Below are 71163 nucleotides of genomic sequence, written 5' to 3' on the forward strand. Positions count from 1 at the left end.
CCTGTTTGCAGGGCAGGCAGCCGGCCAGACAGCTGGATTGCCATGGCAAAGACAGTGTCTGGCCTTTTTAAAAGAGAAACTTGCTAGATTTATGTGCGGGAATGGATGTAGTCCTTCTGGAGCTGACGCGGTCTAATGAATGAGATGGGGAGTAAAATACTTTATACTTGCTATCAGGGGTTAACGACTCCTGCCCTCTCCGTTTTCCCCTGCTCATGTTTTCCCCTCTCTCCCCCTCCTCCAGTCCCAGTGCCCCCCGCTGCGTGTCTGTATTTTCCGAGCAGTGGCACCACCTGGTTTGTTTTCTGTGTCAGGTATATTACACACTGTCAGTCAGAGGTTAACTGCCGCAGCCAGCTCCGCCGTTTCTTGTACCTGGTCTAAACTCCCTCCCTGCCTGGGATGCCTCTTGTTACGTTTCCCAGAATGTAACAGTACCCGGAGAAAGCAGCTGGTTTGGTCCTTTTGAGTTTTTCAGCGGTTAACAGGATGGTGAGGATGGTGCCTCTGCCTGCTCGTGGTCTTGGGAACCCGCTCTGTGCCTCCAGCGCTCTGCCTGTGTGCTAGAGCCCGAAAGATCTTACAGCACTCAAGTCACACATCAGAGACTATGTTTGCCTTTTGTGCTCTCAAAGAAAACACTCGTGAATTTTCTTCGGTTGATGCCAACGCTGGCTGTGTCCCCAGTCCATATCGAAGAGGTCAATAACCCTCCCCAGCTGCCTACATGGAAGGGAAACTTCAGCTTGCAGCTCAGATGGGAGCTCTGGGATGGTTGTACAGGTGCTTGGCCTCAACCCTTAACCCTGGTCTGGGCCAAGAGTATATCTGGGCCCTAGAGAAGGAACAGAAAGTCCTGCCTTCTTTCAGGGTCGAGGCCAAGCAAAGAGGACAGTAGGAGGAGATTTAATACAGCTGTTTAAAGGGCAACTACAAAGATGATCCCTGCTCATGGCAGGGGGTTGGACTAGATGAGCTTTGAAGGTCCCTTCCAACCCAAACTGTCCTGTGATTCTATGATTCCTTGATTCTTTGATGGGATTGAACTCTTCTTGCTAGTGACAGATGATGCACTAAGGGGCAATGGCCATAGATCACTGTGTGAGAGGGTCGTGTTGGACATTAGGGAAAACTTTTTTTCCTGGGAAGGGAGTGCAGCACTGGAACAGGCTGCTAGTGGAGGCGGAAAGGAGAAAAATCTTCTTCTCTGGAAGTTTTTAAGACTCAGTTAGAAAGATACCATCTCACAAATGGCTTTTCCTCAATAGCCACTGGCACAAGCCCAGGTACACAGTTGCTCAATGGTCTCAGCACTGCGTCTCTCTTAGCAGCATCATAAACGACATAAACACAAGCCTGTCCCCTCAGGAAAATTGAACGTGTTTAACTGCAGATCTGAAGGACCAACCCCAAACTTTCCCTGTTTCAACTCTCCAAACTGAAATATCAGCATAAAGCTGCCCTTGGTGCAACCCCCCTGTACATCTGCAATGAGATGGAGACTTTAAATTGTACCTCGACAAGTTATTTTGCCCTTGGACCACTGCCTCGTTTTGCAAATGGGAGAAATGTCTGCACAAACAATTCCCCTTCTCCTCCTAATGTAGTTATTGTCTGCGAGATTCCTTTCTCTGCTGGTGCAGCAACTGGGAATTGCGTGATGGATGATGGACTGGACGGTCCCAAAATTAAGGTGTTGTAACGCTGCCTGGGAAAATGGGGCTTCTGTGTTCCTCAGTGGGGACCAGCCCTTAATGGGACATTTCCTGGGGGTCACTGTTTGTTCTGCTGCTCACCTTCTGCATCCCTGACTTACAATCCTACAAATTTGATATGCAGAATTGCAAAGGGCCGCCAGCAGGCACTTCATTCAACAAGAACAGTACGCTGAATGCATGGAGCAGTATATAATGCTAAGTACCATGAATAATCATGTCCAAGGCATATCGAATTGGGCTCCGAAAATTAATGGGCACTTTTGACCTTCTTTCTGTGCCTCAGCTCCTTGCCTACAAAATGGGAAGTGTACCAACTTGCAGGGTGAATAGTAATTGATTATCGTTGGGCAAGCACTCACATATTACACTGAAATGCTCTTGAGAAGAATCTAGAAAGAAAATTATTAACCCTGCCTCAGAGGAGGGTTTGGGTTGCAAAAGAAGGCAGAGAGACATAGTGGATAGTGAGGGAGAGAGCAAAATATTGAATAGTGACTTGTTCATTCGGCACTGTTCACTGTGTGTGAATGAGAGACACCAAAATGGTCCGAAATGATGCTGTAATTAAAGACCGCATCATGAGAGATAAGCACAGGAGACCTGCAGTGAGATGTGTGCTTTCCTTAATTGGCAGTGCTCGATTTTGAAGCCTAAATGCCGATTTTTTCAGATGTCATTTTAAATATGGTTCCTCAGGACAGAAGGCTTTTTGTTCAGACCAGAGTTTTTATTTGATTAGCCAGGAATTGCATCCCTTTTTCCTTTTTGGTCTTTTAAATGAATGAAGTTTTATAAGACAGTGCCCAGAAATGAAATGCTTGCCAGTACAGGTACTAATGCTGCTTCAGAGAAAGAATCAAATTGTAAGACTTTTGGAAAGCACCTTCTGTTTATATAGCTTCTGTCAATGAATCAGAAACAGTAACTACATCAGGTGAGTCAAAGTACGCATCAAATACAAATACCTGGATTAACAGATACAGGGATCAGCTAAAATCAAATCTCAAGCGTATTTATGCAATGTATTGGAGAATTTCAATAAACAGCAAAATCTGAGTGCAAGTTATTGAGATTAAAGTCGGATTTTTTTTTCCAAGTGATTCAAGGTGATAGAGGATCCTAAATACAATGGATTCATTCTTAAATACTAAAGTCAGGTTTCCTCACTGGAGCAATAGGCAAAAGGATGGAGATTTGTGATGCAGAACAACACAGAGGAAATACGAATCAGAACCAGTTCTCAGCTCAAAAGTATCAGCAGGATTACAGTTGGTAATAACAAACAATACTGTTGTTGACATGCATTTTACAAAGGTTAGGGTTGATTTTTGTTGCCAGAAATATTTTTCCTTGGCCCTGCCTCTGCTGCATTTTTTCCAAGCGTCGTGCGTTGCCCGTTGGCCTGTGGAACACTCGAGCATCTCGAGCATCGCTGAGGGTCTCTTTGCCAAGTTCCAGGAATAGAAGAACAGCTACCAAGAAAGGTTGTTTTTCTGGTATCCCAACTTGCACAGTGAAATGCAAAGCATTTGAAAAATAAGCTTGGGAACTTGGCTGGTGCTCCTTGGGGATTACCCATCCATTACCCATCCCTTACCCGTTTCCCTCTTTTGCAGACCAAAAGGCAGAACTGAACTGGGAAGGTTTAATGAGAAGAACAAGTTCCCTGGCTGGTCTCACACTTCTCCATCGAGGAAGAGTCGATGCCTCATTCAAATGGTGCATGATATCAGATTGTCCTCCCAGGCACATGGCTGACAGAGACTGACTTGGCAGAAGTAGCAGCAGTTTCTGAGGTGGGAAGGGCTCTTCCCTTTCCAAGCTCCAACAAGACACCAAAACGCAGAGCAAAAGTGTCCCACCCGAGAAACATCCAGTACCCTTTATGGTAGGTTCGTTTTATCCTTCTGACTTCAATCCCTTCTGCTTTTCTTTTGTACTTATGAGTGCTAGGTGGGCTGGGAGCTTCAAATTTGTCTTGACAATTTTCCAACCATGTTTTATCACTGTGAGCTAAACACAATGCCAGCCTGGGCAAAGATGTGAACCGAGGCGATGGGTTAGCTCTAGCTGGTTTGTCTCTGTTTTACTCAGGTCCCCGTGGATGGATTGAGATTATTTTTTGTTATTTTTTATGCAGAAGGGCCTTGGGTGAGCTGAAGACAGTTTGTTCAAAGCGCTGCTCTCTGTGTTCTCAGAGGGATATTTCTGGGGCATCATATTGGCAAGAAAAATCCCTTTTCCATATTTTTTCTTGCTAACCTGTTCCAGAGTCCTCCCAGAGAAAAACTCTGGTTTACCTCAGTGGTCCTCGTGCCCTTTCAGCTTCAATAACACTGCAGGCTTTTCCAGACACCCTTAAATAACATGAAGGTGACCCATGAACTGAACTAATAAACATCACCAAGTTGAGCTCCTGGGGATCAGACTTCATTGTCTCAGTTTCACCACCAGTTTTTGTTACTCCAGGCGTTCAGAATCAGCGTCCTGAATTTTTCTCCCTTACTGTTATTTCTCTGCTATGTTTAACCAGCCTCTCATTAGGCTTTAATTGATATTCATTTTTCACGGGAGCTAATTTTTTTGACCCATGCAAGCAATTAATGGTTATTCTTAGAGCTAGTGTGTAATGTCGTGCATGCAGCTGCCTTTGATTATCATGTTTCTGAGGCCCCCCTATTATTTTTCCTCCTCAGTAAAGCCTTATATGATGTTATAGTCACAGATAGCACAGCAAAAACTTTGCAAGTCTGAAAGAACACAGTGGAAATAGTGATCAGGAGCCAGAGTGCTTCGGTCCTGTTGCCTGGATGCTGCCTGCTGGCTCCCGACTCCCATAGGGCAGGAACTGGAGTTTGGTGACAATGAAGCAGTGATGGACTTTCTGCTGGTGAATCTGGAGTCCTGGTGGCCACCAACATTGCTCCTGAGTGTAAATCATTCAGCTTTTCCTTTTTCCACATCCAGCCCAGTGGCTGGGGAAGGACAGACCTCACTGGGGTGGGTTTGATGCCTGTGAGATTGGGACATTATTTTGGAGCAAGCACTTGAGCTTTCTCCTGCATAAGTCTGGAGGAGCCTTGCTGATTTGCAAGGTTGCCAGGAAACTCATTTTCTTGAATTTTTCTCTTTTGGTTTGTTCATTCGTTTTTCCTGAAAACCTCTCATCTCTAGTAAACCCTTCTACCCAAGAAGGAGTAACTGGGACTTTGCTAGAGCCTAAGCTAATGGTCTTAAATTGTCCTAAACTTCTTATTCTTCAAGTGAAGAAAGAGAAATAAGTAGGAAAATGGGCATTTCTTGGGGTGAAGAGCAGCTACCACTGCCTGGAGCGATGTCTGTCTTGGGTCAAGTGCTCCACAGCTACAAATCCTGTGTCGCCTCTACCAGTAATCCACAGCTGCATCCTTCTCTACATAAAGAAACGTACTAAGAAGTTAAAATAAGTCCATTTCATTACTGAAGCAAGGCTTTTAAGTTTGCTTCAGATAGCTTTTTTTAAGTTCCACAGAGAGGCTTACCTTTGTGGGTTGCATTAAAATAAGCAAGCACTCAAATCTTCGCAGAATTGATGCTCTCAGTAGAGCTGGCCGGATAATTTTCTGTTGCAACAGTTTTCAAATAGTTCAATGGCTGCCAAAACCCAACAAAAACAGTTTAAGAAAGAACACTTTTTCATTTTAAAACAAAAAGTAGGAAAACGTTGAGGAAAAGCTGGTTGTTTTTTTCTTTTCATTTTCCTCTGAATTTTTCATAGGAAAACAAATCGTTTCCTGAGCAGTTCCAGCTTTAAATAGTTCCTTTAACTGTCTTGGTTTGTTGAGTCGAGAATATAGCAAGCTAAGGTTTTAGGCTTTTTTTTTCTTTTTTTTTTTTTTTTCCCAAGCAGGCACATGTTCACAGAGATTAGCTACGGATAAAGATATGGGTAGAGATCCTCTGATACACGTGCAGATTTGTCAGATGCGACTTTAGCCACTAAAAAGCTTCAAACTACAAAGCACTTTTGTCAACTCTAGAAAGCCAAATGTATTTTTTAAAAATCAGATAGTGTATATAAGCCAGCACACAGCTGTTGATTTTAACTTCAAGGGTGTAGCCTTGCTTTTTAAATGGTCATTTTAGAGTTCCGAGTCTGGGAGCGGTTGCACGTAGGAGCAGCTTTGCATTTTGCCATCTTTTTGGTAACAGCTGAAAGCGCAACCTTGGGTTTCGCTCTGTCCCCTCCTCAGGGGGTTTGAATCTTTTTTATTCTACCTATATCGTCTTTTATGTGTTTCAGAATGGGGGCGATTTTTTCACTCCGCAGCAGGCTCAGCATCGCAGATCTTACTGGGGGCCTCTAGGTGCTACCAAACTGCAGATATTAAGAACAGTTTGTAGGCCTGGGCACCAAAGTTTGTTACAACACTTATTTATTACCAGTCTCACATAACTCCTTCATGGTAAACAATGCAGGTTTTATTATGTGTAAGTAATAGGAGACCTTAGCTTTTTCCACTAACAAACATGCCATGGGTAATTATTCCTGTATTAAAACGACATGTGGACGTATTTGCGACATGCAACAGTTCCATTTCTTTGAAGAGAAGTATTATTCTAAACAAGGTTAGCCACCATTTATTTTGAGGGGCTCTTACATTTCTGTGTTCGAAGCGCTTTGCGGCTTTCCTTGTCTATTTGATAATCATTAACATGTTCCGTCGTTAACCTTCAAGCAGCTTTGCTTGAAACTTTATATGCGACTTTTCAAACATTTGTCTTGCATTGCAGACTGTGGTTTGCTGGGGCTGTTTTTATAATCACTAGTGGTAAAATCAGGAAGATGAAAAATGGGTGTGTATTGAAGAGCAGCGTATCCAGCATTCTAAGTCTTAAATTAGAGTGATGAGCATAAACATTGCAAACAGAGCTTTTTCAACTCAATTGCAATTATATTTGAAATTACCTACAATTACCAGTAACCATCTCAAAGCTAGAAATTAACTTTGTCGGCTCTCCTCCAGACGGATCAGCTGTTAAACGTGCTGTCTCGTGCAGCTGAACGGAGGGAAGGAAAAAAGGGTGAGGAGGCGTCTGAATGGCAACCGTGCTGTCTTCTCGCTGAAGCGGAGCTTGTGCTGCCTGTCGTGAGTCTGCACGCTTTGCTTTCACTTTCCAATCAACCCAAGGCCAGTTTTTGACACGTAGTTTGGGAAACTGTGGCTTTGCTGACCTCAGTGGAAGCCAGTGCACAAAGTGACCCGAGGGAATGGCAGGAAGATGTGCCAGGGGAGGTTTAGGTTGGACATGAGGAAAAGGTTCTTCACTCAGAGGGTGCTGGACACTGGAACAGGCTCCCCAGGGAGTTTTCACAGCCCCAAGCCTGACAGTGTTCAAGAAGAGACTGGACAACGTCCTCAGACACATGGTGTGAACTGTGGGGTTGTCCTGTGCAGGGACAGGAGTTGGATTCCATGATTCTTGTGGGTCCCTTCCAGCTCAGGACATTCTATGATTCTATACTTTTTTTTCTCTGAAATCTGGCAGAGGCACGGCTCAATCCCAGTGTTAACAGGCAGAAGCAAAGCTCCTCTGCAGCGCTCAGGGTTGCTGGGGGGACATCCCTATCTTTCCATACGAGAACCTCATCCCTCCATACCTGCCCTATTCTGGATGCTGTGCAATTTACAAAATCCAATATCCAGAGGTGAATTAATGTGAGCAGGAAAATGCCCCTGAGCAGCTACCAGAGCAAGGAACACACTGCACTGACTCTGCAGTCGTACTTGGAACTGGCCGAGCGTCCTCCCTTCCTATGTGGAGCTTGGTGGGCTCTGCCGCAGGCGAACAGGCTGCCCATGTCTCCCTCCCTCGGGTCGAGTCTTGAGCAAAAGGTTGCGTTTATGGCAGATCCCACTTACTGCCTGAGCAGCTAAAAAGTAATATTTTTTAATTCCTGCTCTGCTTGATGATTTCCTGCTGTTATTTCTTCAACTGATCTCCATAATTCATTTGGCTAACTCTATACCAATTTCTTCCATGGCCCCTGTGTCTGGAGAAGTTCAGATTCTTCTCCATCCTCCTCCAGAATCAATCAGTGCACAAAGACATTGCCGTGGCTCCATGGCTGAAGTGGACTCAACTGATTTTCGACTAGTGGAGCTGAGGGAGGTATTTTGCCCAAAGCATCTCATAAATGCTCGTGATTTCAGTTTCCAACATGACTCTGAGCTGGGGAATGAGAACGTGCCAGGAGTGTCAGTGACAGCTTTAGAAATGGATTGTTTGCCTAAACTTGAAAACAGTACAAGCATAAATGTATTTCCTTTGTTTAACTTTTCACTCTTGTTTACTCGTCTCTGCTTCTAAAAGGCTTTGCAAGTAAACTCTGCAAATCTTTGAGTTTCACAGGCATTAATGGGGGCTGGGAGTTCTGGGCTGGTTCCTCGGCCTTGACGTCTGGGAGCTGAGGCACGGAGCAATTCACAAGGCATCAGAACCAGCTGGAAGATTTTTACTCGCTTTGCTTTGGAACCGTCTGTGCCCTTGGGGTTTCGTTGACTCCCCAAGGACAGCACCCACCTCCTGGGTGCTGTGAAGTGATGTCTGCAGAGCTCTGGGAGGATCAGCCCCTTCTCCGTGTGCTTCAGAGCTGTGTGGGCAACGCAGAAAAGTGACCTGGAAAACCAGACAGGCTCAGGGTTTCCTCTGAGGAATATAGAGGCTTCTGTGGACGGCAGTTTTCTTTGCTAGAGAAAATCTGCTTAGCCAGTGAGCTTTTGAAGGAAATAACTGGGTTTTAGTCCAGTGCAGTGGAGTCCTGGTCTATGTGCACTGGGGAGGAGGGAGAGGAGCTTCAGCTACACAACAAATGAAAATCCAGGTGTCTTGTTGCCTTTCATAATAGTTCCTCTTCCCCTGCATTTATCCAGTCAACACCTTATTAAACTTGTGTATATGCCTTTGTACAGGCTGTCCTTGTTCTGCATGGATATAAAAACAGGGTGCAGGCACTGGTGGCTGCATTGCTGACATTTTAAATGGCTACTACCAACTTTTTCCTTGCTTCTTAAGGCAGCCGTAGGGGACAGGGAGGCTGGAGTGCCACATGCCTTGGCTTAGCACTGCAAAGAGGAGGAGCAGGACAGCACACAAGCCTCTTGCTTTGGAGCTCCCAGTAAGACTGGAAAGGTCAGACTTCTCCATCCCATAGTTACACATGTCATTGAGCCTGGGGATTTTATTTCCTGTGCTTACTGCTCACCTGGGCTCTGGAGCATAGCGAACAGTGCTTTATAATACATTTAGATTGGATATGAGGAAAAAGTTCTTCCTGGAAAGGGCTGTCGGGCATTGGAACAGGCTGCCCAGGGCAGTGGTGGAGTCACCATCCCTGGAGAGGTTGGACAGACGCAGAGATGAGGTTCTCAGGGACATGGGTTAGTGCCAGTTTTGGGTTAATGGTTGGACTTGATGATCTTAAAGGTCTTTTCCAACCAAAATGATTCTATGATTCTATAACTGGTGTCTCTTTTGGGACTCGTGGACTGCTCCTGCGAGGTCTCTGAAAGTTAATGGAGAAAATTGTCAGAAGGCTCAGATTTGCTCTGCAGGAGTCCACGCTGGCACTTGGGAGTTCGTAGGATTTCTGCAGTTCTGTTATGCTGGACATGACTTGCTCAGAAAAAGGAGTTGCTCTTGCAGGTAATGCTCTGAACCAACATGTGCAAGAACTGGGTTCTCTCAGATTTCCAGAACAACACTGGACAAGTTACTTAAGCCTAAATCTGCAAAGAGTACTTTGTAGCTTGATTCCTGGTGAAATAAATAGGAATGAAGTGTATAAACATCTTTGTGGATCTGAACCTTTACATGCTCTGAAATGAAAATTTCACCGACTTTCTTCCTGTCTAGTTTATTTAGACTAAAAATTTGTGAACATAAGAATTGTTTTCTTGGTGCATATGAATGAAGCCTGGGCATGAACTTTGTCGCAGCCAAGTCCTTCGAGTGCTACCACGTGTCAGATGCATCACAGAGCCCTGTGTTAAATGAGCGAGAATCTGCAACGTGACAAGAGTTGCACCTGCAATTTTGGTCATTGTTTTTAGCCTGATTTCCTGAAAGTAAAGAAAGATTTACGCAGCCATGCTCTGCATGACTGTTTGGATGTGTGGGTCCCTGTCTTTGCTTTTTGCCCCTATCATTCTCTACCCATAGCCCAATTTTATCCAAACCGGAAAGTATCAAAAATATTCAGTTTTAGGAAGCTTTATGGAAATATATGCCCAAGTGTTGGACAGAGACCTAATTACTCCTCCTAGACCAGGGAAAGCAAAGCTCCACCCTCATTAGACATCAGAAGATAGACGAGAAACAGGAAAACCTTACATCATGCTGTACTGTAAGTGAGTATTAGAGGATCCACCCTTCAGCTAAAGAGGTAATTTTGTGTGGATTCTCTAGTGTTTCCTATGATGCCTCATGTCCTGTTTGAGGAGCTGTGACTACTCACTATTCGCACCTCGAATCCTGGGGTCAGTTTTGGGCCCTTCACACCAAGAAAACCCTTGAGGTGCTGGAGCGAGTTGAGAGAAGGGAACGGAGGGAGTTGAGAGAAGGGAAGGGGCTGGAGCACAAGTGTGATGGGAGCGGCTGAGGGAGCTGGGGGTTCAGCTGGGGAACAGGAGCTGAGGGGAGACCTTCTGATCTCTGACCTGCCTGAAAGGAGCTTGGAGCCAGGGGGGGTCGGGCTCTGCTCCCCAGGAACAAGCGCCAGGACCAGAGGAAACGGCCTCAAGTTGCGCCAGGGGAGGTTGAGGTTGGATCTGGGGAACAATTTCTTCCCCAAAGGGCTGTGGGGCATTGGAACAGGCTGCCCAGGGCAGTGCTGGAGTCACCATCCCTGGAGGGGTTGAACAGACGCAGAGATGAGGTTCTCAGGGACATGGGGTAGTGCCAGGAGTGGGTTAACGGATGGACTTGATGATCTTGAGGGTCTCTCCCAGCCAAAATGATTCTGTAATTCTATTCTATGATTCTATGACTATTGCTGAATCTTGCAGGAAAATGATATCTGCTGTCAACATTTTCTTTCTCTGAACTTGTCTCTTACATCAAAATAAGCCCTGCAGTCTTCTGACTGACACAGGTGTCATTTGATACCACACACCTTATCGAACAGTATATGGTTATTCCTTTTCCTTTCTCTTTTAAATATTGCAGTTACCAACAGTCCCTTTTCTGCACACGATCCTTGGAGTAGAATATTAACCCAGCACATTCACTCAGGAAGGTGTTTGCACTTCCACTCACCTAAGGACAACAAGGAGGATTTTACATTGTAATGTGTGCGGTCACCCTGGATCTTTTCCATGTCTCCAAAACAAAATAGCTGGAGTAGGTGGGATATTAAACAATATTGAGACTTTGGTAAACCTCTAACCTTGCCAGATGTGTATTAATGCTGTCAGGTATGTAAAATTATTTGGTGTAACTGGTTGTTGCAGCTTTGCTTAATCCTGCCTCCTTTACCTCTCTGTAAGTCAGTGCCATCATCTGCTCCGAAATCTGTGCACCAGCCACGTGATCCCCGCAATGCTGCAGGAAACCTTTCCAGGGCTCCATACTGGATCATCACATGGGGCAGCCAAGAAACAAGGAAAGCAGCTTTTTTCTTTAAAGGGGACCTACAAAAAAGCTGGAGAGGGACTTTTTACAAGGGCCTGTAGTGAAACAGCAAGGGGTAGTGGCTTTAAATGGAAAGAGGGGGGATTCAGATTAGATATAAGGAAGAAATTCTTCCCCATGAGGGTGCTGAGGCCCTGGGACAGGCTGCCCAGAGAAGCTGTGGATGCCCCATCCCTGGAAGTGTTCAAGCCCAGGCTGGATGGGGCTCTGAGCAACCTGGTCTAGTGGAAGGTGTCCCTGCCCATGGTCCCTTGGTCTCTAAGGTCCCTTGCAACCCAACAATTCCATTATTATATGATTCTTACTCTGCAAGGTCACTGCTTTTTCTGCTAGATCAGAGGCCAAGGAGAAAAGCTGCTTCTAAGCTTGGATTGTGTATGTAACGATAAAACGTTCAGTTGGTGTCACTGCTCATGAAGGATGACTGATGTGAAAGTACTTTTCTTGAGCTGCCCTGTGGGTCCGTATTTCAGCTTTGTTCAGTAAAGCACTTAAGCATGTGCTTAAAATTAAGCGTGCTGCTGACTGCAGGCCTTGGACAATAAATATGCTACCAGAAAAGTATCTGGACCATACATTTATTAGTCTGTCTAAAAGCCCTGTTATTTCTTCTTTGGTTCTGAAGTAAATCACATTTTTCAAAAGCCACAGTTGTGGGTAAATGTCTGATTTTGATAGGCGTTGCATATTGCAGCTATTGCTGATTTTAAATAAACTTATAGATGCTTAGTACATCCGCAAATGAAATACAGCTTGGCTCTTTTCAGTGGTTTGGTGTTTTTTTGAGAAATCTCTCTTTGAACTACTCATCTGCAGGCTTTTCCTTTTTACTGTCTGTGTGGCCATCCTGCAATTACCTGTGGGTTTATGATCCTTCTCTGGAGAACAAGTTGGTTGAACGGTCTGACGATAAAGAAAGATGGGAGTGATAAAATGGGGCAGAGTACGATATCAGTTACACGTGTCACAAGAGTGTCCCTCCAGATTTACACTGCTGCAACTTCGCTCTGGATCTGGCTCCAAGATTTGCCATAAATGGCCATTTCGATAATTTTGGAGTTCAGTCTGTTGCGTGAAAATGAACCATCAAGAGTTGGGGGGCTTTGTGACTGCAGTGAAGACAGACTGGAGCGAGCAACTCATTGGCAAAGTAAACGGAAGATAAATCTGTGGGAGCGGGAGGAAGAAACTAAAACATCTTTTTAAAGGGTTTATGGCTAGGAATTTATTCCCTTAACCCCTGGTTCAGTGCTGGGCAAGAGTAAACAATGAAGGAGCTACAGTTGCCTCTGAAATTGAGTTGACCATGCAAAGAAAGGCTGTGATTCTCTGAAGTGACAGAATATTTGGGGAACCTGCTTAAAACCCTTTGAAAGGGCTGGGGAAGTTCACGTGTGTGCTCAAGCCCTCTTGGAAAACTGGATTTCCATGAGGTGGAGGGAGAGCAGATCTCCAAATCATTGTTTTCTTCTGAGGTGCTTGTTCATAAATGCCATCTCTGATTATTCCTGTGCAAGGTCAAATAGTCAGTTCTGTGAAAATCCCTGAAAATAAACAAGTCAAGAGATGAATTCAGGAGCTGAAGTGAACACGCACAAGTCAACGTAAATCAATGGCATTGCCCAAATCTGAAGTCAGTGCAGGGCTGGGCCTTAAATCAGCTATTTTTAACAGTCAATAGTTCAAGAGCACAATCAGCCTATATTTACACCAGATAATATTTGTGTTTAGTATGTAATTACCGTTGACCCTGTTTACACAAGTAATTAACAGTTAGACATCACATCCCGCTGGGTTGACATCTGTAGAATTCAAAAAGGGCTCAGGATCTCCAAAGAGTGTTTTTGTTTCAGGTTAGACGTGGTCTGATTGTCTAAATTAAAGACACGTCAAACCACATGAAAAGTTCGGGACAGAAGGTAACCACACAGGACGTGGCATGTGGGCCAGGTAATCACAGTGGTGGAAGGAACGGCAGCACTTGCGAGGAGCCTATTTCTCTACAGGCTTTGGAAAAAAAAAAAAAAAGCTCCTTTTTTTGTTTTTAGTAGGAAATAAAAATTAGTAAATGCAACCCCTGGCTGCAAGGAAGCACAAATAAAGCAAACCAGATGTTCATTAGCTAATCACTTGCAATTTTTTTTCCGCTCATGGAGGAAAAGAAAATCGAGCGTGTGGGAACTTGCCTGTTGAGAAAACAGTTGGATCTTCAGTCATTTATCTGTTTCACTTCTGGCTGAGTTCAGGCCCCCGTTAAAAGGCGGGCGGGTGCTATCAGGAGGAGAGGTCAGCGGGGATCGCTGCCGATGCTTTCCAGCCCTTGAGGTTGTCCCGGCTTTTGTGGGCACAGAGAGCCAGCGAAAAACAAAACAGCAAACCAAACAAAAATGCAGGGACAGCGGCGGAGCTTTGAACTACATCACTCGTGTTTGTCTTGTTCCTAAATTACAGTGTCGTTTTTGTACAGGGCTCGTTATAATCACATGCATCCATCAGGAAGTGTGTTTATTACAGTGAATACCAATGAACCTTGAATGGCAAGCTGCTTATTTCTAGTGTTATCAAAGGAAAGTAACATAACTTTAATTCCCTTTGGTTTGATGTAATTTTCTTTTCCTCCCTGCTTAAGGCGAGACAAAAGTAGGCATAAGTTCGTACTGCAGTCGGTAGATTTTATCAAGAATATAATGCTCATACATAAAGCCACCTATGTGCGTACGCATCAAACCACATACCTCTTTGTGACAGTGTTATTACATTAGGCAAAATTACAGTAACTCAGCCAACACCTCTTTCATTCGTGCTTTAACAACATTAATTTAACAGTGTTAATTTTAATGCACAATGGCATAATGATTCCTGGGAACCCGGCACTACACAGTAGGTCAGGCAGGTGTAAGATCTCGCCTACCAGCAAGCTGAACCATCTTCTTTGTGTCTCAGTTGTCATATGAAAACTGGCTCACTAAGAGCTGGTTCACTTGGGAGTGTTGGTCTGGGAGAGTTCAAACAGCCTTTCTCTGTAAGAGCGAGGCCTTAGTTTTGCATCCTGCATCCAGCTCTGGGGTCCTCAGCACAGGACAGACATGGACCTGCTGGAGAGGGGCCAGAGGAGCCACAGAAATGATCCGAGACTGGAACAGCTCTGCTGGGAGGACAGGCTGAGAGAGCTGGGCTGTTCAGCTGGAGAAAAGAAGCTCCAGGGAGACCTCATTGCGGCCTTTCCGTACTCAAAAGGGGCCGATAAGAAAGATGGGGACAGACTTTTTAGCAGGGCCTGTTGAGATAGGACAAGGGATGATGGGTTTAAACTAAAGGAGGGGAGATTCAGACAAAAATTAGGGAAGAAATTTTTTATGCTGAGGGTGGTGAAATCCTGTCCCAGGTTGGCCAGAGAGGTGGTGGCTGAACCATCCCTGGAGACATCCCAGGCCAGGCTGGACGGGGCTCTGAGCAACCTGAGCTGGTGCAGATGTCCCTGCTCATGGCAGGGGGGGCACTGGGGGAGCTGGGAAGGTCCCTTCCGACCCAAATAATTTTGTGATTCTATGATTATTACTTGGGTTTGTGGTCGTTCTGCTCCTATGGGAAATGAACTCCACAGCCATGGACCAGGTGGCAAGAAGGTGCTTATATGGGCTGGTCTTTGTTGAGGCCAGCAGACCTGTGAGTCCTGAGGTAAACAAATGTCAAGAGGAGTCACAGTCGGAAAAAGTGAGCTGGCATGCTGAATAATTTGTTTGAGTCCAGGGACAAGTTATTCCAAACCTGGATCAGATACCTGGGCTTTCTAGGCAAGAGGAATGCAATGGGCCGTACCTATCTGGACATCAGTAAATCATTTGATGTTGTGCCATTTACATGTTTATCACTTAAATTGGAGATGAAGACAAGTGCTGTTAAGACGCTTAAAGAACTGACTGAGTGACAACAACAAGCAGCGTTAAAAGGGAAAGTATCTGGCTGGGTATACGAGCGGAGTTCTTCAAGGATTCGTCTTGAGGACGGATCTCATTTAATATTTTCATGAATGACCTTGGCACAAAACATAGCATGTGGCTGAAGTCTGCTGATGACACAAACTTGGGAGACGTGCCATACGGAAAGAACTGGATGACCTCGAAGACTGGAGTAATAGAAATGAGATGAAATCCAGTAGTGCAAAATGCAAAGTCATGAGTTTAGGGAGTAATAAGAATTTCCACTATAAACTGGAGACTTGTCAGCTGTAGATGACAAAGGAGAAGAAACACATGCGGGTAGCTCAGTCACAGGATAGGCTCTGAAAAAGGTGTGTACAACTTCAAATATGTCCCAGGAGATGTTTCTTCATGGAGAAGGAAGGTGTGCCATTTCCCAGGAATGGGTGAAGCCTTGTGTGGCATCCTATGGACAATTCTGGTCCCCGTGTTCTTCAAATGTGAGTTTGGCCTGGGCTGCACACAGAAAAGGATGGTGAAGATGCTGGGAGGATGGAGAGCTTGGCCTTTGAGAGGAGAATGAAAGAGCTGAGTTTTTAACATAGAGAAATGAAAGCTGAGAAGAAAGGTGATGTCTATACATCTATACAGCAGGATGGTAAATGTCAGAGAGGAAAATAAGCTCTGTAAGTTAAAGAACAGGTTAAATAGGCACAAATTGGCCTGAGTACACTAGACTCAAATGAGGGGAAGGTTTGTGACTATGCAGAGCAAGGAGGCTCTGAAACAGCCTTCCAGTAGGAGCTGGGGACAAGTAACACTTTGTTACAAGAACAAGCTTGACATGTTTGTGGAAAGAAGGGTTTAGAGGACCTGGACTTTGGAGGATGTTTCCTGGGGAGTGCTGAGCCTTGAATGACTTAACTTTCAGTGTTATTTAGACCTCTGGTCATATCAAGAGTCTTTTCATGGCTAGTAATTTCCTTACCTGGCCAGGACCTTGTTTTCAAGGGGCCAACATCACATTTGGTAAGGGCAGTAAGCCGGTCATGTCTCAGGGTGCTTTAGTATTTACTCAGGTTTGTAAAGTTAGAGGTTGGTGGGAATCAGATGTTTTATGTTTGGACTCCTTTCATGTCTATGTGATTAATCTGGTTCGGTTAATGGATGCTGCACTCGATCCTGTGGTTTCTGTGTGTTGATTCTGAGTGTGGTGTGTATCTTTTGGGTGTTTGAGTTGGTTTATGTTCCTGGGTGTCTACATGACCTGATTAATACTCCCAGGCTAACGCAAATGCAAACACGGACCACAAAGGAAGGCCTGGCCAAAAACTGCTTATTGCACAGCATATAACTGGCTATCACTGCATTCAACAGATAAATAGGAAAGGAACTATATCAACCCAGAAATGATCAGGGAATACAGTTGTTAGTCTTGTCACTGGTGGCTAAAAAATAAGTATGTAGGTCTGGAGTAGCAGTGAGAGATGAATATCAGTATTGTTGTTTTCAACTGCTAGGCAAAACCAACTCTTTGTTGTATCCCTTGTTGTAACCCTGGACAAGCTTTCTGTGGGGCTCAAAGGGACCTTCCATCCTTGCCTTAAATGTAGCCATTTCTGCTCCAGAGCTGAGAAACTCCAGCTTAAACAAACCTATCTATTTTCTAAGCTGAATTTCCCAAGACAGGTCAAACAAACCCCATGTACTGTTCAGAAAAAAAAACCCCAAAACTGAAAGAGAAACTGAGATGCCAGTGAAATCCAGTCTCTGGAAGAGGTACCAGGAACGTCTCCAGCCACCCCTACAGGGGGAAATTTCACACGTGCTTTTGAAAATTTGGCTGTCGACTTCAAAAGAGAGGAAAATAAATTAGAAGGAGTTAGAAATGGTTTCAGAATAGGAGATTTCTGTCCCTGTGCTGACCTTGTGCATCCTGAGCAGGTGCTGGAAACAGAAAGCTCCAGCTGGGAAGGTGGGCTCGTTTCATCGCTGTGACTCAGTCTTTCGAAGCAGCTTGTCCAGCATCAGCAGGCACTTAAATGTCTGCGAGACATCAGGGTGCTGGTTGTTCCATTGATTTCAGTGGCTCTTTCAGGGTTAAACTTAAGCACATGCTTAAGGGCACAGCTGGATCAGAGCCTGGCTACTCTACCTTGCTAGGTGCTGGTCCAAAGCCATTCCTGAAGACTCTTTTCTTTCCATCAGCCAAGCCCTCAACTTGCAAGCTATCAAGTACTTGGAGCTGCTCAGGGTGTATGTTATTTTTTGGTACCTTGCAGTTTCCTGCAACGCTGTGGTTAGGAACTAGTGTAAATTCTGTTCCAATATTTCACTTTTGGAGTCCTCCTACTGTGGACTCTGCACATCTGGCCGCTTTTAACAACCCAAGGGAACACTTGTCAAGTCTCCCTTTGCTTTTCTAACCAAAGTATTGAGCTCCACAAAAAGATCAGAAGGGATGGTTGATACAAAGAGCAAAATTTGCATCATGTGAAGTAAAGAAGAAGGGAAAGAAAAGATAAAGGAGGCCATGGTTCAATAGGTACTCACACTATGTTCTTTCAGCATCTATGGAGTGGAGACTAAACTAAGTGGATTAGGTAGTGAATCAAGTTGGATGTTTTCATTAGGCACAGTTCATGGCAGAAGGACTGCGTGAAAAGAAGTAGCTGAAAATAAACAATAAACCTGGATTTTTCAGTCACCTGGCATTGCCTTCCTTGCAGGGCTGTGAGCCCAACCTGCCCAGCCACAGCTGCCAGTGAGTAGAAAGTCAAAGTTTTTCAACCCTCCCCTTACATCTTTCATGAGTGAAGGTCCTACATCATCTCTAGGTGCTCCAGGAGCTGCCATTTGAAAAATGCTGCTAATTTAGAAGATGACTCTGGGTCCTGCTGTAGAAGACCTGTTGTCTCCACAGGATCAGCTCCTTAGACAGATGTGGCACATCTAATCTGGGAAGAACCTTAATTGCAGAGAGGCCACCACTTCCCTCCAAGAGGCTTGGCTGAGGGTACGGAGGAGAAACCGTGATGAAATCATTGCACGCTGATTCCCTGGGTGACCAGGTATGTGAGAAGAGAGGCTTTTGCTGTGCTAAAGAAACCAGAATTTCCTGGGCTGCTGGAGCAGAGAGGGGCAGTGCATCTACTGCTCCCTTTGCCCAGGGCGTGTTGGCTTTTTGAACAGGTTTTGATTGCACCCTTCATTAAAAGAGCCATTCCCCCCTCCAAATTAGGTGGAATCCAGCACTGAAAGAATCTAGCCCAAGTCCCAGTTTATTTCTCCATAAAACATCTGTATTGTTCTTCCAGGATGGCTCTGCCAAATGAGTCCTCAATAAACCCAAAACCTGGCAATAGACAAAACGCTAAAAAGCGCCTTTTTTAATATGGAAAAGTATCCTGCAGTGTCGCAATCTTCCAGTGGAGACCACCCCCTACCCCTGAGAAATGCAGAATAGCACCAGGCCCACAATTTGCCTGGAGTAAAGCAACAGAGCTGGGCCTGTGCTGATTTACTCCAGCCAGAGGATCTGGCCTATAGTTTCTTGATATTTTTTTTCCTTTTTTTTTTTTTCCTCCTTAAAGATCCTTAACTTCTCTTTCCTTTTTTTTTTTTTTTTTTCCCCTGTGGATAGAAGCTTTGCAAGTTCCTTCTTTTATTGTTAGCTCATTTGGCAGGAGCAGCCAAGCAACAAAAGTGTTTTATTTGGAAATAGTTGAGGGGGGAAGTCGACAGTGTCCGAGCTCTATTCTGATTGCGTGAGCTCTGGGAGGTTTTCACCTCTGCTTCCAGGCTGCACCAGGCTGGGATTATCTCATTTGATTTCATTGGATCTGTGCGGAGTTAAGAAGTGGAGAAAATTAAAGGTTAGTGAAGTTTGCCTTTGTGTCACACTAGAAGCTTTTCGCCATCTGAGTGTAAAGTACTCGCTCTTTCTTCTCTGTGGACCAAAGTATCACGCAATGTTCTACTTAGCTGATTGGAATGGGTAAGCAAACTGTGACTTATACAGCTTGTATCCCATTGCAGAAGAGATCCTGAGAAAGAAGCACAGGGAAGATGGCTAAATTGGCTGAAGTGGGAAAAATGCGGTGTGCGATAGGCACTGATAGCTGAATTTCCTCCGTCTGAGTATCGCACTCAGAAATGCTCAGTCTTTTATGGCCAGCAATAATACATGCTGTTATTTTGATCTGTGATGTTGCCTATGTCTGTTGATTTCTTTCCAACTCTTTAAGACCCCCTTCACAAAAGCTTCACCCAGCAGAGCTTAAAAGACTCAAAATAAACCAGAAACGGTGCATTAATGTGGACAGATCTCTTTTCTTCCATGCTTGAGGCTCCTGTGAATCGGTCGGGATCTGCCCCCTTTTGCTCAGCGCACACGTGAGCTGAGGTTTGTCTTTCCTGCTGTGCTCTGCAGGTCCATCCAAAATAGCTCAGGGCCAGATTTCTAAGAATTCAGCCGCCACAGTCAGGCCCAAGTATGGACGTCAAGAGCGATCTCGATGTAATGAGTAGGTAAGGGCTTGTGGCGTGGGGAGGAGCTGTGTGTCTGGGGATGTTTATGTGGGTGTTAAATAATTCACCCAAGGCCAAAGAGGCCCCTCAGTGTCAGCCCCCAGATCAGTCTGAATTTCAGAGGATGGTTTCGAGATCCCAGCTCTCTGGCCTGGGAGCAGCTTTTCGGCCCCTCATTTTCCACCGAGACAGTTGGGATGAGATTTTTCAGAGCGGGGTGCTCATGGGCATGCTGAGCTGCTTTTTGGGATGGGGTTACCTGGGGAAGGTCGCTCTCTGCCCAACAGCTCTTAAGGAGCCAGCCCTGACCCCAATAGTGTCACTGGCCTGGGGCTGGGACATGGAGCCTCTATGCACCTTCAAAGCTTCCCCAGCCTCCCCCTGAAAATGTTTCCTACTTCACTGGTGGGTTAGTAGAGTTAATTAATTGATGCTCCAACAATGTGATGATAGAAAATGCTGTTTTCCAGATAAATATTACTGTTGCCTTGTGGGCATTTGCAATTCAAATGTGCTATTCCCTGCAGGGACTGACTTGTGTCTTTGCTAAAGTGTCATTACCTGCTCAGACAGCTCTCAAATGCTTTCCGACACCAAGAAACCAACACTTGCCATCAGACAATACACTTTCCCAATCAGTTGCTGGGTTATCAATAGCTGGTTGCTGCCTAGATCACAAGTCGAGACCCCAGAGTCTTTTAAAAATCGTGAGGTGGTTTTATTCTGTGAATGCTACTTTACGCCTTTAGCATGTCTTCAGGCCGTCTCCTGAAAAATGCTTTCTTTAAGACCATAAGGACCAGAGATTTTTTTCTTAAAGTGCTGGATAGACCAGCACATCAGGAGCCTGCGTTTCATGTAACATCAAGGAAGATTTGCAGTAAAATCACAAGAATTGGCCGGCACAGCCTGACATTCCAGAGAGCAGCTCCTTCACTGGCGCAGCTCCAGCTCTGCCGATGCCAGAGGAAGGATCTGCCACCCTCGGGCTCGTTGCTGGTCCATCCTTTCTGTGCTTGAAGGACCACAGAGAAGCACGAGCTGATGTGTTGCCTTGCTAGAGACACATGCCAGCTAGTGAGCACAGCCCTTAATCGTCTCCCTGGAGAGCTGCCGTCTGTATGATGGAGAGGAGGGAAAGCTGAAACCCCTTTTTTCCTGCTCTTCTTCACTTTAGGGGTGGCTGGTGCACAAAGGGAGGATCTAGGGCTTCTGTTCAACACAGCAGTCCAAATAGGGAGGGAAAGATTCAGCATGGAAAACTTTTTGCACCCAAACAAGCACAGTCTGTGCCTGATCTATTGAGTCAGCCTTTCGGGGCACCTGGAAAAGAGGGCTGGCTTTGGAGACACCCAGCTTGCTTTTAGGAGGGGACTTAGAGAGTCTGGGCATGGGAGATTCTCTCTGTATTTTGGGGCTGCTGTGCTGCAGGGACTGCCTTCTGTACCTTCCCTGCTGAAATCCCACATCACGGTGCTCCCCGGGGTCAGCCCAACAGCGTCCATCCAGCCGGCACACAGAAAGTGCAGCTTTTGGAAAAGCAAATATAATTTTAAAGTTGGCCTGAGAAGCCTCCATCTAGTTTTCAGGGTTCCAGAACGTTGTTTTATTAGGATTACAGTCTTGTTCTTCTTAGGTTTCAGCAGGCGTTTATGACTGTTACAACAGGAATGAAAAGCTGGGGCTGGAATCGGCATCGCTTTCTCCTGCCAGGCGCAGAGTTCACGGTGGAGGCCAGACATATGTCTTTCTCCCACAGATGCTACTTTTTTAGTGGATGGCGAGGTGAGCTCTGTCCTCTCCCTGGAAGAGAGAGCTGACGGCAGCTCTGAGCTGATGTGGGGGCTGCACAGCAGGGGCTCATCTGCTGAGGGTAATTGCTCTGTTAGTTCATATCATTCCCCTCTGCCCATTGCAAAAAGGAGAGACCAGGTCCTGGCAAGTCTGCAGGGAAGGTCATGTTTGTGTGGGATGCTGTAGGTTTGTGTTTTTCGGCAAAGTGCACTTGCAGCCCAGAAACCAATTGTATCTTGGGCTGCATCACAAGAAGTGTGACCAGCAGGTGGAGGGAGGTGACTCTGCCCCTCTGCCCCGCTCTGGTGAGACCCCCCTGCAGTGCTGGGCCAGCTCTGGGGTCCTCAGCACAGGACACACATGGACGTGCTGGAGAGCGGCCAGAGGAGCCCCAGAAATGATGCCCCATCCCTGGAGACATCCCAGGCCAGGCTGGACGGGGCTCTGAGCAACCTGAGCTGGTGCAGATGTCCCTGCTCATGGCAGGGGGGGCACTGGGGATGCTGGGAAGGTCCATTCCCACCCAAACTGTTCTGTGATTCTATGGACACATTTCCCTGGAGGCTCTAAGGTTGGCAGAGGGGGTTGCTGAGGGAGACAGCACTTCAGGACCAAAACCGTCTGTGCCTACAGACATTTCCCCCTCCATTTTTTTTTCCGTCCTGAATTATTCCAGAGCTGACACGATTCATCTATCCATATTTCTCTCTGTGCAGGTTAAAACATCTCCTCAAGGGTTCCTGAGCCAGAGAGGGGTTTTGTGTCTTTGCAGAGCCCAGGCTGTCTACGTGGGAGAGGCATGGGCAGGAAGGTGGGAGTAAAAGCAACCCCCATGGGCCACCACAACTCCCCTGCTACCCCAGGTCTTGTGGCTATGCTGGTTTGGGGAGCTAGATCCCCTGCATTATCCCCAGACAAGAAGGAGTTCAGCCTGCCCAGATATCCCAGTTTGGGGGGGCCGAACTCAGCCCTCTTCTTGGGTAATTTCTGGCTGCAGGATAGTTGAGCCCTCTGCACGGTAATAATTAGCAGACAGATCCTTCTGACTCAGGAAGCTCGTCTGAAGATTTGTTTGTGTGTTTGTTGTTTTTATGAGAAGGTCCATATGCCTTTCAGATTTTGTTATTTTCAGAGAGCTGATGATCTGAGGAACAGAATGAAGAGCTGACATCGCTGGTTGTTTTCTTGGCCTGCTTTAAACAGCAGATGGAGGTTGGTGTAGAAGGGCTACAGCTCGTTACTTTATACTGGTGGAATTTGATGAGTTTTATTGCAAAGACATCAAGGCAGCTCATGACAGCACTCGGCCCAGGGAGAAAAGGGAACACTTGGTATCTGGCAGGTACTGATCATCCACCAGCGCTCCCCTTCATGTGCTGGATGATCTCCACCAGGCAATACAGGAATTTCTGTATGTAGTTAAAGTTTATGAGGCTGCCTGCCTGAATGCGTGCCTGTGTGTGCTTGAGCACAGTGGAACGAGGATCAATACTTAGTGAAAACCCAGTTTCACCCACGGGGTAAGACAGATCAAGCACCAATTGAATATGATCCTTGGGATCTGCCCCTACAGCTTCGACATTGTGTTCATGGCATACACAGTAACTGCCAGTGCACATGGTGTATTATTTACTCTGAAACCCTGAATTTGACCTGTATTTTCCAAATCAGAACCTTGTTTTAAATCTTAAGATAACAGCACCTAGTAATTCATGCATTTGCTGATCTCTGGGGCGGTTCTAGTTCAATGCTGGCTTCTTTCTAGGGGCTGGAAATCCTATCTAACATGTAGTGCCTTTTGCATCTGATAGTTACTCTGAAATGTGTGCTCACTCGAGGTGTTTAAGAAATGGGCAATGGAGTTTAAACCACAACGTTATCAGCAGAGAGCACAGATATCCAGCTCTTAAGTGCTTGCTAAGTCATGTTCCTTCTTTCAGCACTCTCCTCCTCTGGCTGAATAACCCATATCTAGTGTTGTTTTTATCGGGTTTTTGAGATTAAGTCTCTCTCCCTTTTGCTAGCTGAGCTCTCCATAAATTAGAGCAAGCAGCCTTGTTTTATAACTGTTTCTAACCCAAGCAGCATGTAGCTTCAGACTTTTGGTGCTCCTCTTGGGGTCCTGTTTGTGAACCCCGCTACCATGATCTTTAGAATTCTTCCCCTCCTTATTTCGGGCCACATTTGCCAACACTGATATGTCATTTACTCCATCCCTTTACTGTCATGATGTTGTCCCCTGAGGTGACTCATCCAAGTCTTTGATCCCCCTGATTTCACCAAGCTAGGCTGCTCTAGCTGACCTTTGCCTAGTTCGTCCTCCTGTATCCTGACCAGCCTTTTCACCTGTTTTCCACTCTTATCCCAATTTGAATTAATCTCATTAAAATATGAATGAGCAGAGAAGTCTCGAGGAAGTATCACCAGTGCCCTGTACAACGTCAATGGCTGCAGTAGGAAGATTCATTAGACCCTGAGTGATCTTGTGATTTGTATAGCATTTCCTCAGGTGTGATATTCTGATCTTCTTGGTATTGAGGATGACTTTAAACTCCATGCCTCAGCAAATATGCTTAGAAATACTTCCACATTTTGCAGCAGCACTGGTAGAGGCAGCGTTAAATGCAACCATCCCACGGCTGGTACTGAGAATTCCTCCAGTAACCTCCCTACATCTCAGTTGTTCCGCCAGTACAACTTGCTATCATCTCCATTTTAGCCAATTTATTATCCTCCTTACAACACTTGTCTTATCTCTCACTTCTCCACTTTAACTAGTAATATTGTGTGGCAACATATCAAGGGTTTCCCTAATATCTGGGTACAAAAGCTTGCCATTGTTATACCCAGACTGAAGCTTGTCCTCTCTGTCACATTTTGCCACAGCTTTCTTTATCCTTTATCCAATGTTTCTTCTGAAGCATGTATTAATATTGATCCTGGCATTATGACCCTAGGAGTTAAATAAAGGCACTGCGTTTTCCTTTTTTCTAAAGTATCAGTTTCAATATAATAAATCTCGTCACCAGATTTGCAATTCTACATGCTACGGTTTTCAGTATTCAGAGCTGGGTTGACTTTGCTTCCTCCCAGCTCAAGCACATTCAGCTTTTTTAGCTCTCTCTTTCTCTTCTGGAGTTACTCTTTGCAGACCTCCCTCCCTGGGAAGCGATGCTGTAGAGCCCTGTGCGGTCACACCATTTCGCTTTTACAGAAGTGCAAACAGCAGTTTTACAAACGCTTGTAATTTGATTGCATTTGGGGATATTTTCAGGTGACAAGTGAAAGATCTGTTCTTTATCCAGAACCTCCTTTGCTAGCAATTTTTAAGCCCTTGTTGCAAAGAATTAGGACACTAGAACATCTCAAACCGAAGGGCTCAGGGATTGTTTGAGAAAACCCTTAAGCGGCATTTGTTCCCCAGACCTCCCTCTAAAACAGGTGAGTCATTCCAGCTGATATTAAAAACTAATTTAAAAAAATCCACCCCCCCCACAAACCAACCCTGAGGCCCACGATTAGCGTGAGTTATTTCACTGTATGGCTGGAGTATGGCAGATTTTTAAGCCACTAAAGCCATATTCTTCGCATAGGAAGCATTCAATAATCTTTACAATAGACAGTAGTGCTATTTCTACCTTTAACAAAGCTTTTGTTCTGCTAAAGCTTATTCACAGGCTTCATTCTGAGAATATATGTAAGTGTTGGCAGGACCGGTGACCCACGTAGCTGTGATGCGGTGGGTTGCTACAAAACAAGGAAGAGAAATCCAAGGTTTTATTCTGGCAGTTGTAGGTGAAATCAGTGAGTCTGCTTGCTGGAGCTAGGGGGTTTTTGTAGGAAAAAAAATCCTCACTTGTAATTTTCCCATGAGGAAATCTGCTGTGGAAAAGTAATTTTTAAAAGATCTGGAGGAAACCTCAATTTTTTTTTTTTTTTCTTCAAATTCATTAAGGTTTTTCCACTTTTTCTGCTTGATTAAAAAACTGAAACAAGTTGTTTATTATATTTCTTTTTTGACTTCCTTTATTTTCTGGAAAAAAATTAGTAAGTAAGGTATTATTTGTGTTCCTTTCTTAGAGAGGGAGCGGATTAACAAGTGAAAGTTTTAAATGTGGAAAGCAAAACTTTTAAAAGCGAGATTAAAGCGAGCTAAAAAGTTTCAGACTTTTAAAAAGCAAAGTACTTATATGTATTTTTTAAATATCACTCGCTCTTGGAGAGGAGTACATTTTTTAAAAGAGAAAAGGAAACATTTCCGACAAGTCTCAAATTAAGATGCTCAAAATTTTATTTTCCATAAAGCCTTTCATTTCGAATTTAAAAAAATCCCATTTGGCTGAAAAGAAATGACTTTTAGCCTTCAATGAATCCCATATTTTCAATTAAGAAACTTCGAACTCTGCTTAGTTTAACTATTCAAGGTGTAAAATACAGTGTAGTGAAATGGAGGTGGCAAAAGTTGACCTTAACATTTCCTAGAACCTCTAGCCATGCGACTTTTCCTTCCAGGCTATTTAAACACACAGCTAAAATAGGAAAACAGAAAGGTTTTTCTGTGCTCAGAAGAATGTGAATGGTGCCAGGGAGTGATTTTATAGGAGGTGCTGAACCTGCTCAATCTGCCTTTTGTGCAGATTTTAACAGGCTTCATGAAATTTTGTTTCCGTATTTGCCTGTTGTTCTCCAGTCATTGTTTCAAAGGCAAACCAATGAGACTGAGCGCGATTGAGGTGACCTAAATCGGGCAGAAGCAGATCTTTGCTTATCAAAGAGATGATTTTGCAATAATATGCTATCTCTCCCCCAAAAAAACATCCCTATGGTCCAGATGAGTGGGGGTTTCATTCTGCCTTGCAGGAAAAGGCAAATGTCCATTTTGCATCTCCCATTTGCGTGCTAAATGGCCGTGGTATCTTAAATAGGGCTACAGTGGCAATTAAAATAATGAGATATATAAAAGACACCTGCTTTAAATAAATACAGTAATCTGCCCAAAGCTCCCTGAATGGACTGGTATTCAACGAGAGCCCTGAACCTGCATACATACCTATGCTTAACGACATAATCATTAAAGAACAGAAACCTTTCCTTCTAATCCCCCTCATACAGGACAACATGTGGATGTTAGCATATTTGGACTGCTTTGCATTCCTTCTTGCCTGCTTTTGAGAACATACTACATTTTAAAACTTGTTGGGTTCTTTCATGTTTTATTTGACCCTATGTAATTGCATTCCTGAAGGAATAACAGGCTCCCACAGTGATTTATACCCTGTATTAAATGTCAGTTTTGAAGAGACACAGTTAGCAGTTTGGTTTAACCTCCTGCCTTCCTATGTAAGTTCAAAACTGAAGTGGAGCTCAGGATCCAAGGGAAAAAGTAAAAAAAAAGAAGAAAATGGACTTAGAGGCAGCATGGAATGAGATGTATGCGTTCCATGCACCTTTAGAAGCCACCGGAACGAGATTCCGTAAAGCCATCTCTATTTTTAACTGTAATTTGTGTACTTCGTCGCTGTCCTTGACCAGCCGAGAAGGCTGTAAATTAGCACAGCGAAACGCTCTGCTTTCTCCGGGCAGACAACTCCAGTGTCTCTGACAATGGGCCAGGACATTTTTGCTGCAAAATCAACCAACAAACCAACCCCCAGTGGGTTTGGCATGCGTCCCAATAAGAAGGTCAGCAAAATAAATTGTCCTTGTAATTAAGAGCTGCTCCTTTGTTTTCATGTGTTTAACTGTGCAGAAATAGCAAAGCAAGATAGGTATGTTATTACTGTTTTAAATATTTCATTCGCTTTGTAGACTTCCTTACGACACAGTTAACAACTGCTTAATCATATGTTATGACCTAATTATGGGGGATTCAGTTAGATAAATCTTGATGTAATGGTATATTCTTGATGTATTGGTACTCTGATGGCTGCTTTTACGTGCATGTGTGCATTTAAATGTAAAAGTAAATGCAGCCTACGTTAGGATCTGACACGAGACTGAAATGGTCATCATCTTTAGAATCACTGGTGAAACAAGTTACAAGGAGACTTCTTTTAAGGAAGAATACTGTAAATAAACCCCTATTTCCTATATCCAGGAAATGGACATCCTAGTGACCACTTTCTTTAATGTGCAACTGTAATGTTTCATTTCCCAGAAAGGAGATTTAGCTGGAGCTGCCCCAAGGAGGATTCTGTTTTCGCACTGAAAGCAATAGATCTCATCCATCAAAGCTTTGTTCAGATTAGTTTTCCCTAAATATCTTTGGCAAAAGGTATATAAATTAATGCAAACCTTTTGTAGGATCAGGCCAAGGGACCGTTGGTAGTTGTTCTGACATAGGCAAATGTCTATAATTTTTCAGCTGAAGTAGTTCAGGGCATTCCCGTTGCCTTCTCCAGAGCCTCACGTGTCCATCAGATGAAAGACGAGCACAGATCTGGTCTGCTGTTTGCCAGGTGGGAAAGCTGACAGTGATCTTTTATTTTGACGTGAAAAATGAAAGCGATAACGTTTTCTTAGGGTTGGATTTATCTTGCCGAAGACAGGTGTCTCCAAGTCATGGAATAAGTTGCCCTCTGGAAAGGCATCTCTCTGTCGACTGTTCGGGGAGCTGATATGATGAGCTCAGACCTGGTGCTTGCCTCTCAGGTGGATAGAGTTAGGTAAGATGAATCCTACCAGGTGATGTATACACAGTATTGTGTATCAGCTTCCTGACTTCTAGATGTGCTGCCAGATCACTGCAAATGCTTATGCCTCGATGTGAGAGACTCTGGGATAGGTCCCTCACCAGCTAAATCCACCTGGAAGAGAAGAATTTCATGGTAATCTGAGGGTACAAGCCCATGGGGTGCAATTACTATCTCAGGAATATGAGATTTGCCTTTCATAGCTTTAGATGGAGAATGAGAGGTGTCCAACCCTGCATTTGTCACACTTTGCCATCGGTGGAGGGAAGCAGTCCTGTCTAATGGGATTATTCTTGACAATGTTATCAGTTCCAAGTCAAAGGAGCAAGTCTCGAATTTGCACGCCTGTGCTTCTGGCTCTGAGACTTGGTTCCTCTACAGTCACTACGATCACCTGCAGTAGCTGCCCAACTTCAAGATCATGAATAGCCTGTCCTAAACTGATCGGCATTTCCTCTCTGGTCTTTATTTTGCCTTTTGTGCTACCAGATTGGGACCGCAGTTTCCACAAGCAGTGCGTTATCCGTTCATGCCTAAACTGAGAGCAGAGTTCAGCTCTGCCAGTTATAAAGTGGGGAAACGTGAAGATGAACTTAAGTCCCTCATTCGATGGGCTCTGGTTTAAACAGACCTGCACACACGCCCGCCGTGGCATGGCTGTTTGGTTGTTGTGTGACTTCGGTGGTGATGAACATAGAGTCACGGAATGGTTTGGGTTGGAAGGGACCTTAAAGATCATCTAGTTCCAACTCCCCTGCCATGGGCTGTGACACCTTCCTCCAGACCAGACCTGTGCCAGTGCCACTTTCGTGGTGAAGAATTTCTTCCTTGTATCTAACCTAAATCTCCCCTCTTTCAGTTTAAAGCCATCACCCCTTGTCCTATCACTACCTGCCTTTGTAAAAAGTCCCTCTCCAGCTTTCTTGTAGGACCCCTTTAGGTACTGGAAGGCCGCTATAAGGTCTCCTGGAGCCTCCTCTTCTCCAGGATGAACAACCCCAACTCCCTTGGCCTGTCCTCACACCAGAGGTGCTCCAGCCCTCTGACCATCTTCATGGCCTCCTTTGGGCTTGCTCCAACAGGTCCATGTCCCTGTCATGTTGGGGACACCAGGACCCCAGGTTTGATTCAAGAAGGAGGTCAAGCAACAGCAGAAAAAGAATCTTAAACCAGTGTGAGTAGATAAAAATTAATTCCTAATCAGCATCAATGTATCAACATGATTTTACTTAATTGCACCCAGCCCTACAGCCAGTGCTTGGTCTCAGTAATAATAATTAGGAATTAGAGAACTGAGGGGTATCTCCTGGATTTGTCAAATATTTTAGAAAATACTAGTATTTTCCAGCCATTCCAGACACTAAAAGCTAAAACACCAGCAGAGGGAGACAAACCCTGATATCAGACCAGTCCCATCTACCAAGACCTGTAGGACTCCCCGCTTTTTTATAGAAACCTGAACTGGAAACACGAAGGAAAAACACCTTTTGTGAAATATTCTGTGCCATAATGTCTGCACATATTTAATAGCAATAAATTAGCAACAAAAGAAGTTCTCTTAAAAAAACCAAACCTCTTGGTACCATACTAAATGTTTCATTGGCCTGAAATAAAATATTTCATTTATTCTTGTTGGGTTGCATATTTATGTGCGTGTGTGTAAGCATAAAATACATTTAAAAGATGCAGTTATGCTAAGAGTTTCAAAAATTCATTTCAGATGAAAAATCTGAACTTTTTAAAAAGATTCACACAAATATTCTTGCCTTTTTCTGATATTTCTTTCTTTTTTATGCAGGGTAAACTGTTGTTGGACTTGCTGCAAGTATACCCTTGGGCTTGACCACTCTGGAACTGTTTCTTGGTGAATGGGAGAGCTATTTGAAACTTTATTCAGACCGAATTGTGATGGTTGTCCTTCAGTAAGAAAGCAACCCAGACTTCCACATATAAGTTAATTCCAGTGCTGTTTGGAATGAATTAAAATAACGAAGAAATTGAATCACAAAATCTCTCATAAGGCATAAATGGCAAATATTGCCTCAGGTTGGCTAGTTTTGCTCTCCAGATGACACAAAAAAGTCACAAGTGGATCCAGAACCATTTTATTTCCATAAAGTTTAGCACAAAAAAAAATGTTCCCTTTGCTGCACGTGGCCTCAGCCCCTGTCTCTGAAAGAGTGGAAATAGAGGGAAGATGTGAAGAAAGATCTGAAAATGAATGAGCGTCTTCTGCTTTGTAACATAATTTTCAACCTTTTCATGTTCTGTTAGGTTGCTAAGCAATCTTAGTTCACTTGAGGCCATAAGATTGAGATTTCTTTCACCATTGAATGATCATATTTGTATTTTCTTCCGTAGTCAGAGGCTGGTTTTTACTCCTCTAGCTGTCTGGAGGATGATTGCCTTGAACCAATGGGTGTGTGGAGAAGCATCCCCTTGTTTGTGTATTGAGTATTGAATTTGCTGAAGAGGGGTTCAATGACTTTTGTGGCAAAGGGATGCTTGCAATGGCAGGACGTTGCGATGCATTTTTTAAAGAGCAATTCCGTTGTCCTTTGTGCTGGAGGTGAACTGGGTGGGTTGACACAACTGGTGCCAGCAGAGCTGGGGTTCAAATTCCAAACCCTGCATGTGCTGTGGGATTGAGTTGCCCACCTCAGGAGGAGAAGGACCTTGTCTGCCAAGGTTGGCCATCAGTCTGTGCTCTGTGAACGTTGTAGTTCCATGTGTTTCCTCCAAAACTCTCGTTTTGGGAGTGATTTTTACAGTTGTGGCTATGAGACCCAAAGATCTGAAGTGGACGAGGCTCCTTCAGATGACGGTCTTGCTGGTGGGTCTGCAGGCCTCACGTCCAGATAGGACAGGATCTGCTTGTCTGGGGGTGCCGTATCTCTTATCAGCTGGAAAGCTTTTGAATAGGGTGCAGACATGTCATTTTATAGCATGAACCAGAAGAGAAAACATGTGCAGGGGGATGGGTCTGTAAAATTCACCCTTTAATTAATTGTCGAAATAGAAATAAATGTGCATGCCTTCAAATACACAGCCGCTACAGAAAAAAACAGCTGTAAAAATCTCTGTTCTAGAAAGATTTTCTCTCTCCCTACTATGGAACAAAGACACTTGTGATGACTTTGATCGGTATAAATACATACTAGTAGGAAAAGGGACAGAGGGGACCTTGAGAGATCATCTGTCCCTCTACCACAAGGCAGGATTTGCCAGATCTGAGCCATTCCTGACAAATCATTGCCTCAACAGTGCCAGGGAGTCTGTAGCTCCATGACTAATTTACTCCAGTGCTCACCTGTCCTTCCTCTTAGGAAACGTGTCTAATGTTTGACCTAAATCCTCCTTGCTGCAATTTAAACCTATTACTTCTTGTCTTATACCCAGTGGACATGAAGAACAATTTATTACCTTCCTATCTGCAACAACTTTTTACATAGTTGAAGGCTGTTATCATGTCTCCCCCTCAGTCTTTTCTTCTCTAGACTAAACAAACCCAATTCTTTCAATCTTTCCTCATAGGTCATGTTTTCTAGACCTCTGATCATTTTTGTTATGGAAATAAACATCCTTTAAATCAAGTTCTGTGAATCAATCTTGTGTAGAAAGGAAGGGAAACAGAGAGGTTAGAGTTAGCATTGGGAACAGGAATCTAGTGGTGAAAGAAGTGAATTTGCTGAGGTCTATCGAGAGTACAGCCTTCCATTCTTCTTTGGGTTTAGGAAGTATATTGAACAAAATTTTGTTTCCCCAGATTTCCTTGGGAAACTCTTTCACATATCTGCTACCGGCAGGAAGACAGTATTTCATTTTCACAGGTTTTATGCAAAGTGGTTTCTGGGAAAGCATCAGGCAGGGTACCAGAGAGAGGTAATTTTTTATTGTATGGCATGTCCTTCATGCAGACTTTCTAAAATTCACTTGCCTGCAGCGATATCAACCCTTGTTCTGCAACATGTAATGCAGGTCAACCTCAAAATGTAGTTTAAAAGTGCATCATAACTCTTGGACATTTAATGCAGTCAGAGACCCAACAAGGAAAATGCTTATATTTACCTTCTGTTTTGGTTGCAATATTGTCCTTTATTATATGAGCTGCTTAGAAAGCATTGGAAATACCAGTAAAACTGTTTCATCTGCAAAAACATATACTACCCAAGGCTGTAGTCCATCTGAAAATCTATTTTATAGAAAGGAATGCTCTAAGGATTGCCACCATTTCTCTCTATAAGGGTGATTTTTTTGACAAGAAGGAGAAAACTCTTGCTGCTCCTATGTTCAGCCATCCATCAGCCCAGACATCTACCAGAGCCCAAAACTCTAATCCTTGTCTGCTCCATCAGCTCCACAGAGTATTATCCTCTGCGTAATATCCCACTTGTTACCAAATGGCTCAAACTGAGTCCTCTTAAAATCTCAGTTCTCTGCATCATCTTGACCACTGACAGGGTCATGAAATTGAGGGAAGAGACAATAACTATCCCAAACTAAGCATGCGTGGAAGGGTTGTGTCAAGATATTGATCCAGCAGGTCCTGAGCCACCTGCTGTAGCTGACCCTGCTTTGAGGAAGGGGTTGGACTAGGTGACCTCCAGAGGTCCCTTCCAAACTCAGTAACTATGTCATTCTACAATCAGGACATTACAATTGTGTAACAGCTGATTTGGGAGACTGACTCATAGTTTAGGGCAAATAGCTGAAAAGGGATTCTTGTTAGATGGACATCCTGGGCCCTTTTGCTTTGGATTTGCCGTTTTGGGATTCAGAGAAGGTGGATCTAATGCCTGCTAGAAAAGTTTCATCTCTTCTGTAGAGTGACTGTGAGGTGGGTCTTTGGCACTGAAGAATCAAGGAGTTAAGGAGACTACCAATGTCAACTTAAAAACTGTGGTCTGCAGAAGGATCCAAGAGAAGTTTCCTGTGCTCATCCTCCTTTCCATCCTCAAAACAGCCTGGACTGGGCTGAAGCTATTTGAGGAGTTTTCCTAGATCCTGGATTATGGAGGACTACGGTGCTAATGCTTCTAGGCCAGCGCAGCCCACAGCATCCTTTTTGTCTTGGTGGTTCAGACTGATGACGCATGTTACTCAAAGGTAAGCGTGAAGCTGTGGTAAATCTTGTTCCAGATCAAAGATGCTGCAGCTGCATGATGTAAAGCATTCAAACAATCACTTTTCTCTTAAAAAGTATTCTTCTGAAGGCTTTGTGCTGGGTTCAGATATCACCTGTCTTTCCACGGTCTGTATAAGTAGCGAAGCCAGCAGGCGCAGCAGACTGCGTGCTTTGGCTGACTTGAGAGACACGTTGTGTGCTAACATCTGATCCAGATTCCTCATTAATGGACACGGAAACACGGCCTCGTTGTTCAGCCTGCAGAACAATGAACCTATAAACATGGGACAGCATAAAATTTTATAGAGGGAACCGAAGGGCCAAGAGCATCTTGAAGTGGAGTGTGCTGATGCATCTTGAAAAAGGAATTCAGGAAGATATGTTAAAAGGAAGAGAGGGAGTGTAGAAACCACAGAAGAACAAGTTTCAGCCCTTGCACAGGAGATGCTGAGAAGGCAAAATGTTGCATGTTAGCTGGCATGTGGTACCTGTGTGAATGTGGAGTAACAGCAGAAAGTGCAAGTAGGTCTCAGACAAGGAAAACCCTATTGAAAGGACTTTTTTGCAAAGAAACTTCCCAAATGTTCTCTCACCGGAGACAACACTGCTTTGACCTGTCAGACATGTTAAATTTCAGTCCTCGTCTCTGATCCAGATAGCTGAGAGTTTTAACACTCTTTAGTAGGTGTCCAAAATAAACAAGGTGTGGTGAAGAAAAATGCTTTCTGTTCTGTGCAGATTACTGGGATTGGTCTTCCTTTTGCTGTCTGACCCGATGGTAAAGGCTCGCTTATCTTCTAAGAGCCAGACTCTAGAGGATGCATGAGTGCTTCCTCTAAGCAAAGTGAAGGTGGCCAGGGACAATATTTTGGCTGAAGTGAGACACATTTGCTCTTGAGATGCCAGTAAACATGTGCATTCCAAAAAGCAGTTTTTGCTTTGATGAGTTTGGTCATCGTGATGGGACCGCGTTGTAGTAACAGTCAAGAAAACGCTCTGGGTTTAGATATTCTTACTTTTACAAATATCTAAGAAACTCTAATTCCCTTTACTTGTAAATGGAATTGTAACAGAATCAGTATTATAGCCATTAAAGACAGGCTTCCAGTATTAAATGCGACACTAGAAGTTGCACATCTGAGATGGTCTCCATGTAATTTCTCCCACGTGGACCCTAAAACTCCATATGCTCTAAGATGTGTTTAAGGCTCTATAAGACACAGGGCCATCACTAATGAGCAAAGCCCCTGAGCATGTTTTTGATTTTAAGCATGTGCTTTTCTCTCCCAGGAGTCCATAGGACCTAAGGACTTTAAGTGAATGGGTTTAGGGATATGCTTAAAGATAAGCATGTGTTTAGTTGCTTTCTTGTACTGTGGCTTGATTTGTTTTTACAGAAATAAGATAAATGAAAGATCTTATTACAGGTCAAACACAAATAAATGTCCGAAACACTGCGGGGAGGCTTTAGGTCTTGGTTCAGAGCCCAATGAAGTCAATGGAAAAACACCCCAACACCTCAGTGGACTTTGGAGCGATGTCCTCAGAGGACTGATGATGAACCCATTGCAGAAACTTGTCGAATACCTCATGTTCCTTTGCAAGGTTCCCTTATCTTGTATCCAGATGTTGCTAACAAGGATTTTTATTAGCTGCTGAGAAGTATGAGCGTGGTGGTTTTTCAACTCTTAAAATACATGCATGTATAAATGAGCTGGACATGGTTTGCTCTGCGGTAGTGATTAGGGCCTCTGGAGCTGTGAGTGTGTTTCAAAGGTTTCTGGGTTCCTGTTGGTAGAACCATTTCTTGGTCCCACTGATCTTAAAGCGTTTGCACTTTTTCCTTCATGAAATGCAGTGAGGCAAGTATGACACTTCCCAGGGCAAATGTTGCCTCTTTGTAGAGGGAAAGGTTTACACAACAGGAACAGCAGGTTCCTTTGAATAGCATTTGTGTTTTCTGCCTTTAGATCTCTACAGCATATACAGCAACACCTGAGATACTCATTTGGATTCCCTTTTCAGGTGTGCAGAGAAATACCCACCATTTGAGAGCAATCTGATCTATATTTGATGTTCATTTCAGGATGAGGCGATGCTGGAGAATTCTCCATTTGATCAGCCGAATTTCCACCCATACAGCTGGATTTTCATCCTATGGTTCAGGCTGAAGCTTTCCTTGCTTCTGCGGAGACTGTCCCAACCAACATCAGAACTGCCCGAGCCACCAGCTGTCACCCAGCAGGAAAAATCATCATGTGCCAGACGTCTTGTCAGGCTTGTCGTGAAGGTAGGTGTCATTAGAATGTATGTATTTCTGCCTTCTCAAAAGTCATTTGGGTGGCAGTACCAAAGCCATGGGCCAAGTTTTGTCCAAGCCAGCAAGCAGAATGCCCACCTAGAGTCTCTGGGGAACACTTGTTGAGCTGATATTGCTTCCTCTTCTATTATTACTTGTGTTTGCAAGGTCAATTTGACATTTGTCTACAAGGACGTGCTATGGCCACTCTGTCCAGAGTCTCCAGAAAATTGTTAAGCTATTAGTACGGGCAAAACCCATGTTGCTGCATTGCCTATTATTGCCTGTGTTTGCGAGGTCAAAGTGACACTGATCTGCAAAGATGAACCATGATCACACCTTCATTTTGCTCTGGAGGAATATCCTCTGTCACTCTGAGCCTTCCCCATCAATGAAAAACTTCTGTGAACAACGTCCTCAGACACACAGTGTGAATTTTGGGGTTGCCCTGTGCAGGGACAGGAGTTGGACTCGATGATCTTTGTGGGTCCCTTCCAACTCAGGACATTTGATGATTCATCCACCGACAGCAGCTCTGGGATTTGGGACCCGGGGACAGGGTCCTGTGCCAACTGCTCAGCACAATGCAGTTGTACCTGTACCATTCTGATTTAAGTTTAACAGAGTAAAATTTAACAAACTGACATTATTTGCAGCTTGGATGTTCACTGGGTGAGCCTCACAAAATTCCTTTGATGTTTTACTCATATTCGATATCTTGATCTTTAACTGAGATCCCATTTTAAGGCTAGAGAAAAAATGCCAATATTCACTAAATTCTAAAAGGCAAAACCAAAGTTTTGGACCTGGTCTTTCTTTTCCTTCATAGGTCAGAGATTGCAGGGAAAATTACTTGAAGCATTTCCTTCTTTTAACACCAAAACGGAGCCTGACTTTTAAATAAAAAGAGTATTTCTGTCACGTGGTTGTTTTTTTCTTTCAAACCATTTCACCAAACAGAAACATACACATCAATAGGTAAATGTGCAGTGCTACTACTGTAATTATTATTTCTACTTTTGTTATGATTATGATGATAGGAAATATTTCTCAACTGTCCTCTAGAAGAGTTATTTCTTCTACCCAGTCCCTGTCATAATTTTTTGTGGTCCTCTGAAAATAATCCGCAGCCCTTAGTCACATAAAAAAAAAATACCACTGGCTTGAAAGGAAAATGTTGACTTCTTCAATGAGTGGAAAAAATACTTCTGTTGCTTAAACGTCAGTAATTAGACTGAGGACTTTCTCTGAAGCAAACCCTGACAATCTAACAATAATCTTTGGCTTTTGCACTGCATGGAGTTTCTTTTACATTGTTAAATGCATTCCATGTTTCAGTAAATGACACCAGGCTCACCAGCAGTGACTGAGTGATTAGTTTATCATCCTCTTAGTGCAGCCATCTAGATCTTTAACTCTTTAAGCAGTAGCATTTAAGTCTTGAGAACACCCAGGATCATGCCTGAGGCTTTAAACATTCTGGGTTCAAGCAAATCTTGGATATCTAGTGAAAATGAAGAAAAGAAAGGAGGTGGATGCATTCTGATAACACTTTAAACAAGTCAGGTTGCAGCTACATTGCAAATAAACACCAGGCTTTTTGCAGAGGAAGCCAGTTCCGCTTTCCTGGGACCACTTAGCTCATTAGATGTCTGAGCAGCGTAAAATTACGTGGAGAAAATCTAACAGCGTACAGAGAGAGCGAAGGGCGATAAACCTACATTTCCTAAGACCCAGGGATGATGTGAGGCAGTTTTTTTAGCTGGATTTACTGTTCTTCTCTCACGGGGCAGTAAAACGACCAGTTTTACAGAACAATTGATGATTAAAAAAATGATATGAGCTGAATCATACTGTGTCAATGCCCTTGCCCATGCAGAGATGTGTAAGTACAAAAATCTTGGCAGCAACAAAAGTCTTTGGAGAATGAAGGGCCTCCAATAACTTGGGAAATAAAGGTGCGGGAGGGTTTTCAGACAGGAGGACCTGTGACCTGTGAGCTGCTGACCAGCTGCGCCTGCTGCTCAGCATCATGGATCTTCACCGATCATCTGATCCTGCTCGGTAACACGAACCAGATCACTCTGTCTGCCCTCTGCCATGGGAGACATGGAGCTGCTCACCCCGCAGACACAAAGTGCTTTGGGAGCTCTGTTGCTGGGAAGAATCTAAAATGTATGAACATAGTGTTTATATGCCTCCAGGAACAGAACAGGCCCAACCTTTATTTATTTTCTATTTAAATTTTTAAAAATGCCTTTCATCCGCTTGCTCTGTTGGGTGTCTTTTTAAGTTTTGGTGTTTTTTTTTTTGGGGGGGAGTGAGTTTTGGCGTTTTGTTCTTTTTCAGACTGAACATTGAGTTTTGCTGGTTTAGGTGAAAGGAGATTTTGCCCAGCAGGGCAAGGGTCATCCTGTGTGGACAGGGAATGGATGATGCCAGGTGACAGAAATTCTGTTTCCTAAAAAGGGTTAAGAGTAGACTGGGAGCTACCTCTGAGACAGCAGAGCTGTGCAACTCCTGCAAGCATAGGCAGCCTAGTTAGGTCTCCAGTTTTCTGCTGATTATTGCTTAGCCCCCAGGCTCTAACCATTCTTAACCCTACAGATACATTCAGGCACCTGCTTCAAGTACCTCTACCCAGCAGAAAACACAAGGGAATTGATCCACTTGTGCCATCCGTTTCACAGAACAGCATCATAGAACAGGTTGGGTGGGAAGGGACCTTCCAAGCCCATCCAGTGCCCCCCCTGCCATGAGCAGGGACATCTGCACCAGCTCAGGTTGCTCAGAGCCCCGTCCAGCCTGGCCTGGGATGTCTCCAGGGATGGTTCAGCCACCACCTCTCTGGCCAACCTGGGCCAGGCTCTCACCACCCTCAGCATAAAAAATTTCTTCCTTAAATTTTGTCTGAATCTCCCCTCCTTTAGTTTAAAACCATCACCCCTTGTCCTATCGCAACGGGCCCTGCTAAAAAGTCTCTCCCCATCTTTCTTATCAGCCCCTTTTAAGCACGGAAAGGCCGCACTAAGGTGTCCCCAGAGCTTCTCTTCTCCAGCTGAACACCCCAGCTCTCTCAGCCTGTCCTCCCAGCAGAGCTGTTCCAGCCTCGGATCGTTTCTGTGGCTCCTCTGGCCCCTCTCCAAAAGGTCCATGTTCTGTGCTGAGGCCTCCAGAGCTGGATGTAGGACTTCAGGTGGGGTGTCACCAGAGCAGAATAGAGGGGCAGAATCACCTGCCTTTCAAGGCATCTCCTCTATGGTGGTCTCACCTGGGGCTCTTGGTGGCTTACCAGCTGGGGAACCTTTGAAAAAAGGAATGGTGACAGTGCTGGTGGCTGCCAGTGGTGTCAAGAGAGAGATGAACCACAAGACAGTTTTACAAATCCAAACTGCCTACATGGCACCACACTGAGAGAGACTCTGTCAGGCTCACCTTGGATGGCTGCGATTTTGTGCTTTGGATCTGGAGTTTGTCTCCACAATGCTTGACTCAAGCCAATACTCATCAGAATCGTAGAATCATTTTGGTTGGGCAGAGACCCTCAAGATCATTGAGTCCAACTATTAACCCAATACTGTCACTAAACCACATCCCTAAGAACCTCATCTACATGTTTTTTGAACAGCTCCAGGGATGGTGACTCCACCACTGCCATGGGCAGCCTGTTCCCATGCCTGCCAACCCTTTCTGGGAAGAAATTTTTCCTAATATCCAATCTAAGCCTCCCCTTATTGACTCTAAGTCCTCTTTGGCCTTCTCATTTTATCCTCCACTCTTAATCCACTTCATTTTCATCTTGCAGTTGCCCAAGCCCCAACCCCACTCGGCTTCTCCTCTGCCCTTCCCGTGTTCAGCCTGGTCCAAAGTGGACGGGCAGCAGAATTTCTGCCCCGCTTTGCCTCTTCACCCAACTGTTATGTGGGAAAAGAGTGATGGGAGATGCAGTGACTTGCTGAGGGCCTCTGGAGGCAGATGACTCCGTGTTTTTGGCAGCCGTGGAGTTCGCTCAGTGTTGGGTCTTTGTGAGGAACATGTATAAGCTGATGGTACTTATTTATAAATGACATTGCACATTTGCTCGTTGCAATATTTCTTCGAAATGGGGTGTGGTGTCATTTGCATACAATACCTGGTTCTGAGTCTCGTTGCCTTATCAGGTGTGTGTACAGAGGGTGGGAAAAGTGGGAAAAGGCAGCAGAGTCAGCAGGACGGAGGTGGAACAAGCAGGAATGCAGGGTGCGACCAGAGGATCAAAGAGGTCCTCAGGGAAATTGCTGCAACTTAGTTCTGCTTGCCGTGACTCAAAGTGTAACACCAGTGTGCCCAGGGGGCTGGTACTGGGGGTTACTGGTGTTTTGCTCACCCCAGATGCTGCACAAATAGCACCTGCTGGTTCAGGCTCTTCATCCTGAGCCTTCAGTTCAGAAATCTAGTCTTAAGCCTATTTCTCTTCACGTCTGGGTGATGCTGTGCACCTGCCAGTTGCGTCATTCTGGGTTGTCTTTGCAGACGAGTGCTAACCTGTCGTGACACCTTGGTGCCTTTGGCTTCCGTCCCGTTTTCTAGAATTGCACTTGGCCTTGCCTTGGCCCTTTGCCCAGACTGAATTTGCCTTCTTGGCTTTCACTTCTTTCCCATATCGGTTTTCTCTCCTGTTCTGTCTTCCTGCTTGTCCTCTGGAGTCTGGCTCTGTAAACTCTTCTGCCAGGTGGACCTCTGGGTGGGTGACCAACCCCTCACTTCCAAGGTCCTTTCATAACAGGGTCCCTTCGTAAGACAGAGTGACATGTTTTCAGAATCACCCCCCTTTTCACCATTTCATTTTTTTTTCTTCTTCAAACTGATTTTTACATACTCCTTTCCTAAAAGTCCTTTTTCTCCCTTTCTTAATGAGCCAGTTTTATTCCTCTGTAAGCTGTTTGGTGAGTGGTATTTTAAAAAACAAAACAAGGAGATCCTGCAAAAGCTCTTTAATAGCAAGCCTGGTTTGGCTGTGGGATTAGACACGCACGGTACGCACATCCAACGCTGGTTTGCCCACATCATTTGGATAAGGTATCGGAGAGTGCAGACTGTCTTTGCATTGAAGGCTAACAGGTCAAGAAATTGGCCTCCCTTCTGTTCACGGGCCATGTGGCTGCCAGCCAGTAATCTAAAGCCCTGACGAGCATTTCTGGAAAATGCTGGAAACCCACCTCTGACTACAATGTGTTTCCAGGCATATTCACTTTTGCTTCTTCCTTATGCAGGAGATTTTGCTCGTGTAGTTTTTGAAATGTCCCACAGCAATAATTCCCTTCTGCTCTTCTTCTCCAGCGAGTGAGACAGGAGAGAGTCAGCCCAGGTCTTTCTGCTGTAGATGAGACGTGGATCACGGGGTGTCTCTCCCCGACATATGGGGCAGGACAACTTGTGTTTCATGTGCTGTAAATGAGAGATCATACAGAGTCTCTGAGTCATGTTACTCCTCCAATATGTTCCCAGGGGCTAGAGCCCCACTGAAAGGGTTTGAAAACCTTCTATTTGCTGGGTTGGAATTGGAGGACCTGTTTAGAACTAATGTTTATTTTTGCTTTATTTCTGAGAACAGTGCCAAGTGCTCTTGTTCTTCCAGAATGGACACGCTGACATGCCTTTAATTCTAATTGCCTTCTTCCCCCATTTTTTTAAATTACTGTTAAGCATATGCTTAGCCACTTGGATAAAGCAGGTTCCTGGTGTTTCAGCCAATGTCACAGAAGCACAAAGCTGAACCTGGACCTTCTGAAGTCCAAATCAACTCCTTCATCATCTGGTCAACCTTCCTTTGGGCATCCTGGTACTTGCAGCACTGCACCAAACCTATCGCCTTTGAACTTCCCAGGTAAATAAAGGCCTTCTTCAGGCTGCTGAGTCAGTGTCTGTGTATGATGGAAGTGGCAAAGGGGAAAATACGTAATCGTTTATGTAGAAAAGAGCCAAAAATGAAATCAGGTCTCGCCACTGTTGACCCCTGCTCAGATGCTTTTGGGTGGTAGTTTTTGGCCGGGGAGGTGGGCTTTGATTCTGCTCACAAGGATTTTTTGTTGTCCCAGAATCAGAGTAGGTAACAGTAAGTAAAAATGTCTCTACCTTGAAAATAAACCCGGCTAACGCCTCATTCATGAGCTTGCTTTATCAATAATAAAACAGAGAGCCTTGCCGCACCATGGTGAAGTCGGTCCTGCTAAAAGGTTTGTCAGGAAGGACAGCAGGTGCTTTCAGCTCCTTCCTTCTGCTGCACAGGGCATTACCCCTTTCATGAGGATTTAACGTGCAGGATATTTGCAGTGAACTGGGTTGTCCTGACAAAGCTGCTTCGCTAACATGGATTGTTTTTACCAGAATAAGGCATCAAGATCTCACCTTGGTAGGATCCTGTATGTTTTAGCCGAATGTGATGGATACGTGTGTGTCTTGGACACACATTTATATACATATACATGTTTATAAAATTACATGTGACACTGAGAAGTAGGACAGCAGCTTGACAAGGCATACCTGCAAAGCCCAGACAACCTCCATCCTCATTGATGTGTGAATGGAGAAGGAGCCTTTCCCTCAGAAACCACCTTTTTCTTGTCACGTGTCTATGGGAGGCTCACGCTCTGTTCATACATGTTCATTGTGTAAGGTTGTTCACTGAGTACTTTCTAAGAAAGATCCTTGGTCTGATGATTATTTGTCACCAGGCAACTGGTACAAACGAGCCCCACCAGTTTATTATTGCTGGAGATGGAGGCCACAGGGCACGTCCGTGTTTCCCGACTGGGAATCCTGAGCAGGATCCTTCCTCTTTGCTTTCGGGTGAGGATGTTCACATTAACGAGCTTAAAATTAATCCATGTGCTGACATTTGACATTGTGATAATGTCTACCAGTAAAGTCCTTTGCTATTGCTGAAAATCAAATAGAGCTGCCGTGAACTATTTTCGCAGCAGTTGTCCTGCTCTGCTTATTTACGCCTTGTACAAGTGTTTGAAACCATTAAGGCTTCTGGTGATAGCAGATCTCACGATACAGTTAAAGGACAAAGGCAAATGTCAGCATCCCGGAGGTGCCACATGGTTGTGTGGAATGGCAGGTTCTGGCAGTGAGGCTAGACAGTGAGGAAGAGCAAAGCATTTGAAATAGTGGCAGCCGAAAGCAGACAAATCTGCCGGAGACACACAGCAGTGGGACGTACGAGAAGGGAGCTGCCAACACTCGTGGTATTCTCAAAAAGTATTCATGACAACGGATCCAAAATGCCTCTGCTTATCTTAGATAACCATGTGGCCGTGTGGCGTTCATTAGAAGAATGATGGTCTTTATTAACACCAGCGAGGATTTCAGAGGAGGAGGAATGCGTTCTTCATCTTTTGGAGGTCCTTCTTGCTCCGCAGGGATGAGGCTTTGATTGAGCGGAGAATCTTCTCTGGAGACATTCAAGACCTGCCTGGACATATTCCTGTGCAATCTACTCTAGGTGAGCCTGCTTTAGCAGGTGGGTTGGACTGGATGATCTCCAGAGGTCCCTTCCAACCCAAACCCTTCTATGATTCTGTTATTCTGTAATGCAGCGCGGAAGCAACCGCAACATTTCCTTCCAAAAGCTGCATGAGATCAGTGCATATTCTTCTTGTAACATTGATCAAGGAAACCAATCAATGGATAGATGAATTTTCAACAGATGCATCAGAATTAGGAGGCCTGGGTCTTAGGGAGGTTCTTCAGCAATACGACGCATAAAATAAAGGTAAAGCTATTTTAATGGTCTGCTATTAAAATTCTCCTGAACCTCCCTAAGACCCAGGCCTCCTAGTTTTGATGCACTGCACAAGTGTCTCTTAAGGAACAATATTTAGCAGCAGAGACCTCACGCTCTCACAGTAGAAGACGGACAATGCATCTACGAAAAGCAAGGGGTGGAATTTCTAGGCTTGCTCAGGCTTGAGGATCTTTGAGAAGTGAAAAAATGAACGAGTCAAGTAAAAGCAACTAAACGTTCTCCTTGCATGCGACAGTCAACCTTTTCATAGCATTTGGAAAACAATAAAAATCATTCTTCAAAACTTAAAAATAGGAAAAGCAGACAATCCTGCTGCTTCGGCCGCTGTGGATCTGATTACCAAAGACTGCCTTTTTATAACTGCATTTTTTTTTATGTTCCCACACAGTGTTTTCATATGTATTTGCTAAAAAACCTATTCGAAATAAAACAGCAATCCTGAACGTGATTCTTTTCTTAGCTCTGGAGTGGTTCTAGACACGGTCCTGCCACCTCGGTAGAGACAAGTTAATGTCAGGCAGAAATAAAATCCAAGCTGGGCCCAGCCCTCTGATTCAGAAGTATGAATTTCTCTACTCAAGAGAAGGTATAAAAACAGGCCAGCTCTGAAATGTTCAGAGAAATCATGAAAATCTTGAGTGGTTGTAAAAAATGTTCCTTTTGCCATTCAAGCAGCTGCGCTTGTTTTCACCGGTTGTCATCCGGCTCTTTAGTGAAGAGCTACTTTGGAAGCTGTAATCCCTTGGAGTTGTTTGTTCAGTTCCATTTGTTTTAATTGACAAGCTTAAGCAGTTGAAAGGAAAGGGTAGGAGGGAATTGATCTTAGCACACTTGTGGGGCATCTTCTCCTGTAATTCACATCATTAAAAGGTCTCTGACTTGTGGCTTTACTTATTTATTTATGGGTTTAGGCTTGTTACTGCTCAAGCACAAATCTGGTGAGACAGGGTTTGGGTTTTTTTGGTTCGGTTTTTGGGTTTTGTGTGTGTGGTGTTGTTTGGTTGTTTGTTTGTTTTCCCAAACTTTGCAAACTTTGGAGCCCAAAAGGTACAGCTGCTCTAAAAATAACACAGGATGCAAGAACTGTTTTGGGAAGGTCTCTCTCTGCCCCGAGTCCAGAGGCATCTCCTGAAATGCTGCGATCAGGGGAGAAGTTTGCCGTGTAAACAGAGCTGGCCTAATTTCTAGAGGTGCTGAACATCCACCTGCGGCGCTTGCTGGTAGGTCCTGAGCACACCAAACCTGGAAACAGGTCAAACGTGAGTGGCTGAGATTTTATCAGGAACACGTCTGGGCAAATCCACAGTTACTGCCTTGAAACGACAGAGAGCAAATAATTGCCCCTCAGCTGGTGACCTCTGCAAGCAGAGCTGGGTACTCAGACTCTAAGAGACCTGCCAGCTCCTCAGCTTCTTGCTGCCACCAACAAAAAACCTTCTGTCACTGTCAAGGTCTGTACATATGTGAATCACCTCTTTGGGCATTTTTTGCAGGGTGACGTCTCCAACGACCTGGTGCTTTGCTTCCAGAGGAGGCCAATGGTCTTGCTGGCCGGGTACAGAGATCCCCAGAAGGTTTTGCATGGAAGTCAGAGAGGAAAAAACCTGGCAGCAGGTCCCTGAATATGGCTGGGACGGGGTCACAGGCAAGAACCAACCCAACCCACCCGCTCACCCACGCGAGGTGGGATACAGGGGGAGGTGGCACAGACATCATGTTCTCTATTTTTGATGTGCTGGATCTTTAAAACGCACAAGGTTGTATCTACCACTGAAATAAGCAGTGTTTGCTTTTCAAACCTTCTGCATTTGTATTTTTAGCTTGATTTTGGCATTCACTGTTTTTTGGTTGGAATATATAACACACTCAGTTGTTTAGTGTGCCTGGACCGAATTCAGCCCATGTGTAACTCCACAGGCTCGAGCAGAAGCTACGTTCAAGGTGAATTACTCTCTATGGGGCTGAGGAAATACAGCTTCTGCAGACAAGCGTTTCAGCTCCCTCAGTAAATGCTACACTATTTCCATCCATGGTTATTCCTTTGTGGTTTGGGTTATGTATTTACATTTTACGGAATAAATACTACAGCTTTCCCCATGACTAACACTTCTTAGTAAGCAATAAGCTACTCAAATACGCTATTGCCTCCTCCAAGAGCACAAACCACACTGCTCTCCGCTGGATCTCTGTCCCTGGCTTGCACAGAGCCATAGTTAACCAGCATCACACACACAACTTTTTGGATTTCGGTTTAACGGGACGGCTTACGAGAGCAGGCACTGGATGTCGTGGGACTGAATTCCTCAGTGACAAACATTTCAAACACGGCCGCTCTCTGATCCCAACAAAGCCCGAGTGAGGTCTTCAGACAAAGAGCGGAACGTATCGTGGCTGCTCCCACAAAGAGGGAGCCGGTTGCTTTTCCAAATCCCGAGGTCTGTTTTAAGAGCAGCGCTATACAGGCCCTTGCGTAAACTTTGTTTATAGACTGGAGTATTTTCAATGAAAATGTTATTTAACTTTAAAAAGTTGCACAGCAGCTACTCCAAAAATTGTTTTTCCTTCTTAAGAATAACACACAGTGTGATACATTTGAAATGGCGATAGCAATATTTCACAAATTTTGATGGATTCATAGCCCAAATACCTTGCTAACAGATGTTTCTTTTAAACTCAGAGTGGTATAGGAATAACTCAGAGATATTACACTGTCAGCACTGCCTTTTATCTGTGCCTGTCCTTTCAGTGACATCCCTGGGCTTTTCTAATGCATGGGTCAAATCGGAGCTTCAAAAAAAAAAAAAGAAAAGAAAGTGAAATATTAAAAGAAGTGGTATCTGATTGAGTGTGAGTTTTGGGGCGGTGCTGTAAAGAAGCCGCCGTGCTGCTGTGGGCTCATTGTGTGCTTGGGGACAGCGGCCTGGTGGTTTGTGGGGATGTGCTGGTTTACAGTCATCATTTCTGAGCTGGCTTTTGGTTGTGGTTAATTAATGAATTTAGGAGTTCCCATGGCCACTCCGTGGCTGCGTCTTTTGGTCTCATAAATTAACTTTTCTCTCTGTGGATGCCGGTTTGCCCAACACAAAGGGACACCCCAGCAGGGCAAAGGGACAATATTTTAACGCCCCGGTAAAGTTTGGTTTTATTTTTTCATGGGCTCATTCAGTCTATGTTGTCTCTCCAAAGTATGCGGCATCCATTGCTCTTCATTAGAGGCCCTTTCCCAGGAGCTGCCCTCTCCACACCTCGTACATCACCCCCCGTGGGTCCAGCTGATGTGCGCGGGTGGCAGACCCATCTGTCCCCAAACCTGTCCCCAAAACCCACCTGGGAACAACCCCGAGCCTTGGCAAGCCCGGCTCTTACTCTCAACCCCTAAGCTGACCCAGGGCAACGCTGGGGTTGAACTGCGGGGCAGGAAGCATCCTTCCTTCAGGAGACCCCATTCGTACCCCTCTGGAGCGGCCAGCCGCGGCTGTACGCGGCTCGGGAAGGCGACTGCTTCACATCCGCGTGGGGGTCCAGGAGCCCGGTCTGGAGAGAAGGGGCGAGCAAGTGTTGTTATTCTGGCAGCCAGCGAGGGAAGGAGAAAGAGGAGAAAATCCGAAGGGCGAGCGGGAAGCCAGAGCAGGGAGCAGGGATGATCCCCGGCCTGGCAGCGGGATCCCAGCCCTGGGAGCGGGTCCGTGGGGCCCGGCGGGTGCCGTGAGCACGGGAGGAACCGGGGCTCTGCCGCCGAACCTTCCCCCGTGCAGCTGCTCCTCATTCCCAAGCGCTCCCTCCCTTCTCCTCACGGCTCCTCTTCCCGAGTTTCCCATCCCGAACCGGCCCCGCGGTGCCCGCCGCGCTCGGCGCGGTGCCACGGGAGCCCCGGGGACACCCGCGCTCCCCCCGGCCGTGCCGAGAGGGGCAGCAGGCGATGGCGGGGACTGTGCCCGTCCCCCGGGGATGCACCTGAGCGGAGCGGGGCGAAGCCCTCGGGGGACCGCGCTAACCCCGCCGTCCCACCCCCGGCGGGGTCCCGACCCCGGGCTCGGCCCCTCCACCCGCCCTTCCCGGGGCGGCGGGCGCCGCGGGCCGGGAGCCGGGCGGGGGCGGCGGGGCGGGCCGGGCCGTCCCCCGCGGGGCCGGGCCGGGCGGGGGCGGGCCGGGGGCGGCGGGCCGGGCCGGGCCGGGCCAGGCTGGCGGGGTGCGCGGCTCCACGTGACTGCGGGGCCGGGAGAAAACCGGGGCCGGCGGCGGCGGCGGCCGCACTGCGCCCGGGCGGCGATCGCGGGAGGCGCTCGGCAGCCGCTGCCCCGAGGCTTTCGGCGCGTTGGGTCCGGGCTGGCTCTCCAGAATCATGGACTGTGCTGATATGCCTTGCTTGCTGTCAGTGAGTACAGCCCTCTTCTTCCTCGGCTTCGCTCTTTACTTTTTCAGCTTTTATCACGGGTCTTTTTTATTTTATTTTTTTAACTTTATTTTTTTCTGGTCCCCGTTCTCCCCCTCCCGGCGGCGGGACGCGAACCCGCAACTCCCCCGTCCCGCCGAGCCGGGCGACCCTTCCCCGCCGCAGCTTCACCCCGGCGGGGCGAGCGGGGCCGGGATGCGGCGGGACCCGCCTGCCCGTGGGGGCTGCGGGCGGCGAACAGCCCGGGGCGAGCGGCCGATCCCTGCCCGCCGGGCCGCTCGGGGGCTGCTTCTAGTACCCTTTTGCCATTTATTAGTAGTATTATTATCATTTTTAAGTTTATTCGGAAGAGGAGGAGGAGGAGGGGGAGTTGCTTCTCATCCTGACTTTTCTTGTTGTTGTGTTTTTTACACCCCAGAGACACCATGATTCCTGGTAACCGAATGCTGATGGTCATCCTACTATGCCAAGTCCTGCTAGGAGGTACTAACCATGCTAGCCTGATACCCGAGACCGGCAGGAAGAAAATCGCAGAGCTTCAGGGACAAGCCGGACCCGGACGCCGCTCTGCCCAAAGCCATGAACTCTTGCGGGGTTTCGAAACAACTCTGCTGCAGATGTTTGGGCTGCGAAGGCGGCCTCAGCCCAGCAAATCAGCCGTCATTCCTAGTTACATGCTGGATCTCTATCGACTGCAGTCTGGAGAAGAGGAGGAAAACCTCCAGGAAATTAGCCTGCAGTACCCTGAGCGATCGACCAGCCGGGCAAACACCGTGAGGAGTTTCCACCATGAAGGTCAGTGTTGGGAGGAGGTAAATTCCCAGCCCCAGTAGCGATCGGGATTTCCTTGCGTTAGGAAGCTCACGAATGCATTTAGAAGCAGGACGTGCCTGGCCCTATATTTATGGGAGGAAAACCGCCCCCCCCCGCCCCAGCCTGCTGTGTGTGGGTGACAGGCGTGCTGCTCTGTAGTTTTTCCAGCATCCTGTGCTTAACCCGAGCTTGACCATATTTTGAGGTGCTTTCACTTCTGTTGACAACAGCGAGTTTCCTTCGGCGCCTCTGCCTCGGGGTCACTCCCTGGGCTCGGGTGGATTTAATGGCTCTGGATCGGATGCGGGAGTAAAGTGAGGGCGGGATCTCGCCCCTGGTGTGTTTCTTTTGAACTATCAAAGCGATTGCTGCCTGGTTTTGCTCTTAAGAAAAAAAAAAAAATCTCCAAAAACCCCTACTCGAATTTAATACTTACAGCTGTGTGTTTATAAGGTTTATTCAATAGGCCCTTGTAATCTGATCCAAATGTTTCCTAGCGGATGTTTCTTTTCCAAAGTAAATCTGAATTATTAATCCAGCCGCATCATTACTGCCTTGGAATTTGCTTCTCTTTCTCCCCCTGCCCCCTGCGCCCCGTAACAAGGCACCTCTGTGCTCTGTGGCACCGCACCTCGCCGGGGAGGTGATTTTTGGAGAGACTTGGGGTAGGGAAGCGAAAGGGGAAAAGCCTTCCCGAAATGAGGAGAGAGACGGGAAGGGGTGACCCGCTCTGGGCACAGGCACGCGGAGGGCGAGCGAGCAGGACGGGTCTGGCCGGAGGGATGCGCGGGGAGCAGAGAGGTGCCGGCGGCTGCCGGGCCGGCGAAGCGTGGGTCCTGCGCCGGGGGCTGTGGCTGGGTGCCCCGAGGCTGACGTGCTCTTGTTTGCTTTTTCTTTTACCGCTTCCCCCCCTGCCCTGCTCCCCTCCAGAGCACCTGGAGAGCGTCCCGGGTCCCAGCGAGACGCCCTGGATCCGCTTCGTCTTCAACCTCAGCAGCGTGCCCGAAAACGAGGTGATCTCCTCGGCAGAGCTGCGGCTGTACCGGGAGCAGGTGGAGGAGCCGAGCGCGGCGTGGGAGAGGGGCTTCCACCGGATAAACATTTACGAAGTGATGAAGCCGCTGTCGGAGCGCGCTCAGGCCATTACGCGCCTGTTGGACACGCGTCTGGTGCACCACAACGTGACGCGCTGGGAGACCTTTGATGTGAGCCCGGCCGTGATCCGGTGGACCAAGGACAAGCAACCGAACCACGGGCTGGTGATCGAGGTGACCCACCTCCACCACGCACAGACTCATCAGGGCAAACACGTCAGGATTAGCCGATCTTTACCTCAAGGGCGCGGGGACTGGGCTCAGCTCAGGCCGCTCCTGGTCACTTTTGGGCACGACGGGCGAGGCCACGCGCTGACCCGCAGAGCTCGCCGGAGCCCCAAACACCAGCGTTCCCGCAAGAACAAAAAAAACTGCCGCCGCCATGCCCTCTATGTGGATTTCAGCGACGTGGGCTGGAACGACTGGATCGTGGCACCCCCGGGGTACCAGGCGTTTTACTGCCACGGGGACTGTCCCTTCCCTCTGGCCGACCACCTCAACTCCACCAACCACGCCATCGTGCAGACGCTGGTGAACTCGGTGAACTCCAGCATCCCCAAGGCCTGCTGCGTGCCCACGGAGCTGAGCGCCATCTCCATGCTCTACCTGGATGAGTATGACAAGGTGGTCCTGAAAAACTACCAGGAGATGGTGGTGGAGGGGTGCGGGTGCCGCTGACCCCCCTTCCCCGCCACCTTCTCCCCCCCTTCTCTCTCCCTCCCGTCCCACCCCAGAACTGCTTGCTATAGCTGGACTTTCTCTAAACTAAACATTCACCTTGACCTTATTTATGACTTTATGTGCAAATGTTTTTTTTTTTGACAATAATGATCATATATTTTGACAAAATATATTTATAACTACATATTAAAAGAAAAAAATAAAATGAGTCATTATTTTAAAGGTAAACGCATTTTGTGTCTCACCTCTCAGGGTGCTGCTGAGGCTGTGCTGGCCGGGAGTGCAGCAGGAAATGTATCTTCTCTCCTCGTCTTTTCCCCACCCCCTGCCCCTGCTTTCCCCCCACGCTTCTCCCCTTAAAAGCTTTGCAAATTTTAGTCTTTCTATTTCTCACCGAGGTACTGCGGATCCCCCTGTGCTGGGGCTGCGCCACGAGGGAGATGAGGGTCCCTGGAGCTTAAGAGCTGCTTCTCCCGGCCGCTGGGAATAGAACCGACCTCGCTAACCTGGCCTAAGCGTTTGCAAAGCGACCCGCCAAAAAATGCATTTGAAAAGAAGGTGAAGATTTACCTGAGGGCTTTATGCTAAACCCGCTGGGTTTTATACCCTTCGTCCATCTTCAGGATTCCCCAGGTTTTAAAACTATTAACATTTTGCCCCCCTTCTCCTCCCTTCCCCACTGGAGATTGGTTTCTTTGGGAAGCTTCAAAGGTTTGCACGAGTCCTTTGAAGATCAAATCGCCCCATTACAATGCCAAAAAAAAAAAAAAAGATATCTGGAGCAGTTAAATATGTGTTAGCTAATAGCTACCTGTGCTATGTCCTTTCCAAATTGCTTCCGAGCAGGAAGGCGATCGGAGCCGAGCAGGTACAGTTAGTCAGAGGTATCAAGGGCCTGAAACCCCTGGCTCAAAGGCATCGGACGGATTGTGTTTGGCTTGGAAAATCGGGAGCTGTGCTGTGGGGTGCGCGTGTGGGGCGCGTGTCCTCGGCGATCGCAGGAGTGGGAAGGGAGGGCAGCAGAATGAGGGTGCATGAGGTGCCTTGTGTTTTTTCTTTTTTTTCCTTTAATGATTGACGCTTTCCAACCCTCCGAAAGGGGCAGCTTAGTTGAAACCAATAAAAAAAAAAAAACGGAGTGGAAAGCTTGCCAAAAGCCTTGGCTCCCTGAAGAGTGCAGGTGGAGAGAGGAGATGGGAGCCGCGGGGGGAGGCGAGCGTGGCCCTGCATTTCTCTCGGCAACAACAACAACAAAAAAAAATAACAGCTCTAAACCTCCTCGAGGCTTTTCTACCTCTCTGTCCCACCGGGTGCCGGTGCATGGGAGCAGGTCACCACGTCCCCTTGGATGTTGGAGAGCCTTTGGGTGGCTCCATGTAGGGTGCTGAGGGGTGTCCGCAGCCTCCCCACGCCCCGTGGGGCGGCAATGGGTCTTTGCTACGTGGGGCCGAGCATCCTCGGCTTTGCAGGGATGCACAGTGTGGAAGATTTGGGGGGATCACCCCACTGCTGGGGTGGGTTTAGGAGATGGGGGTTTTGTTGCTGCTGTGTCTCTGGGGCCCCCTCGGCCCTGAGCTGACACTCTCATTCCTGCTTTTAGAAGGGAAATGTGTGGCCCGGGGCATCGGCGACCTGCTGCCTCCCCTTTGATGCCTGCATATCAGACATAGCCATGCCAAAGAAAGAATTTCATTTTGAAGTGGCATCAGCTAAGGGCGAGCGCCTTTCAGCTGCCTGACAGGGCAATTACACACATCTGCCCCGCTGCCGATAACCTGTGGCCGGGGAAAGGGGGTCTGGGGGCTGCGGGGCAGGACCTGCCGGGGAATGCCTTGAAAAAAATCACTATGCTTTATTTTTTTTTTTAAAGGGTTAAAAAAAAAAAATAGAGAAAGAGGCTTCCCCCAGGTTCGCTTCCCTGCTCATTGATGCATCCCGGGTTGTCCTGGAGGCTGAAGGCCATGGGGGAGTTACAAAGCTCAGCAGCGTGTGTGCAAAAGCCTCTTGGATTTAGACCGTTCTTCGTTGTAGAAGTCTCCAACTGCTTTGCTGCGTTCCTGTTGCTTTATGGATCTGTTTATTTTGGTGCTTGTTTTTGCATTGTGTTTAAATGATGAAATCAAAGCTTCGGCTCCTTGGAGGAAGCGGCACCTGCTCTTGCATAGGTGCTGCGAGGGGAGAGGTTGTCCCGATGCGTACGTGGCCTTTGGGAGATTTTCCTTTGCTCTGGTTTTCCTGCCTTGGTGCTGGGCTGTGGGTTGGTTGGTGAGATCCTACATGGGGTGTTCTGCTCAGAAACTGTAGGATTTTTTTTTTTTTTTTAAATCAAAGTATTTCAATGTCGTAAATGTTGTTACAGTCTAAACAGTGGATATAAGCTAGCTGACAGTAAAAGTGATGTATATAACAAAATATTCACGGATGCATTGAGCAGCTTGCTGAGCGGAGCACATCTCAACTTGTGCATTTAACACGGACTGGGCGCAGGGGCTGAGGGTTTCCTGCCCCGCGTGTCTATGTCCCTCTGTCCCAGGTGGGTGGCAGGTTGCTGTGTGGCCTCCTGCCATCAGAGAGGCCTTTAGCAGAAATTCTGAATCAGATAAATGGTTTAAAAATAGGAAAATACAATGAAATTGTCGGGGAAACCACTATATATTTTTTTTTTTTTGAAGCTGATAACGAGTGGTCTTTTTTTTCCCACCACTTCAATTTGTGCTGGGTTTTGCTGGTGTTAATCAGAACCCCCTTCACCACCCCGGTGAGGCGGGGAGGGCTGGATTTTGGGAAGCTGTGCGTTAAGTGCTGGTGCAGAGAGACACAGGAATTCCACGCAGCATTTCTGGCTATTTTGTTCACTTGTTGCAGCGCACGTGGGGTTCGATCTCGCACACTGGAATCAGCGTGACAACCGGTCCTGTCTGTTTGCCGAGTGGTGTGCGCCACAGGTGTGCCAATTTGGTTTCTTGCTGGTTTATCTGTGTCAGAAACTACCTTGCTTGTCCAGCAGAGAAGAGCTGGAGTGTTGGTTTAGCCTCAGGTAGCCAATGTTTAGCTTAGCTTAAAAGTATGACAGATACAATCTGCTCTATAAGTGCAATAATTCCTCTGACCGTGGAACGTATTATTTGTAAATGTTACTTATTTCAGAGCAAGCGCTTGGTTTGTGGTGGCTGGCACAAAAATCCTTGGAAGGTCTGAGATAAGGCATGTCAATTTAATTCGCCTCTTATTTGGACCAAGCTGGGAATGAAAGAACGGGTTGAAGGTGGGTGTGCAGCCACTTCCCCACCATCTGAGTGTCCTCCTGGCAGCTGCTTCCACCACCCAGCATCCCAAGAAGTGTGAGCGGGATGGTGGATACTCTGCGACTCGCTGGGATGCGGCTTCATCTTTGTGCTGAGCGCAGGAAGGCTGTGACTTTTCATACCTAAAAAGCGCTGTCGTACTGAAACTCGTGTGGCACACAATATAGGAAATGAGGAGAATATCTCAGCAGGGTTTGGTAGCCTGTGGCTCCAGCTGAATCGGTCACAGTGGTTGTTGGTGAGGGCCACTGGGCGTGGTACTGTAACACAGCACAGGAGGGAGATTCAGGCTGTTGCAATAGACAAGGGGTGATGGGTTTAAACTAAAGGAGGGGAGATTCAGGCTGGACATGAGGAAGAAATTGTTGCCCCTGAGGGTGGTGAGAGCCTGGCCCAGGTTGGCCAGAGAGGTGGTGGCTGAACCATCCCTGGAGACATCCCAGGCCAGGCTGGACGGGGCTCTGAGCAACCTGAGCTGGTGCAGATGTCCCTGCTCATGGCAGGGGGGGCACTGGGGGAGCTGGGAAGGGCCCTGCAACCCAAACTGTTCTGTGGTTCTAACATTATTGCTGGAGCACTGCTGAGGGCACGGGGTAAGGTGTGCTGCAAAATGGGGTCCCAGGCTCTGCCGTGTGTCAGGAGCTCCCCCCAGAGACCTGTGGTTATCCTGATTCCCATCCCCAACCCCTACTCTTGGTGTGTAGGATCCCAAGAGTCTCCAGCCAGGACTTTCTTCTCCCAGGTGAAAATTCGCCCCCAAGTCCAAGCTTACAGCATCATTTTAAGAAAAGCTGCTGTCCTGGAGAAGCCGTAATTGAGGAGCGAGTTTCAGCCACCCGGGCTTTGCTTGTAGCCACAGGGTCCGAGGCTTTGCAAATTAGTTTCTAAAAATGCAAATTGGTTTGGAAGAGAAGCACCGAGGTTTGCGCGTTGCTATTCTGGGATGAACGCAGAGGCTTTGCTACGGAGCCAGCAAAGGAAGACGGAGGCCCTTCTCATTTTGACTGCAGCGCTTGGACACCTCTGGCAAACTCCCCGCCTGTTACAGTAACGATTAGCACAGTCTAGTTGTGATGGCTCGAAAAACTGTTGAATCTTGGCATTGAGCGATGCTTTGTTCTCTTTATTCTGGGGTTTCATCACACGATAGCAGGTTCTCCACTATGCGTAGTCCCTGTCTGAAATCACAGGGCCTAAACAGGTATGAGGAGAGATTACCGCTCTCCTACAGATGAGGATCTTGGGCACAGAGAGGCGAAGAGACTTGGGCACAGTCAGGTATGGAGAGCAGGCAGAGCCAGAAGAGGCATCCAACCACCTCAGTCCCTGTCCTGTAATCTAGACACGAAATTCTTCTCTGATCTTGAGTCTGTCCTTCCGAAGATCCACCACTTAACATCAAACTAGTGGTGGATTCCTGCATAGTATAATGAAAGAGGAGGCTACGAAGTCCATGTCATTCTCTAGGCAGGTATGATAATGAGAGAGACTATCAGAAATTACCCAGACACTGGATATTTCCTTCCCTTCATGGATCCTGCATTCGAGTTTTGAAGGGTAAAAAAAAAATTTTTTTTAAGACATTATTTTCACTTGGCTTCTTAAAGAAGCACCTCAAACTCGCTTCTTATTTGACAGCAGAGCATCCACCTGGCAAAAACAGTGAAGGGGAAAATCCATCAGTCAGCGCTTGCACCTCAGCAGAGCCCAAGGAGGAATGAGGCCACGGGGAGTTCTGGCTCTCTTGGATCAGCCATGAGTCATTTGTTCCACCCAGCAGATACACATGTGCTGGGACTTCGGTTCTGCTTGGTCCATCCAAATTTTGCCCTGACTTGGAGCTGTTTTGCACACCGTCAGCAGTTTTCACGCAGCGCCTCCTGCCCATGCCTTGATGTGTACATGTTGGCTTCGTGGAGGCCACAGCCCCATCGGCCCCTCAGCCCATCCTCGTGGCCTCCCAGGACTCCGCCTTGACTTTGGAAATGGCTCTGAGCCAGTTTGCTGAGCAATTACCACGGGGTCAAAGACCTGTGTCCATCAGAAACATCATCCCCAGCCCCAGAGGTGTGCTTGGAGGGCAGACCACAAGGCCCGCTTGGACCTTCTGCACAACCAAAGACCTTCGCCGATAGGATTTCACCCTGTCATGGTGGACCTGTGATGAGCTGCCTCTTTCATAATGTCAGGGAGCCAAGGAAACCTTGATCCAAACCCAGCCTGTGCTTTGTATCTGCTCATACACCATAGTTGTGTCTGTTTTGATATGCTCACCTGCTTTTGGTGCTCTGTAGCAGGCTGGTTGTATTTACGTCACCAGCATTTCTTCCAGTCTTCTCTTCATTCAGATGTTGGCACATGGTGTGTTTATAAATGCGGATTTTTCCTTTCCACTCTTGGTCTGATTTCCCCCTTTTCCTGGAGATCGCAGCTGTGCAGATCCAGGAAGACCACACAGTTCCCAGAGGAGAAGTTGGCTCCCAGTTCTAGCAGACTATGGATGGAAAATGTTGATGTTACTCTACATTCACCAGAAAAAAAAACAAAAAAAAGTGTGTGCTAGTTCTCTCCAAAGATCCACCTAGTGCTGTAGGAGAAGGCAGGAGCACAGCAAGCCTCTAATGATGTTTTTCTCGAATATCCACCATCCTTCAGCCACTTACAGGTCAGAGATTCCTTAGCCAAAATCAGGGTCATTGTATTTAATAGGCCAGAATGAATTTTACATCCAGAAATTTATAGAATTAGATTATCATTATAATTTTTTTTTTCTTCAGATCAGGATTATTCTGCACCAGTCATTTCCACAGTTTGCCTGTCCATTCCTTTTGAACCATTTGCTTTTATTCGTTTTGAAACCATTACCTAAGAAGTTAATGAAGTTCATAATTCTTGTATTTTTTTCAGAAGTTTGTAGTTCTTGTATTTTTGGACACAGTGTGACCCTGGCTTCCTATTTTCCTTTTCCACACCAGAAATTGGATCTCCTCTGCTCTGCCAAATCTGTCACCCTTGTCCAGGCTGAAGAAACCTGCAGGTCTTTGCTTTGGTGGAAGTTAGTGCTCAACATTCTCAGTGCTGTTTCTAGCAGTGCCATCTCCAGCAGTTTGGGCAACAGTGGTGGAGGATAGAGACCATGTTGATCGACTTCCTGAAATACAAAAACTACATTTGCAAAGCATGCATCTGGGCCTACAAAAAACAATGCACCACTTTACATCTTAAAGCTTGGGAAGGGCCTGGTTGACTGGCAGTTCCATTGCATGCAACTGCGTGCACATACGGCTTGGGGGTCCTTTGCAGCATTGCAGGGGGCTTCACACGCCTTTTATTCTTCAAGGCGAGGTGCAGCTTGGACCTCTGCTCCTCCAGGCCCCTGAGCAGGGTGGGCAGCTGTGCCCCAGCTCTGTCCCAGCCAGTTTGGGGCTGGGCAGGGGACCCACACGCTCTCCTCCCGGCCAGCCTCAATGACCATGCTGGTTGCACGTTGAGGTGATGCTGTTGGGTGGTTCTGGCTGGAGCAGGACTCTCCACACTAACCTGAGATAATTGCTTTTGTGTTGCCTCTATGGCAGAGATTTAAAACCCTTCTGAGATCCTGCGTGATTTAGCTCTGCCCTTTCCTGATTAGATAATCTCACACCTCGTGAATGTGTTGGGTAACATTAATTCCTCCCCTCATGCTGGAATGGAGACCGTGGGCTTCTTGACACAGCAAGCTGAAGATTTGGCTCAGTCTGGAGTCCCACAGGCAAAACCCAAGTGCTTTTCCAAATAATCCACCTATTCCTCACCTTTCCTTCCAGTAACATGAGATTATATATTGTGAAGTAATTGCCTGAAAACAGGCTTCGCTGTTTAATGTGCTAGATTATACGGGAGACGGTAGGCATTTTGCACTGCTTTTATTGGCTTTGCTCGTTTTGTCTGTGCTGTAATGCACACCTGCTATTTAACACCGAAATCAGCAAAATCCTTCATGCCAAGATTAGCTAAGATGTGCTAAATTGGTTCTGCACCTCACTGGGGAGCCCTGGACAGGATGGGTGGGATGAGAGGGCTCGTGGGGGGCTTCACCTGCTCACCAGGCTGGGGCCACCTCCTGCCCAGGGACATGCTGGGGACATCACTTCTAACAGGGAATTAAATAAACACGAGCAAACGCTCTGCTTGAATGCCGCACTGAGCGGTTATCTCCAAGGGAGAAAGACTTAGGAGTTCAGTGAAGAGCCACCCATGTGCTTTCTTGCCTGTCTTTTGGAGTCCCTCTCTTAAACCTCATTCCATCCGGAGTATGTAGGGACGTGTGGATGCAAAGCTCTATGTGTTTACGATACGCTGCTCGAGCATCAAGTGCTTCTCCGTGGTGCAGAGAGCTCTTCCTCCTGGTCAACAAGGTGACAGAGCTGGAGCTGGGCAAAAGCTTGTCCCTTTGCTGGGGATGTCCTTGCAGCTGCTGGGTCCTGCACACCATGCAGCTCCTACCGGCCACAACACCATCGTCTGCTGCTGCTTCGAGCCTGACCGTGCTGCTGGACCTGTTGCTTTCAGTCTGAGGGACCCACGAAGAGAGTCTGCAGCCATTATGATGGAGTAAGCAAAGGTAAAATGCTTCTCAGGGCTGGTGGAAGTTCTTTGGGGAGTAGGGGCTGGATGGCTGAAGCCGTGGGTTGGGTGTGGGGATGGTGGAGACAGCACCGCCCCATCGATGCTGCACTGGCTGCTCATGTGGTTGGGATTTGGGGGGCTGTGCCTTGAGCCTGCTAAGGGGGGAACCAGTGCTGTTGGGTTGGTCCTGGAGGAGAGTTTCTTGCTGTTGGTTTACATCAAAAAGGAAAAACTGGGCTCTTGGACACGCCCTTCTTCCTGTTTCAATTCTCATGGACCCAACAGCCAACCTGAGCATCACTTGCCTGCAGTGGTGAGATGGGGGTTGGTGCCTGCTTGGTCTTCTGAGTAAATGAGCTCCAACCCAGCGTGGCATGGTGCTCCTGTTCTTCATCACAGAAACCCTTACCCAAGGGCCTTCGGGTCACGAATGGGTCTGGAAGAGGCACTGAGCAAGACATCCTGTGAAACACACTGATCCTTCCCACTTCTGGACTTAAGAGATCAGAAACAGGTATTTCTAGGTATCGTTTGAAGAGATTTAACGTATGCAGCTTGGACTCAAGCAGTTGCTGTTTGTTTTGGTGTTTAACAGTATTAAAAATAATCACCGCAGTGTTCCTTGAAAGGCAGTTTGTAGAGTTGGACAGTTTCCCAGTAAGAGGCAGTCTCCAAGGATCATTTGCAAAGATAATATTTTAAATTTGATTAACCAACAGTAGCATTGAGAGGGACCAATACGTGCCTGAGTAGCAGGATGCAATTTGGGAGCAAAATTTAATGGTATAAGCAGCAAAGCATATTCAGAAAGGCTGCATGGTGAGCTGAGCAGCTCTTCTCCTGGACACGGTGGAAAACAAAGACCTGGGGTCTTTGCTGGGCTGAAAACATCTCAGAGAGCCCAAGTTACAGAACCTGGGATGAGTAAAGTGAGGATTTTCCCCTAGAGCAGGGCCAAAATACTGAGTGGATTTCTGATCCCTGTATTCATGATAAATTGTTTCAGAACTTATTGGACTGCTATGAGGCTCAAACGATCTTGGTCTTGTCCTGCCAGGAAAATTGGAAGGGAGTAGTGTGCATTTATCTGGGTAAATCCTAATAAGAGGGAAGGGCTGCTTGTCTCTGGGAACTGGGAAAATATTTCAGAAGTGAGATCCCAGATGGGCCATTTCAACAGGTCCCGTCAAGGACAAAAAGCTGTCCTTGTTTGGCAGTGACTCCTCTTTACCAATGGCAAAGTAAAATGTGGTCCTTAGGACAGCAGAGAGCAGCTCTCCTCTCCTGGGGGAGTCCCTGCAGCTTTGAGTACAGGCGAACACCCTGTGAGGACCCAAAGTCATTAAGGGAGGACCTACATTCGCAGGTGTCACCAGGGGTGTCACCAGCTGTGGTCAGAAGAAGCGCAGCCATGCTTCTGCTACCAGAGCAGGAGAGGAGGGGTGACCTCAGGCAAAATTATTTCTCATGGGCAGAACAGGGATAGAAACGCCCTTTCTTGGAGCAATGGGTAGTAGGGGGGACATGGGAAGGGGCAGTTGCTCTCCCCGGCCGGACAAAGACGTTTGGAGGTGGATGATGCAGGGAGGAAGAGGGTGGGTGCGTGACTCCCTTGGGTGCTGGAAAGAGCGAGCATTATACAGCACGCTTCACAAATTGCCTTTGCTGTGGCTCGAATAATGGCTTAGAATAACAGCGTGGCTTGTGTGGCCTTGGGTCAGTGCGGATGCAGGATGGGGGAGAGGAGGGCTGGGTTGTCTTCCCACCTCTGTCTGTGTGGTCCAGGGTGGGTTGGTAAATGGCCTCATGCCTCAGTTTCCCCTCTTGCAGGCCAGGAATGCATTCATCCTGCTGATGGTAACAGTGATAAATAATATCTCACAAGCGCCCGCTATTTAAAAAAAAACCTTTATTGCTTCCCATTAAGCTGATGACTGTTAATGAGCAGAATTAAATTCACCGCCCTGTTGCCATTAGACAAATATGTGCTCCATCTCCATCCAAAAACCCCATTGTAAATAACTGTGGAGGAGTGGAATAAACATCGTCCTTCCCAGGGCGGGGCCAAGCAGCAGTGATGAGCAAACACAGGTGTGGAAGATTTGTAAGCTTTAAAGGAGATTTGGGCTATTTGGGAATCCAATCTGGTTTTGGTTAGGAGCATCTTCTGCGGAAAAAAAAAACCAAACCCAAACCACCAATGAAAGACCCCACAGATGGGGCAGGGACGGCTGTTTGCAGCTGCAGGCTGGTCGAGACGGCTGGGGCTGGGATGGTGGCAGCATCCTAGGAGGATCCTCTGCTGGGAGGACAGGCTGAGAGAGCTGGGCTGTTCAGCTGGAGAAGAGAAGCTCCAGGGAGACCTTATTGTGGCTTTTCCGTACTTAAAGGGGGCCGACAGGAAAGATGGGGACAGACTTTTCAGCAGGGCCTGTTGCGACAGGACAAGGGGCGATGGTTTTAAACTAAAGGAGGGAGATTCAGGCTGGACGTGAGGAAGAAATTGTTGGCCCTGAGGGTGGTGAGAGCCTGGCCCAGGTTGGCCAGAGAGGTGGTGGCTGAACCATCCCTGGAGACATCCCAGGCCAGGCTGGACGGGGCTCTGAGCAACCTGAGCTGGTGCAGATGTCCCTGCTCATGGCAGGGGGGGCACTGGGGGAGCTGGGAAGGTCCCTTCTGACACAAACTATTCTATGATTCTATGATCCTGGTGACAATCAGGGTGGTATGGTCCTGGCATTGCTCCTGCATCCTGTCAATTTGCGCTTGGCATCCCTGGGCCCCTTGCTCAATCTGAAGCTGTGTGTGGAGAAACCCGTCTGCACCGGGTTGGCTCCTCTTGAGTTGGTGTCATTCAGCCTATAATTGGGGCTAAACTGAGTACTTTACATGGCAGACTTTCCTTTCTGTCTTTTCCCTTCCCTTTTTGAAGATGAAGGTTTTATGTGACTGAAATGTGTTAATGTTCCCATAAAAGTAAATGAAACACAAGGGGGTGGTTTTTTTTGCATGCCGATGTGATTGGTTTGGGCCTGATCCAGAGGCTGGGAGAGTGATGATTAGCTGTGCTGAAGAGAAGGCCTGAGAGGTGTTTCCTGTAGGAAAGTGTCATTTGTGGAGTAAAATGTGACATCTAGAAAAGCCAGCTGGGTACCTGTGCTTTGGGGACCGGTTCCTCCCCTCCCTGCTCTGATGCTGCAGCAGGAGGGTTGTCTCTACTGTAGAGTTATTAATAGTATTAATGATTATTATTAATATTTTTTCCAAAGGATCCTTGATACCAAGCTCAGCCCATCTAGCATGAAGGCTCCCCAAATGAGATTGCAGGACAAAGAGTTTTTCCACCCTAGGAGTGGTCCCTGATGGGACATCAATGATGGGACAGTTTGTCCAATGTCTGCTTTGCCAAGCTGTGTTTGTCCCTGTTGCTTTACGATGTGGAGGCCAACAGGATGTTTTGCAGGGAGCCCACAGCCTCCTGCACGCATCCGTTGCTGTTGGTTTCTTATCTTGTTCTGAACGACTCGTTTCAGACTCAGCAAAATCAGGGGCAGGGATGGAGTAAGTATTTCCTGACCATGTTCTTACATGATGACACAGGGTACTTCCCTTTGCCCTCTGGAAAATGCAGAGCCAGGAAAGCAGTGCAGGAATCACCCAGAAAAATGCTCCCAAATCTTCTTCCATCCCCACCTGGAGGAGCCACCACTTGGTGGACAAATTGGATGCAAAAGGCTGGTGGGACTCCATCATACTCCATGTTCCCTGAGGCTGGGTGCTGGCACGAGCACTTTCCCCATCTGCTGGGAACTCAGGGTGAGAAGCATCTTGAAATGATGGGGCTTCTGCCCAGCTTTGGAGTCCACCATCCCTGTGGTGTGTGCAGAAGAGAGAGGCCAAGGTGAGGATGTCCCACAGAGCTGCTGGTGCATTGTGCCCCAGGGAGGCTGATGGCTCCTGAAAGCTCTCAGCTGGACCATGCTCTGTGCCCGTGGGCCTGGACTGAGCAGAGCACCAAGAGACCTCTGTGCAACCAAAATTATGGTTGTTTGATCATTATTTCTCCAAGTTGGTAGGAAGCCAACATTTATACTGAGGTGGGGCAATGTTACCTACTGGTGATTCCCCGTTGCAGCTCTGGACTTCATTTGGGTTATCTTCTCATCTCTGGAAGGAGCAGAGCAGGCTCTTTGCAACCCCTAAACTCTGGGGGAAGTTGTTGGTAAGAGCACAGATGGAATTTCCTCAGGATGTGGTGGTGTTTAGGGGATCACACTTAGGGCTTGAAGCACCACCTCATGGAGTAAATGACAAATGTGTGCCTGGCATGCCCTCTAGCATTTTCCATACTCTTCTGAAATTTGGGAAAACATGTCAGTGAAAACCAGAGCTGCATGAAAAACCTTTCCCTTGCACTGACCTCATGCAAAACCCCACTGTCCCAACAGCAGATAGCTTAGCTACCTTCTCAGAGGTGGGTCATTCATTGAGATGCCTGTTTAACAAGTGCTGCCATCCTGGTCTTCAAATGTCTCCTTCAAAGGAGGAACTTCATTGGCAGATACCCCAAGTCTGGGACCTAGGATGGCAGAGCAGTGTCCTTGACCTTTGTGGAGGACCTGTCCAAATCAGACGTTGTGTGTCCATGCCTGTGAGCTGGGCATCCTGTCTCCAGAACTGTGCGTGTGAAATGTGTTCCTTGATATTTCAGCCTCTCAACTATCTGCCCACCTGACAGGGGAGATGTTGGCTACTGAGCAAGAGCACAGGAGCATGAAAAAAATGGATGGGCTTGCATCACCTCAATTACATGAAGCTCCAGTGGTGTTCAAGACACTGAGCCAAGCTGCCCCATTTGCATCCTGGAGGTGGACACCTCTCCAGAAGCATCTGGAAGGGTCTCCATCCACATCTCCTGCACCTGCAGATGAAAGGACATGTCATCTCAGAGCTGGATCAGCTTTGAAAAATCCCTCTTGTAGCTTCTGGGATCACATAACACTTTGGCTCAGGTGACTTGAGAATGGGGTGGGGCGGGAGGAGACGTGGAGTTTCCTGGGCTGGTGGTGGGGCTGCTCTCCACGGTGAACACCTGCATGTCTTGGCAAAATGGGCCCTGCGGCCTGGCAGAATTTTCTGCTGAATATTTTGCCTGGATCCGTGAGCTTGTGTGGCTTTTGTGGCATGGAAACTGCCTATAATTTATGCTGAATATAGCCCCATAGATCATGTTGACAGTTCCAGAACATTATAAGATCATTTAGTCCTTTCTCACTAAAAACAAATTCAAACCACTTGGTAATTGTTTAATGATCAGTAGATGAGCCCTGCATTAAGCCCACAATTAAAAAAAAAATCCAAAAAACCAACACACAACACCCCTCTCCTCCACCCCCAATCTCCAGCAACCCAAGACCCGTCTCACCTGCAATTGCACCTGGTGGCTTGAAGTTGCAAAGGCAGTCATGGTTCATGGGGAAACTTCAGCGTGAGGTCCCAAGACGATTGTGCGTCCAAGATTGCCCAGCCTGCGATGAGGTCAGGTGCAAGTTGAGGACGATGTATTTAGAGATGAGATGTAGGAGGACTGAAGAGCCTGGATGGGTTTATCTGGCTCATTCCCTCCATTCACTCCATGCTGGGAGGAATATCTGTGCGGCTTTTACTCTGTCCGTGTGTCCAAAAGTGCTATTAAATATCCACAAATCCAGAGAAAAAAATTGTCAGCACAGCACCAGCCTGAGGATGTGTCAGGCAGCCAGAAGCGATCCAGCTTTTTTTCTCTCTGAGTCCTCTTGAATACATTTGGGAAGATGACACTTTTTTTCCCAAGGGAAAAAGATCCAGTGCTTTAATGGTGTAAAACCAGTGTAAACTTTTTGAAGCCAGTGGCACTGTAGTGATTTACGTCTGCTGAGGAAATGGTTCAAAATCCTTTGAACCAAGACCTTGTTAAGATAGAGAAGAAAACTCTCTATCTCATGCAGATCCTCCTGGGGTTTCTATCCTCCATCATGCAGTAGATGGGGACATCTTAGCAAAGAAACTAGGCAGTTTCCTGAGCAAATTTCCCGTGCATGCAAAGAAGAAGTCCCAGGTGCATGGATGTCCCACAGGGATTTCTTGGGTATCCATCTATTCAGTGCGGACAGCTTTACACTACTTTGGAACTTCTCCTTGCAAGATCTCTGGATGTCCCTGGAGGGCTGAGCCGTGCCCAAGCTTTGAGCATCCCGATGGTTGTCACCTCCTGTCCCACGTCTCAGCCCCGCCGTCCCGCCTGTGCTTTGTTTTCTTGCCCTTCTCAAGAATCAGCTGCAGGTTGTGCTTTTCCTCCATCAACATCGTTGCTTTTATCTGCGCTGGTAGCAGCGATCCCCACCACGCAGAATTTATTTACATTGAAGGGTAAGTGGGAGGCTGTAATTGGGATGGGATTTGAAGAGGTCAGAAGGAGGCTGTGCAGGAAAACTGTAAATGAGAGAGGGCTGGGAGTTTGCTGAGGTTGTTACACACAGATTGTTCCAGCTTCCACTCAGTGCCATTTGCTGGGGGTAAACCTGCTGTCCGGGGATGTATGTGTATACATTAATGGGGGGTTTTAAACAGACAATCAGTAATGAGCTGTTAATGTTTTCTAAGCAGTCTCTCAACCCTGCGCTCTGATTTCCTTTGGCTGCATGGCACGCTCAAGGATTTCGGATCTCTTGGTCCCCATGTGAGAGAGCAGGTCCCTTTCCTCGCATGGGGGCTCTGCTTAATCTCAGCCCCCCGAGCTCTGCCCCTGCCCGTCTCAGCTGCCCCCAGCACTGCAGCAAAACCCGGGGCTGGGGACCCTGTGAGAGGGACAGGGGACATCCTTCCAGTGAGGCGGGGGGACACCAGCCCGCAGCTGGACCTGCAGCACGTGGGTTTGCCATACAGTGGGCTGGTGTGCCCCGTGCGAGTGTGGCCGGGAGGAAGGCGTGGGATGAAAATTCAAGGAATTGTCTTTCCAGGAAACCCGGTTAAATCACGAGCTGAAAAACTCATGGTTTGCAGCCTTGGGTGCGCTCAGGAGAACAAGAACTAAGTCACTACACCCCCTTTCCTGCCACCCCCAGCTCATCTCTGGGGAACCCTTGGGAGGTCACTTGGAGAATTACACCAGTGATAGAAGCAGTAATTGAGGAAACTGATGCAAACGTGATCTCCCAAAAGGTTGTGTGGGAAGCAAATTTGGGAAGGATGCTCGGATAAGTGGAATTTTCGCTTTTGTGCCTTTCTTGAGCATCATCATCAGACTTAAGGGATTCCTGTTTATTTATTCAGTGATCACTGCTGTGTTACACACATAGGAAATCACACCAAAAAAATCTTGTTTTGAGGACAGGTGAGGTGGAAATAAAGGCTGCTATTTAGGCTGTGGCATATTGGCTGTGCTGAGCATCTTGTGAGTATTTTCACGCGTCGGCGAAGTGAACACAAACACATCCTGCGAACATCTGGCTGGGAAGATGCCTCAGCTGTGCTGAACAGTACCGATAATAATAATATTGCTCTAGTATAACATAGAACAGCCCCAAAGCTTCTCTGCTCTGGGCCAGGTAGCAGAGATGTCCTTACTCTGGGCTCTGGAATGAGCCATGGCAGAAGGCAGATGTAGAAAAGGCTTTATACCATCCCATGAGCTGCGTTTCACTGGTGTGAAATGCACCAGTAAAATGTGTTGGGCTTTACTGGTGTAAATTTTGGGATCTGGAGTGGACAGTGCTGCATGAAAACCAACTAGACAGCAACATGTCATCAGCATCTGTTCCCCCCAGGGAGGTTTACATCCAACTGTTCTCCCAAACCAGCCCACCATGCAGCCTCCTCTTACTGCAAAATATGTGCTCAGATGACTTAATGACTTAGCTGAATTGAATGGTTTCCAGTAGCGCAGGAATGTGTTTGGAGAAGGAAGAGCTTTCAAAAGGAAGCCGTTTGCCCGTCTAACCCAAACAACTTTCTGTTGCTGATGGGGAGAGAGGAAAGTCTGAGCACCTCGTGCAGTGAGTGCAGGGTACCCATGACTTCATTCCTATAACACTTGACAAGAGGAGCACGTACCAAGCAGTGAAATCTGGTAATTTTGTCTCTTCCCCACATTCCTTAGTGATGGGACAACTGGTGGTGGGAATCTGCAGTGAATCGAGATGCATTTGCAGTAAGATGGCTTGGGAAGAGCCTGCCGCCCAGCTGTGCCAATGGGGCTGGGCTCCCAATAGATGGGATTTCTTCTTTTTTTCAGGATTAATTGGATCCTCCCATCTCTCCCTGGTGGATCACAAGTTAGTGATGCTTGATAGGACAAAAGGTGATGGTTTTAAACTAAAGGAGGGGAGATTCAGGCTGGACATGAGGAAGAAATTGTTGGCCCTGAGGCTGGTGAGAGCCTGGCCCAGGTTGGCCAGAGAGGTGGTGGCTGAACCATCCCTGGAGACATCCCAGGCCAGGCTGGACGGGGCTCTGAGCAACCTGAGCTGGTGCAGATGTCCCTGCTCATGGCAGGGGGGCACTGGGGGAGCTGGGAAGGGCCCTTCCAACCCAAACTATTCTATAATTCTGTAGTTTGCTTGAGAAAATACAGAATAGAGGAGCTGGTTTGGTATGCTGGGGCTGGGAAGGATCAAATCCTTTAGACTCTAAAAACATGTAACTGCAAATGCTGCTTCAGTCATACATAATTGCCATGAGCTCCATGGGGCTGTGAACGAGGATATTGTTTCACCTTTGCTCATGTGGGGCCCAAATCACAGTTTAACAGATTGATTTGCAGTTTTCGTAACTGGCATTTTGTCTGGCAAAAGGTGGGATTTGGTAAAAAAAAAAAAGGTTAAAAAACCCCATTGTATTGTCTTCTGAAATTCCAGAAAGGCTGAGTCGTTTCACCACAAAATTAAAAATTTTAATTTAATTTAAAAGATTTTCCTCAACCTTTTCGTTCTACATTAAAAAAAAAAAATATCTATTTTTGAATTTAACCCAATATCTAAACAGGTGGCATGATATTGGAGTTGTCCAATGAACTGCAGTTCTGGCTTTTGGTCAGCCTCCCGCGATGCTTTAAGCCTTTTAAAAAACTCTGCAAGGGTGAAAGTGCCATGACAAGACTCCACGTAAAAACAGATATATATTAGTTGCTCCCACTGGCATTTTCTTCAGATCAAAGCTTTAAGACTACTTAAGACATGAGCAAATGCAAGCACTTTTTTTCTTTTTCTTTGTCTTGCAATAGGATCTACCTCATAAGAATTGACCTGATTAATTGCAGTAAATAATAATAACAATAAGAATTAAAAAACAAACAGGTGGATTGAAGAACCAGTTATTTTTATTTCTGGACCAGGTCTCAACTGAAATATTTTATTCTGTCTTGTAATGGTGAGGTGTTTTACCTAATTGCAGACGCCTAAGTGTGTTCACCCATTCCCACCGGTTCCTCTGCTGGGAACCACTGTGGGGTGTAGGGTCACATTGTATCACCCCACCTCCCTCTTTCCTTGGAAAAACCTAAGTTGCATGTACATTTTTGGACTCGATGATATTTAAGGGTCTTTTCCGACCTAAATGTTTCTGCGATTCAGCAGAGCCACCCATGAGCAGGACCCAGCAGATGTGCAACCAACAACGTGATGGACAATTTCTACTGGGAAAGGTTCACAGCTTGAGCTGAGCTTCCAAAGCCACTGAGCTCAGGGAGAGCCTCTCCCCAGACTTGGACAGATCTCCCTCCTGGCGCTGTGCATATGATGAGAAAATCTGAAATAGAAATGCCAGGTACTGAACCCCCTGCACCTCACCCCAGCATCTCCCCATTTAATTCTTTCAGGCACAACATCGTCACTACAAGGACTGAAATCCTGGAGTGCTCTGGGCATGGCTTCATGGGAGAAGCACTGTTGACCTGCACATCACGGTTGTCATTTCACAGGCTTGATTTGTTAGGAAGTAAAAGAAAAAAAAAAATCCCTTCATGATGTCATGATGAAGCGGTCGTTTTATCTCACAGGGAGGCTGAATGAGGCCTCGTAATTGCCAGAAGATTTATGAGACTGGAATTATACTCGTCTGTTGCCGGCTAATGTGTCTGTGGTGTGGATGTTGTGAAAGCACCTTCTGAGACAACATGTAAGGAAACTTCAGAAGGTGGACAATCTCTGGAGGCAAAATTGAGAAAACAAACACCCACAGCCCACAGTAGGTTGATTTGTACGTGGTGTTGACAGGGACCCATCATCCCCTGTGGCCAAAATAAAACCTCTGGAGCTGATGTACTTGTGCTGCATCAGATAAACAGCAATAGGGTTAGTCTTTAATTCTCCAGAGCTTTCCTGTGCTAGGTGATTGTGCTTGAGTTATTCACAAACTTCTTTCAAAGCAGAAGGTGTTGGAACAGCCATGTGGTTTTCTTCATTCAACATGTTCTCCCCGTGAGTGCAACCCGGCTCCTTTGGGAGGGACTGGATTTTGGTGTCCAGATTGCTCCCCAGTGGAAACGCTGTGGGATAATCCAGAGTCACGCTGGTGCCTGGGGAGGCATCGTGGAACCCAGCTGGTTCAGAAATGAGTCTTCTCCCTGGCACCATCAGAGTCACTTCGCATGAGTCCCACAGCTCAGCTGCAATCACAGTGTCAGCGGATGCATTTACCTGACCACTCACAGAATCACAGAATGCCAGGGATTGGAAGGGACCTCGAAAGATCATCTAGTCCAATCCCCCTGCCAGAGCAGGAACACCCAGATGAGGTTACACAGGAAGGCGTCCAGGCGGGTTTTGAATGTCTCCAGAGAAGGAGACTCCACAACCTCCCTGGGCAGCCTGTTCCAGTGTTCCGTCACCCTGACTGAGAAGAAGTTTCTTCTCAAATTTAAGTGGAACCTCTTGTGTTCCAGCTTGAACCCATTACCCCTTGTCTTACTGTTGGTTGTCACCGAGAAGAGCCTGGCTCCATCCTCGTGACACCCACCCTTTATATATTTATAAACATTGATGAGGTCACCCCTCAGTCTCCTCTTCTCCAGCTCCAGAGCCCCAGCTCCCTCAGCCTTTCCTCACACGGGAGATGCTCCACTCCCTTCAGCATCTTTGTGGCTGCGCTGGACTCTCTCCAGCAGTTCCCTGTCCTGCTGGAACTGAGGGGCCCAGAACTGGACACAATATTCCAGATGCGGTCTCACCAGGGCAGAGTAGAGGGGCAGGAGAACCTCTCTGACCTACTGACCACCCCCCTTCTAATCCCCCCCAGGTCCCATTGGCCTTCCTGGCCACAAGGGCCCACTGCTGGCTCATGGTCACCCTGCTGTCCCCAGGACCCCCAGGTCCCTTTCCCCTACACTGCTCTCTAACAGGTCATTCCCCAACCTATACTGGAACCTGGGGTTGTTCCTGCCCAGATGCAAGACTCTACATTTTCCCTTGTTATATTTCATTAAATTTTTCCCCGCCCAACTCTCCAGCCTGCCCAGATCTCGCTGGATGGCAGCACAGCCCTCTGGCGTGTCAGCCACTCCTCCCAGCTTGGTGTCTTCAGCAAACTTGCTGATAGTACACTCAATTCCCTCATCCAAGTCATTGATGAATATATTGAACAGTATTGGTCCCAGAACTGACCCTTGAGGCACTCCACTAGATACAGGCCTCCAACCAGACTCTGCCCCATTGATCACGACTCTCTGGCTTCTCTCCTTCAGCCAGTTTGCAGTCCACCTCACTACCCGATCATCCAGTCCACACTTCCTCAGTTTTGCCGTGAGGATGCTGTGGGAGACGGTGTCAAATGCTTTGCTGAAGTCAAGATAGACCACATCCACTGCTCTGCCATCGTCAATCCACCTTGTTACGTCTTCATAAAAGGCTATGAGGTTGGCCATGTACTTCAGCATTTTAATGCCAAAAACATCCTTGTAATAGAATGGATGCTGTTTTGTGCCCTGACCCACTTGCTCTAACTGCAGCACATATTTAACCAGCTTGATCACAAGCCTACAGCACCCACCAGACTTAAGAGTTGTATGTTCTAATTATTTTTCTTTTGCACTTTTCTAAAACCTCTTTTCCAGCTTTTCTTCCCCACAGCTTTGTGTATCTCTACCTACAAGTGAGCAGACAATGACATCTGCCCTGATTCTTCTGTGTCTTCGCCTACGGCATCTGACTGCTGACTTTGGTTTCGTACTTCACAAGGTTAGTCAGTGCTTCTCCACGGTAGGTTTGCAACGAGGTGAAAATGAGGGCTTGTAGGTATTTTAGGAGTTGCACCCCTGAAGTGTCCATCTGTCCATGGGACGTAGGGGAGTTCTGGCTGCGGTTTGGTGACTCTGCCACTGTGTCAGGACCTGGATGAAGCAAAAGCAAAGTTGAAAAATGCTGCGTCTGTAGCACTGTGAGGAATAGACTGTGTTTGATGCATTTTTGTAAATTTGAAAAAGGTCTGTAGGATTTTTTGAAGCATGGCCCTTTGCAGCCTGTGTAATCTTGCTTGCAGCTGACTGACAATCAGCGACAATACTTTTGTGTCATTTAGATGAGCTGTTCCCAGGGGCGGCAGAGCCAAGTGTGCACCTCGCCAGAGGGCAATGGCATTTCAGTTCCCAGCTGTCTCCTGTACCTCCAAACACCCACAGATCTCCCCAGCCATCACCCTCCCATTCCCAAATTCTTAATAAACAGACTCTTTCAACCAAAGAATTCCCGAGCACTCT

At 46.8% G+C, this 71163-nt stretch overlaps 1 protein-coding gene across 2 annotated transcripts; it reads left to right on the forward strand.

Annotated features, from left to right (window-relative positions):
• Positions 1–47807: 47807 nt before the first annotated feature.
• On the forward strand, positions 47808–54624 carry BMP4 (bone morphogenetic protein 4). 2 transcript variants are annotated; one of them, XR_010606307.1, is made up of 4 exons: positions 47808–47917; positions 48354–48730; positions 49679–51156; positions 54571–54624. XR_010606307.1 is itself a non-coding variant. In XM_065636016.1 (3 exons), the coding sequence occupies exons 2-3, from the start codon at positions 48361–48363 to the stop codon at positions 50518–50520; spliced, it is 1212 nt and encodes a 403-aa protein (XP_065492088.1). In that variant the 5' UTR covers positions 47808–47917; positions 48354–48360; the 3' UTR covers positions 50521–51469. The 2 variants fall into 2 exon arrangements, 1 of the variants encoding a protein (XP_065492088.1); XM_065636016.1 differs by lacking the exon at positions 54571–54624 and having other exon boundaries at positions 49679–51469.
• Positions 54625–71163: the final 16539 nt, after the last annotated feature.

Source organism: Caloenas nicobarica, chromosome 5 (assembly GCF_036013445.1).
Source record: "Caloenas nicobarica isolate bCalNic1 chromosome 5, bCalNic1.hap1, whole genome shotgun sequence".
Classification (NCBI taxonomy): Eukaryota; Metazoa; Chordata; class Aves; order Columbiformes; family Columbidae; genus Caloenas; species Caloenas nicobarica.

Excerpts from the sequence above, each read along its gene's own strand:
- BMP4 (XM_065636016.1), top strand. The coding sequence starts at position 48,361 with ATGATTCCTGGTAACCGAATGCTGATGGTCATCCTACTATGCCAAGTC. Across the intron at positions 48,731-49,678 it reads GAGGAGTTTCCACCATGAAG|AGCACCTGGAGAGCGTCCCG; the intron begins GTCAGTGTTGGG and ends GCTCCCCTCCAG.